Source organism: Triticum aestivum, chromosome 4D (assembly GCF_018294505.1).
Source record: "Triticum aestivum cultivar Chinese Spring chromosome 4D, IWGSC CS RefSeq v2.1, whole genome shotgun sequence".
Taxonomy (NCBI): Eukaryota; Viridiplantae; Streptophyta; class Magnoliopsida; order Poales; family Poaceae; genus Triticum; species Triticum aestivum.
Window position 1 is genome coordinate 283,660,812 of NC_057805.1, and position 72,089 is coordinate 283,732,900.

Here is a 72,089-nt window from a genome sequence, read left to right on the forward strand (position 1 = left end):
AGCCCCCGGGCCCAAGGCGCGCTCGGACTTGGCTTTGAGGCGAAGCCAAAGGGCAAGTGCAGAGCGCCGCAGGCCCCAATATCCTGCGGCCCCGGTCGACGTGTGGCGGTTGATTGGTCGTGGGCGTTCCGCTTCCCCACGCTGCCTCGACAACTGCCCGACTGTCAAAAGGCTGGCGTAGACAGTGCTTGCCTTCATTTCTGCCTCCCACTCTTGCTCCAGATCCCCTTTCTCTCTCCCTGCTTCCGAAATCTCCAGATCTGTTCTCATCCCCTTCCGCATCGGCGAGCAATGGCACCCCGGAAGGTCAAGCCTGCCTCGTCGCCGGTTTGGTACGAACCAGCTCTCGACGCGCCCAATGTCTCAGAGAAGAGTCTCGCCGCCACGCGCTTGCTGAAGGCGGGGGAAAGCAAAGAGAGGGGGAAGACTGAGCTCCGGGCCAGCTCTGACGTGCCGGAGCCTGAGGGAAGCACCTTCTTCCCCTTCTTCATGAGCAGCATCGTCGCGGGGCTGGCTCCCCCCTTCTCTAACTTCTACTATGAGGTCCTTGAACACTACGGCTGCAGGTGTTGCATCATCATCCCAACTCTATCTTTCTCTTGTCGATCTTCGCCTTCTACTGCGAGGCATATCTTGGTGTGATGCCGTCTGTGGCTCTACTGCGCCACTTCTTCTTCCTCTGCATCAACGAGGGTCATACCTCCGGGTGTGCCAACTTTATCGCGGCTGGCATGGCCAACTCGATCTCGAAGACTGGGAAGAAAGCCGACGGTTTCAGGAGCAAGTGGGTCATGATGGACGCCAAGTGCATCCACCCACGCTTGGTGCTGCCAACGGAGATGCCCCAGTCTGACAAGAGGTGGTCTTGCGCGAAGCTCACTGATGAGCGGGCGACGCCGGTGCTGGAGCAGATGAAGGCCGACCTTAAGCCGAGCAACGCGAGGGCGACAAAGGTGACAGGGACCATGCTCCTGAGGGAATTCCTGATGCTGCACGTGGCCCCGCTTCAGGCGTGTACGCGCCCTTTGTGGAGGTTTGGGGACGAAGAGGACAAGGTTCGCCTAAGCCCGGAAGCCTTGCCTAACGGTGAGCTGGCCGCGGCCCTCTGCCTCCTGGTAGGGGACGACCAGGAGTACCCGCCGAGCATCTTCAGTCCCTTGTTCCGCCGCAAGGATGGGGCGCAGGTCGTGGCCGCCAAGCCAACCTTTGACGGGCGCGGGCTGGTGTCGCCGGCGCCCACCAGGGCCCCTGCGATGCCGACGCCGGTAGAGCCGTCTTCTGGTGAGTCCCGCAGGGAGGAAGAGGAGGAGGAGGAGGAGGAGGACTCGGAGATGACCCCTGAAGGGACGGGGGAGACCTCCCCCTTGAGCAAAGCTGACATCCTCCACACACGCCAGGAGAAGGGAGAAGCGCCCACAATCCCGATGAGGGACCGATCAGCGCTGATCTCCCAGGATGTTGCTTCTGTTCTGGCGCCGCCTGGAGCCACTTCCGACCCTCCTGCTGCCCCTTCTTCTGCTCCTGGGGCTTGTGCGCCTGCGCCCCGGTCTGGGAGGCTTTTGGGCTTCAAGCTCAGCAAGAGGAAGGTGGACTACACCGCGGTGGACCAGTAAGTGCTCATGCTTTGCCTTGTTCTTGATTATGCTGCTGATTCTGGATGCTTCTCCGCTGTGCGATTAGGCCGACGCCTGTGACGAAAGAAGAGGAAGGAGGGGGTGGTGGTGCCGCCCAGGGCCAACCCTCCTGCTCCATCTGTGTCTCGCTCCGTGGAGAAGGGCAGCGTTGGCGCTCATGTCTCTCTGGCCCGGTCATCCTCGCGAGGCATGGGGGAGAACCCTCGGGAGGAGTTAGCCCCCGTGGCCTCACTGGCTCTGGAGGCACCGGCGTCCGGCTCGGTTGCTGAAGCATCTAAGGCCCAGGAGCTCCCAGCTTCCCAGGCTATGGTGACAATACCTTCTCCTCCACCTCCTGCTGCGCCGCTGATCCCAAGTCCTTCTGCCTCCCTTGACATCTTGGAGCACGCCCTTCTGGAGATGACCCGGCTGCGAGAAGATCTTCAAGGCGCCGACCCCCTCCTGGTGGCCGGGCGTCTGGAGCTGGTTTCTGGCTGGCTCCGTTCCGACTTGTCTGTTCGGGCGGCGCTGAGCCAGGCCGTGGCGACCTCTCAGAAGGAGAAGCAGGCCGCCGCCCAGGCAGCAGTCACTCGGGAGGCGGCGCCGAAGGATGTCGAGGCCACCAAGAGTCGCTGCCAGGCGCTGGAGGCCGAGCTAAAGACCCTGCGCAACGAACGCGCAGAGGAAGCCCGTGGCCGTTAGGCAGAGGAGGAGAAGATGAAGGCCCGGGAGGATGCCTTCAAGGTTTGCGATGCCAAGCTGGAGCAGTCGGCAAAGGCGCAGGCCATTGAGCGTGGCCGACTGGAGGAGCTGGAACAGAAGGTGAAGGTGGAGGAAGCCGAACTTGTTGCGAAGGCGAAGGTTCTGGCTGAGGACCGCACGGCCTTCGCGCTTCTCAAGAAGAGGTCTCGTGAGGCTCTGAAGTCACTCTATGAGAAGGGCTTGGAGAAGCCGCTGGCCACCAATGAGGACGGCCCCGCCCAGTTGCTTCCCTACTTGGTCGAGGTGCTTGAGGAAGTTGTGAGCGGCATCGGCCCCATGGCGGAGGAAGAGGCTCGCGTCCTTTCTTCAGCCGCGCTGACGCATTTCTTCAGCCACCTCCATCTTCGCGATCCTGCCGCCCGCCTTGATGAGCTGCTGGAGCCTGTGGACGACGAGCGCTACGCAGCTACCGCCGCAGCCGTGAGGGGTCAGGTGGAAGCCCTGATGCCGACAAGTTTTTTTACAACATGACAACACGTCTACCCGGTCACTATATCGAACCGTTTTGTCTGCCATCCCGTGTTTCGAGATGCGATTTCCATGTGCAGGTCTTGTCAAAGCACAGATCATGTCCCCTTATTGCGGGATTCTCATCAATACGGGCGTGGGTAACCCAACTGTGCCGTTTACACAGCCCTTGGGAGTAGGCAAATTTAAAGGCGAGTGGGGAGGCGTTCAATATTTACTGCCTTCATAAGGAGATAAGAATCCCTTTTCTTCACCCACGCCTTCTCTCTTCCTCTGCCCTTCCACTCCTGAGCTCTAGCGCCCAAGTTCTCATCTTCTCCGTCTCGAGCAAGCATTCAATCATGTCCAGATCCGGAGGTCAAGGCAAGTGGATGGCCTCCTCCGTCTAGGAGGAGGACATCGCCGAGCTTCGGGTGGCCGGGTACTTGGCGAAGAGGATCGCCCACCGCCTTCCAGCCCAAGGACAAATCGTTCCCACGCCGAAGCCTAACGAGAGGTTAGTATTCATCCCTCATTTCCTCAGTGGGTTAGGGTTTCCACTCCACCCCTTCGTCCGCGGGCTGATGTTCTACTACGGGATAGACTTCCATGATCTATCCCCGAACTCCCTCCTCAACATCTCTGCGTTCATTGTCGTGTGTGAGGACTTCCTCCGCATCCAACTCTACTTCGGGCTATGGCTGAAGGTCTTCAACGTGAAGCCGAAGGTGGTGGATGGCCAGCATGCGGAGTGCGGAGGCGCCATGGTGAGCAAGCTGGCCAATGTCTCCTGGTCGAAAGGCCCTTTCGTGGAGACTGTAAAAGAATGGCAGGAATATACCTCGTAGCACCACTTGGGCCGCAACTGCCGAATTCAACTCTAGCGCTCCCATGCGACTCACCTCCTGGGTCGAGAAGGGCCCGAACTGGTGTTTGCCAGACGAGCTGATAGCGCTGCAAACGCGCATTCAAAGCATGGTGGATAAAGATATCAAACTCGTCGATATAATCTAGGTGATGCAAGTTCGTCGGATTCTCCCATGCCAAAGCTGAAGCCGCCCTCTATGGGAGTTCAATCCGAAGAAGCACCATACCCTGAAGAGGCTCTTCGAAACCACTCACGAAGATGCCTGGAGGTTTCTTTTTAAGGGCAACAAAACACCGCCGGCCACAGATTCGGACCGCGGGCATGACATCAACCACCTCGCCAACGAGGTATGTTATTCTTACCGCATCCCTTACTTGCTCGTTTCAAGGATGATGTCTAAGCTTTTATCGTCATCGTTTCTTTAGGACTGGATGGAGAGGGCGAAGCGGATCAAATGTCCGGCTCCGCTGCCTAAAGAACCAGTCATCCCGCATTTAGCGAAGGTGCTGGTGCCGGCTTCCTACAAGGCGCCAGAGAAGAAGGCCACAGGGAAGACCAAGGGGGGCAGGAGTGGCCCCCGCCGCAAGCGCGCTTCTGACGCGACGTCCGAAGACAAGACTCATTCCTCCGCCGCCGAAGACGACGACGATGAGGAGGAGGAGGAAAACAATGCTCCCTTTGATGAGGGGAAGAAGAAGAGGGCAGCCTCCACCATACTGGAGGCGGAGGCGCCCCAGAAGGGGAAAGGCCCACTCGTGGGGAGCTCCGTATGGGACGTCGAAAGCAGTCCGGAGCAACACCCCCGCACTAAGCCGCGGGCCGCATCATAAGTGCTAAGACATATATCCGCCCCTAAAGTTTCTCCTCCTCATTGTATTGATATGATCGGTTATGTTATTGGAGTGCGGCCCACAATAGCTCCCCGCGATCCTCATCAGGAGGTTCACTGGATTCCAAGGCGATGGCCAGCGAGTCACCGCCGGCCGCTCACTCCCCCAAGGCCAAGGACGACGCGGAGGTGCTGTCCCGAAGGACCGTTCTAGGCTAGGGAGAGGCTCGGTAGGCGCCAGAAGACGAAACCCCCGTCGCTGACACCAGGGGGAGCCAATCCCCATGAGGACTGGTGGGGAGGGCCATATTCAGTTTGGCCCTCAGCTGGACTCGTGTCCAGAGACCGATGTGGCTCCAGAATCCGGCACGCAACCTCCTTCGAAAGAAGGGGGATGCCTATTCCGCCGGTGACCCCTGTCTAACCAGGGGCACCGGATAATCTGCTGGAAGCGCTGCGAGGCACTTCTATTGTGGATGAGCACCGTGCCCTTATGGGAACGGTAATTGAAAAGGTTCAGTCCGCCAAGAGCAGACTAACCGAAGCCTGCAGCAGCCTGCTGATAGGTTTTGAGGTAAGCGATGCAAAAAAGAGGAAATCCCAATATGGACAGTAGCCCCTGAGACACTGTCCGGTGTTCGGAACGAAAAAGCCGGATAGGGGATCAATCTCCTATTGTAGGAAACTAACTAAATTTGTCTGAAATGTATGCACAGGCGTCGCTGTTGGCCGCAGCCTCGCATATTGCCGTAGTCTCCGGACTAAAGCAGAGACTGGCGGAGGCCGAGGAGGAGCTTGTCCAGGTGAAGAGGCAGCTCCAGGAAAAACAAGGTATGTAATAACCTGTTATGTATTCGAAAAAAGGTAAAATGATATGCATTGACCGAAATGCCATGATGTGTACACAGGCGACGACCGAGGTCGAGGCCCTAAAAAGGCCTGGCCGAAGCCGAAGGGAAGGCTTTCAAGGAGCAGGCCGCTCGTAAGATGCTCAAGGCCCGGGTCAACGAGGTCCAACAGGAGCTCCAAGACGAGGTGAAGAAGTGCGAGACCTTGGAGCGCGATTCGTCGGTTCAAGAGGCCGAACTCGCCAAGGCTCGTCAGAACGTGAAGACGGCCCAGAATGAGGCCCAGGGCGCCCTCCAAGAGATCCAGAAGACCAGGAAGATTGCAGCGGGTAAGGAATTTAGTATGCAAAGCAAGCATATGAGTAAGAAGCATCGCTTACTAACCCGGATTCGGAGTTCTCCAGGAGCCTATGCAGATCTACCGCGCAGTGTGTCCGACGCTGTGGAGTTCTTTCGAGCCGAGGAAGGGAGCTCCACGGAGAAATTGTTCTGGTCGCAGTATCTTGCGTCAGAGCATCCCGTGCCCTTCACCGATCTACTGAAACAGCTGGTGGAGCTCCATAGGGTGGCCGAACTAGCCATGAAGGATTTGATAATCCGGCTATGGCCATCCGAAGCTATGCCCGGCAGCTACTTAGGACTCGTGAAGCGGCTGGTGAACGCTTGTCCTCGGCTGGACGTCATCAAGCGATCGGCCTATATTGAAGTTGCGCGCATGGCCTTTGCCCGTTGCAAGATGTGGTGGGCGAAGATGAACGCCGTTGAGCTGGCTAGGGGCCCGCCAGAGGGCAAGGAGCACCGCACACCCGAGCGCTATTTTGTGGATGTCCTAGAAGGGTGTCGCATGGTGGCAACGTAGTGTGGGCAGGACATTATTTTTGAATGAATACATTCGTGTTGTCTTTGCCTGTATGATGAAAGCAAAGTCGGTTTGTAATATAATACTTGATATGTTTTAATTTTTTCCTCCTGTGCGGCCGTGTTTTATGAAATCTGAGGGTTGGCTAGTCGTCGGCTCTTGCCCCCACGTAGGTAGTATGGAGGTGTTCGGGATGGAATCTAAACAATCTTGATCCAATTATATGTTCCTTGAAGGAGTTGTCTAGCGCAACGAACCTGGCAATCAGACTATGCGGCTTAAACGCCCTCACTTAGCCATAGGAGTGTTACAATAAAACATGGGCCAACCCTTGGTATTCGAACCAGACTGCTATGAGCGTCTGATCGGGAAGTACCAATCCTTTGCGTAATGCGGAAAAAATCTCCAACGATTTGCAACCTCCGAACAGCTGACCGGCTCTGGCCGTATCATGACAGTCAGTTTTCGGCTTTCTCTACGGAGGTGCTCCTTTGGATAAACCAGGGCACTATCGCAGCAGTTCTCCCTTTACTACCTTAGCCGATATAGCGGAATGTAAGGTAGCAAGCACAGGAGCCGGGCAACCCAACTATTGACCAAAGACATGATTCGGAGCCAATGCATATAATGCTAAATTCAGGGTGCTGAACTATACTGTAAAAGTGTTAGGACTTTTGTTGCCATGTTGTGGGGTGCTATGAAGCCCCTGGCAAGGTGGAACACACCGAGTGTACGGGTGTTATCCGATAGAATTACCAGGAAGGAAAAAGGCAAAAAGAAAGAAAGAGGAAGAACCAGTGGTACGCTAAAGCCGTGGAAATTTAGGCCGCAAATTGTTTCTATTATAATTTCATTGGTGCGTTAAAGCGCGTTCGTACAAGTCGTGCAATAAGCAGAAAGGCTATTTACTATGCCTTCACCAAGAGAGAGCTGCGTATGGGTCCTGAAAAACAGGTAGAGTGATCGTTTAACGAAACCACCTAGAGAAGTCCCCCATATATCTGCGGCTCTCCCGCGCCGAGCTTGTATAATACCATCCAACGGGGTCAACTGATGGCCCTTATTCTTGCCGTCTTGGTGTGTTTGTCCTTCGAGAAGCTACATGATTAGGCCATCGGATGGGTCTGCGGGATTGAGACCTGAAAGGAAAAAGTGAAAGTGAAAGCATGCATGTATCCGGTGCCGGTTGAGACGCATTGTGGACCACAAGCTAGTTGTGCCTCCGTCGATGCCCATGGGATTTCTAGTGTGTAGTTATGTACGCGCGGCGCGAATGCCACTGCTTGATCGAGATTGAGACGGAGGCCGGATGGATAATCGAGCTCCTGACGAGCCGAGCTGTCCTGCTGCAGGGTAGTTCGGACCCTGTTAACGGTGTCCGTGGGCTCGGCAGCCATATTAGGGTTCTGCTTGAGAAGGCCGCTCTATACTTCTGCTGCTAAGGCAGCTTTGTGCTCTTCTGTACGGAGGGAGCGTTCCGTGTTTCCGTTAACCATGATGACGACGCGTGGACCGGGCATCTTGAGCTTAAGATAAGCATAGTGTGGCAATGCATTGAATCGAGCGAATCCGGTTCGTCCCAGCAGCGCGTGATAGCCGCTGTGAAAGGGGACGATGTTGAAGATTAACTCCTCACTTCGGAAATTGTCCGGAGACCCGAAGACAACTTCTAGCGTGATTGAGCCTGTACAGCGGGCCTCCACACCTGGTATGACTCCTTTGAAGGTAGTCTTTGTGGGCTTGATCCGTGATGGATTGATGCCCATTTTTCGCACTGTATCCTAATAAAGCAGGTTGAGGCTGCTACCTCCGTCCATAAGGACGCGCGTCAGGTGAAAGCCGTCAATTATTGGGTCGAGGACTAGTGCGGCTGAACCGCCATCACGGATACTAGTCGGGTGATCCCGACGATCAAAGGTGATCGGGAACGACGACCATGGATTGAATTTTGGGGAGACAGGCTCTATCGCATAGATGTCCCTTAGTGCACGCTTGCGTTCCCTTTTAGGGATGTGTGTGGCATATATCATGTTTACTATTTTGACTTGGGGGGAAACTTCTTCTGCCCCCCTGTGTTCGGTTGCCGGGCTCCTCGTCATCGTCCTTGCTTTGTGATCCCTTTTCCCTGTTCTTGGCGTTTAATTTGCCGGCTTGTTTAAAAACCCAACAATCTCTGTTGGTATGATTAGCTGGTTTGTCTGGGGTGCCATGTATCTGGCATGGGCGATCGAGTATGCGGTCCAGGCTGGATGGTCCCTGATTATTTTTCTTGTACGGTTTCTTCCGCTGGCTAGACTTGGAGCCACTAAATTCGACGTTGACTATCGTGTCGTCGGTATTATCACTATTGCTTCGGCATTTGTGTCTATTACGTCGGAGCTTGCCGTTACTGTTCTTAACCTCAGAGGGGCCTGCCTCGCTGGCTGTGTTTTTGCTACAAGCCAACAAACTATCCTCACCTGCGCAAAAGCGGGTCATGAGTGCCGTGAGGGCTGCCATAGATTTTGGCTTTTCTTGGCCGACGTGGCGGGCGAGCCATTCGTCGCGGATGCTATGTTTAAAGGCCGCTAGGGCTTCGGCATCCGGAGAGTCGACGATCTGGTTCTTTTTAGTTAGGAACCTAGTCGAGAACTTCCTGGCGGACTCCCCGTGTTGTTGAACTATGTGACTTAAGTCATCTGCATCTGGTGGCCGAACATATGTACCTTGGAAGTTGTCGAGGAAAGCTTCTTCCAGGTCCTCCCAGCTGCCAATAGAATTTTCGGGCACTCTTTAGCCAGTGCCAGGCTGGTCCTTTAAGTTTTAGGGGGAGGTATTTGATGGCGTGAAGATCATCCCTGCGGGCCATGTGGATGTGGAGAATAAAATCCTCGATCCATACCGCGGTATCGGTTGTTCCATCATATGATTCGATGTTTACAGGTTTAAACCCTTCTGGGAATTCGTGGTCCATTACTTCGTCAGTGAAGCAAAGAGGGTGTGCGGCGCCTCTATATCGGGCCGCATCGCGATGTAGCTCTGATGGAGTCCGTCTGCGGTTTTCGGCCCGGGCGTGACTAGGTTTGTCATGCCCGAATAGATAGCCGTCCTCGCGCGTCAAGGCGCGTCCTCGCGATCCATAGATTGATATTGCTTGTTCTGCTCTACTGTCCAGGTCTTGGCGGAGGTCATATGTATGGCCCCGAGCTGTCTTATCCCTTCCTTTATGGCGGGGTGGGACAGTCTGGTTTTCGGCTCGGGTTGCCGTTTTATCCTGACCGCGTGGTGGCCGATCAACCGCATTGCGTGATGCTGGTGCAGGGTCTGGCGCCTCATCGTCGAACTGAGGTAGTAATCTGCGCTTCGGGTAACTTTTGGTTGGGCGTTTAAGGCCGTATTCCTCAGCTGCCAGGACATCGGTCCATCTGTCATTGAGAAGGTCTTGATCAGCTTGAAGCTGTTGTTGCTTCTTTTTCAGGCTCCTCACAGTGGCTAATAGCTGAAGCTTAAAGCGCTCCTGCTCCAAAGACTCCTCAGGCACGATGAAGTCTTCATTGCCGAGGCTCACCTCCTCCTCGGAGGGCGGACGGTAACTGTCGGTGTTCTAGGAACGGGGGTCCCCAGACTTGCCTGCCTACAGCCCACGGCGTGGCTGAGCTAGCGGGCCGGCGTGGCCCATCTTCATCGACACGGCATTCACGACCCTCGAGAGGGGCCAAGCCTCGCGAGGCGGACGACGCAAGACCTCCTGAGGAGCGGCCTCGCCAGGAAGGCTCACGAGGGGCAGAGAGATCAAGGCAAGGCAAACCTCGCAAGGTCCTCGTGACGTGAGCCATGGCGATCGAGACCAGGCGGGCGCCAGCGCGCGCAGCGTCCTTGTTTCCTCTTTGGTGCCAAGGGAGCAAGCGCAGGCGCGCAGTACTGAGGCATCAAGCAAAGGTTTCCATATCGGTTCAACGAGACCAAGACCAGCAGGACGGCAAGACAGACGTCACCATGGAGCCCAAGACTGCGTCACCACCAGAGCCTTTGCAGGCAAAGACTACTTTTGTCAGGATAAGCTGTACTAGCTGTCCCCTTTCAAATTGGCCGTTGTTGGCTCCCTTCCCGCTCAATATTTGGGGAGAGGACCAGGGCCTATATAAGTAGAGCTAGCCACCACCGTAGGGGAGGACTGATTCAGAGGCATCTCACCCACGCAAGTTCGTCAAGCACAAGAACACCTCAACCTCAGGAGGCTGTTCTTCCCCTTGTACTGTTCATCATCAGCCCAAGAGGCAATGCACCACCACCACACTAGAGTAGGGTATTACACCACAAGGGTGGCCCGAACCAGTATAAATCTTGTGTCTTTGTCTTGTGAGTCCGTCGAGGTCGTCCGCGAGATCTCAGAGAGCTAGGGCGTGGATCGGTAGGGAGGAGATCTTCGCGCGCACCCCAGTGTTCGAACCTCGAGGGTTTTGCCGGAACCCATGATCCGACATTTGGTGCCCCAGGTAGGGGTGCGCCGTAGCTTCTCTTCCGTCGATCCGTGCTCCGTCACCACCGCGCTTCGCCCACATGGCAGGCGCCCTGCCACCGACTCCGACGGCCAGTGTTGACGATGGGGCCAGGGGGCTCCGAGCCCTGGCCCCCGCCCTGCGGCGGGTGCGGTGGCCACCCAAGTTCAAGACGGAGATGCCGCCGCGCTACGACGGCGCAGCAGACCCATCAGCTTTCCTGGTGGCATACGAGGAGGCCGTCCTCGAGGCCGGGGGTGATGACAAGGTCATGGCCAACTGGCTTCCCATGGCCCTCGCCGGCGAGCCGCGCTCCTGGCTGCTCAACCTTTCTGGATCCACGGTGGCGTCTTGGGAGGAGCTGCGCGACCTCTTCACTGCGCGCTACGCGGCACCGGGGCACCACGCGGTCGTAGCCCTGCTAGGCGGCTCACAGGCGCCGCCTTCAGATTGCCACATCAAGCCGTTCCTCCGCTAGATTGGTGCCGCTTCCAAGCGCTCGGGGGCTCCGCCGGGCTGGGCTGCGCCTGAGGCCGACCTCACCTTCAGCTCGGAAGACCACCCCGTCACCACCATCGGCTCGGGCATGCTTCTCATGCTCTGCACGCCCACCATCTGCAAGGTGGCTGTCACCAAGACCCTCATCGACGGCGGTGCTGGCCTCAACTTGCTCTCTGTGGAAGCCTTCAGCCTTCTTCACGTGCCACTCGAGCGGCACAGCCTTAGCAAGCCTTTCTCAGGAGTTGGTGGCGGCGCTGCCCGCTCCCTGGGGCAGATCCGCCTTCCCGTCACCTTCGGCACGCACAACAACTACCGCACCGAGCTGGTCGACTTCGACATCGCCCGCATCGGCCTCCCGTACAACGCCATCCTTGGGTACCCAACTCTGGCCCAGTTCATGGCGGCGACTCATCCAGCCTACAACCTCATGAAGATGCCTGGAAGCAAAGGTGTCCTCACCGTCAAGGGGGACACCAAGGAGGCCGTGACGGTGCTCAAACTTGCCTTCAAGATCGCTGTCATGGCGCAGCCCGTCGGCGCCGGTGCCCCCGAGGCCAAGGAGGCCGCGCCAACCAAGAAGAAGTAGTTGTTGAACCAAGACAAGGCAGAAACCAAGAAGGTGCCAGTCGATGAGGACGGCTCCTCAGGAGCCACCTTCACCATAGGTGCCGGCCTCAACCCCAGCCAAGAGGAAGCGTTGGTGAAGTTCTTGCGCGCGAACAAGGATATATTCGCATGGGAGCCCAATCAGCTGGTGGGGGTCCCGAGAGAGGTGATTCAGCACCACTTAAGGGTATGCCCCAATGTGCGCCCTGTGAAGCAGCGAGCAAGGCGGCAGCCACGGAGAAGCAGGCCTTCATCGTCCAAGAGACCCGCAAGTTGGAGGCGGCAGGTGCCATTCGTGAGGTTAGGTACCCCGAATGGCTGGCGAACCCCGTCGTGGTGCCGAAGAAAGGCGGGAAGGAGAGAATGTGCATCGACTTCACCAACATCAACAAGGCGTGCCCTCAAGATCCATTCCCTCTCCGGCGCATCGACCAGATCGTCGACTCCACCGCCGCGTGCGACCTACTGTGCTTCCTGGATGCGTTCTCAGGGTATCAGCAAATCAAGATGGTGGTGGAATATGTAGAGAAGACAGCCTTCCTGACCCCGTGTGGAGTGTACTGCTACACCTGTATGCCCTTCAGACTGCGCAACGCGGATGCGACCTTTCAGCGGCTGATGCACATCACTTTCGGGCGGCAACTCGGGAGAAACACGGAGGCCTACGTCGTCGACATTGTGGTGAAGTCTCGGGAGGCGAGAAACTTGATCCACGACTCGGAGGAGACCTTCGAGAGCCTGCGCCAGGTGAACTTGCGGCTTAACCCAGAAAAGTGTGTGTTCGGTGTCCCTTCCGGCAAGCTGCTAGGATTCCTCGTGTCACACAGAGGGATCGAGGCAAACCCAGAGAAGATCAGGGCCATTGAGGACATGAGCCCACCGCAGACCCTCAAGGAAATGCAAAAGCTGGCTGGTCGGGTGACTGCGTTGGGGCGCTTCATCTCCAAGTTGGGAGAGCGCGCCTTACCCTTCTTCAAGCTGATGAAGAAGAAGGGCCCGTTCGAGTGGACTCCGGAGGCCGACCGAGCCTTCCAAGACCTCTTGAGATACCTGACCAGCCCTCCGGTGATGGTGGCGCCACGACGTCTCGAGCCTCTAGTACTTTATCTTGCCGCCACCCCATACTCCGCCAGCGCTGCGCTAGTGGCGGTTCGGGAGGAGCACCATGCCAAGAGCACGCCGCGCCAAGCTACGCCGCCAGCCGAGATGACGCCAGATCAGGAAGGCGCAGCAAGAGCCATAGCAGCAGCAACAGGAGACCAATCTCGGCAGGATGACGCCGTAGAGATTCCCGCAAGCGATCAGGCGCCAGGGGTCCCGCCACCTCAGGAGGCACCCCAGCTTTCACAAGACGCGAGCCTCACCAACACGCCGGTCCTCGTCGAGCACCCAGTGTATTTCGTCAGCACGGTGTTGAGGGACGCGAGGGCATGATATCCCATGCGTCAGAAGCTCCTGCTCGCGCTCCTGGTGGCCTCGTGCAAGTTGTGGCACTACTTCCAGGGCCACCCTATCTAGGTTGTCTCGGCCTACCCATTGGAGAGGGTGCTCAGGAGCCCGAACTCCGCTGGGAGGGTCGCTGAGTGGAACATCGAGCTGCAGGCATTCCAGTTGGAGTTCAGCACTACCAGGGTCATCAAGGGAGCTGCGCTCGCTGATTCTGTGGCGGAATGGAAGGATGCCCCGTCACTTGAAGTGAGAGAGGACCGGTCCACCTCGCCAGGAAGTGAGGCGCCCAATGGATGGGTCATGTATTTGATGGTGCCTTCGCGCACCAGGGCGCGGGGGCTGGAGCAGTACTCATCTCGCCCACGCAGGACAAACTCTACTATGCTGTGCAACTCTGTTTTCAGCAGGGCGAGAAGGTCTCCAACAACATCGCAGAATACGAAGGCCTCATATCTGGCTTGAAGGCCGCGGCAGCTCTAGGGGTAAAGCGCCTCACCGTTAGGGGCGACTCACAGCTCCTAGACAACTTCCCCAACAAAGTATATGAGCCAAAGGACGAGCACATGGAGGCGTACCTCGCAGAAGTACGTAAGATGGAAAAGCAGTTCCTAGGCCTGGAGGTGCAGCAAGTGCCCCGTGGCACCAACAAGGAAGCCGACGACATCTCCAGGAGGGCATCCAAGCGGCAGCCCCAAGAGCCTGGCATCTTCGAGGAGCGGCTCTTCAAGCCGTCAGTGACGCCACCACTTTCAAGCATGGCACGGCCTCGGGAGGAGCTCCCACAACTGCCTGCCATGGGAGCCCCAGCTTGTGGCCCAACCTCAGGAGCTCGCTTGCTCTTGGCGCTCGAGCCCCAAGAGAAATGTTGAACCAAGGAATTCAAGGAATCTGATGCAAGGGGCTCTACCGGAGAAGGAAGAGGACGCAGAGCGCGTGGCCCGGCAAGCCACGGCATACTACATCCAGGATGGTGAGTTGTACAGGAAGCGACCAAATGATGTTTCGCTGTGTTGCATTTCCAGGGACCAAGGGAAGGAGCTGCTGATTGACATACACGGCGGGGACTGCGGACACCACTCGTCGGCAAGGTGTTCCGCAGTGGATTCTACTGGCCCACGGCGCTCAACGACGCAGCTGAGCTGGTGAAGTCCTACGAAGCTCGCCAGTTCCACGCCAAGCAGATCCATCAGCCAGCTCAGGGCCTCCAGACTATACCGCTCACATGGACGTTCGCGGTATGGGGGCTGGATATCTTGGGCCCATTCCCTCGAGCGCCAGGGGACTACCGCTACCTCTACGTCGCCGTCGACAAGTTCACCAAGTGGGCGGAAGTGGAAGCCTTTCGCACCATCCCAGCTGGTTCCGCGGTTAAGTTCATCAAGGGCCTCGTGAGCCGTTTCGGGGTCCCCAACCGCATCATCACTGACAACGGCTCGCAGTTCACCAGTAACCTCTTCAAAACATACTGTGCTAACCTTGGAACGCAGATCACGCTTCGGTGGCGCACCCCAGGAGGAATGGCCAGTCTGGACGTGCCAACGCGGAGGTCCTGAGAGGACTCAAGACCAGGACCTTCAAGAAGAAGCTCGAGGCCTGCGGCAGGGGCTGGCACAACGAGCTCCAGTCCGTGCTGTGGTCCATCCGCACCACCGCCACTAAGCCGACGGGCAAGACCCCGTTCTTCCTTGTCTACAGAGCCGAAGCGGTCCTCCCTCATGAGGTCAAGCATTGCTTCACACGGGTCCTAGCGTTTGATGAAACGCAGCAGGACGCCAGGGGATGGACCTCGTACTGGGGGAGGAACGTCGCCGCGAAGCTGCATTGAGGGCGGCAAGGTACCAGCAGGCACTACGGTGATAACACTGTCGCAACATCCGCTCCAGGACGCTCGAGGCATGCGACATCGTCCTGAGGCGGGTCCTCTCCAGTGAAGGGTTGCACAAGCTCTCACCCATGTGGGAGAGCCCATTCAGGGTCATCCATATCTCCAGGCCTGGCGCCGCGTGCCTGGAGACACAGGACGGGGTGCCCATGCAGAACGCCTGGAACATCCAGCACCTCCGGAAGTTCTACCCATGAAGCAAGGCCGAGTGCCTGTGAAGAAAGGCCCAGTGCCTGTGAAGAAGGCCCGGTGCCTGTGAAGAATCGCCGCCCATGACACTCTCACGTAATATTGAGTGGGGCTGTGCACGCCCCGGAGTCTCAGGAGTGCCGCCCTCGGGCCGTGGGGGCTCCCTCCCACGCCTAGTGGCAGCACTTAGCTCCGCGCTGGTGAGAAGACTTGAAGACTAGACTAGGTGCCGGACGCGGCTTTTCATTTGCTTTCCGTAGTTGGCTCGCCTTCTCTTAATCGAAGTTTGCTTCTGGTGTTCCTTGCTGATTTGGTTCCGTCACCATTTGCCGCCTTTTCGGAATCTACTTCGCTTATGTTCTCAATCTCGCATACCTCGCGAGGGGGCTAGGAAGGTGCCTTCGCGAGGGTTTCTTCCTCCTGTGTTGGTCCTTCTCTCTGCCTTCGGTCTGCTTTCTCACGAGGCACCCTCATTCGAGCCCACAAGCCGGCACATCTCTCCTAATCTGTGCCCCTCGGGGTACCGCGATATGAAGCGCTGGGTCAAGGCTTGGGTGAGCGATAAGTCTCCTAACGAGCTTCCTAACGAATTTTTTGCAGTTCCTGAGCAACCACTAAGCCAAGACGGGCACGAGGAAACAAGTGCCTCGTGAAGAAGAGGCTGCCCCGAACGCGCCAGGCTAAGTTATCTCCGCACAAAATAACAATACAACACGGAAATGACAAGCATAGCGTAATAATTGAGGAATCACAGTTCGATACACGCCCCTCCGGGCCCATACTGGTTTCATTTTGATGCAGGAAAGAAAAGAGGAACAAAACAAAAGCAGCGTTGCAGCGAACCACAGGGGCAGGCCTCCAGCGACGTCCCGAGCTTAGCCGGATCCCTCCTCGCGCTTCACGGAGGCGAGGCGACGACACGACCCGCTACCACCTTCGAAGCGAGCGCGGCGGCGTGGCGGCTGGTCGTAGCCGCCGCTGCTGGAGCTTTCGCCAAGAGAAGAGTCACCGTAGCTGGACGAGGCGCGGCCGGCGGGCTCGCCCTCGTCGCAGCCATTGCCGAGACCAAGCACTTCCTCGCCGTCGTTCGTCTCGGAGCAGCACCCAGCGCGGCGACCCTCTTCCCCAAACACCCTCACATAGAGGGTCACATCACCGTCATACTTGAAATGGAGGGTGCACCGCCTGCCCAGGCCGCACGCGCGGGCGAACGTCTGCCAACCGCGGGCCAGAGCTATGTTGCCCGCAGCTGAGACTTCAACCGCGACGCAGGAGGCCCTGCTGCAGCAGCCGTCCGCGTGCAGCCAGAGCCCGCCTGGACCAGAGGCCGGCAGCTCGTCGACGAAGAAGCGCCTCTGCCGAGTGGAAGCGTGGCCGGGGAGGCCGCGCAACCAGGGCACGTCTCACCTCATCGACCGGGCTGCCGCGACCGGAGCGACCCCCACCACGCACAGCGGCGCCACCCTGGGAGCGGGGGGCCACGGCGGGAGTCGTGGTGTGCTTGCGGGGACGGCTGCGTCCCTGCTTGGGCGCCGAGGAGCTGGGCCCCTCGCGAGGGGCCTTTCCTTTCTCCGCGGCGGAGAACCTCTTCGACGGCGCCATTGGAGTCGGTGGTGGAGGAGAGGAGGAAGAAGCAGGCGGAATGGGAAGAAGTGGGGGACGGGGTCTCCGCCCCTTCCTCATTTATAGCAGGAGAAGGCCAACCAGCGCACGCACAATCACAGGTAATGATGGTATTCCTTGCATGTCGCATGGACTTGTCAAGTCGGGCAGTTGCCGAGGCAGCGTGGGGAAGCGGAGACGCCCACGTCCAATCAACCGCCACGTGTCAACCGAGGCAGCTGGCTTTTGGGACCCGTGGCGCTCCGCGCTTGACCTTTGGCTTCGCCTCGAAGCCAAGCCCGAGCGCGCCTTGGGCCCGGGGGCTACTGTCGGCGTTCTGGGAACGGGGGTCCCCAGACTTGCCTGCCTGCGGCCCACGACATGGCTGAGCTAGCGGGCCGGCGCGGCCCATCTTCATCGACAAGGCATTCAAGACCCTCGCGATGGGCCAAGCCTCGCGAGGCGGACGACGCAAGACCTCCTCAGGAGCGGCCTCGCCAGGCAGGCTCACGAGAGGCGGAGAGATCAAGGCAAGGCAAACCTCGTGAGGTCCTCGTGACGTGAGCCATGACGATCGAGACCAGGCAGGCGCCAGGCGGGTGCTAGCAAGCTCAGCGTCCTTGTTTCCTATTTGGTGCCAAGGGAGCAAGCGCAGGTGCGGAGTACCGAGGCATCAATCAAAGGTTTCCATATCGGTGCAACGAGACCAAGACTAGAAGGACGGCAAGACAAAGGTCACCATGGAGCCGAAGACGGCGTCACCACCAGAGCCTTTGCAGGTGAAGACTACTTTTGTCAAGATAAGCTGTACTAGCTGTCCCCTTTCAAATTGTCCGTTGTTGCCTCCCTTGCCGCTCAATATTTGGGGAGAGGACCAGGGCCTATATAAGTAGAGCTAGCCACCACCGTAGGGGAGGACTGATTCAGAGGCATCTTACCCACGCAAGTTCATCAACCACAAGAACACCTCAACCTCAGGAGGCTGTTCTTCCCCTTGTACTGTTCATCATTAGCCCAAGAGGCAATCCACCACCACCACACTGGAGTAGGGTATTACACTACAACGGTGGCCCAAACCAGTATAAATCTTGTGTCTTTGTCTTGTGAGTCCGTCGAGTTCGTCCGCGAGATCTCAGAGAGCTAGGGCGTGGATCCGTAGGGAGGAGATCTTCGCGCGCACTCCAGTGTTCGAACCTCGAGGGTTTTGCCGGAACCCGTGATCCGACATTTGGTGTGCCAGGTAGGGGTGCGCCGTAGCTTCTCTTCTGTCGATCCGCGCTCTGTCACCACCGCGCTTCGCCCACATGGCAGGCGCCCCTGCCACCGACTCCGACCGCCAGCATTGACGACGGGGCCAGGGGGCTCCGAGCCCTGGCCCCCGCTCTGCGGCGGGTGCGGTGGCCACCCAAGTTCAAGCCGGAGATGCCGCCGCGCTACGACGGCGGAGCAGACCCGTCAGCTTTCCTACTGGCATACGAGGAGGCCGTCCTCGAGGCCGGGGGTGATGACATGGTCATGGCCTGGCTGCTCAACCTTCCCGGATCCACGGTGGCGTCTTGGGAGGAGCTGCGCGACCTCTTCACTGCGCGCTACGCGGCACCGGGGCAATCCACCACCACCACACTGGAGTAGGGTATTACACCACAACGGTTTCGCTGAGGCTTGGGGCTCGCGGCGCGCCGGCCCGCCACGACCTCCCCAAGTGACGATGACTAATTGTACTGCTAGCCGAACGGAGGGGGCTGTCGCCACCGTGCAGTCCCCACGACGGCAGCCGGTGCAGGTGCAGCAAGAACAAGATCCCGACGACGTCTCGATGGCCTCCTCCGACCCTCGAGCATGTCCGGGCCAACGGCGAACCCTGGAGGATAGGTGGCGGGGAGACACGCCCGTCGTCGTGGGACGGCCTCTCGACGACCCCCGCCAGACCAACGGGTGGGGCGGCCTCAACGTCGACGAACTTGCATTCGGTGTTGGCGGGTGCCTACCTTTTGAGGTTGGCTTCCCTGCCTTTACACGCGAGCTGCGGTAAGTCCGTTGGCCGTCCGTCCGCATGTTCAAGCCGGAGATACCCGAGAAGTACGACGGGAGACTGAACCCAACAGAGTTCCTGAGCATCTACACCTTCGCTGTTCAGGCTGCCGGTGGAAGAGACGAGAAGGTGTTCGCCAACTACTTCCCGTTGGCTCTGAAGTCCAATGTGAGATCTTGGCTCATGCACCTGCCGGAGAACTCCATTTCATCATGAGCAGATCCAAGTGCCAAGGACAGTTAAGGATGTGAGGCGCTTGACGGGATGCGTTGCCATGCTAAGCAGATTCATTCCATGTCTGCCGAGCGAGCCCTGCCGTTCTTCAAAATTTTGAAGAGGGCAGGGCCTATGAATTGGACCCCGGAAGCAGATACAACTTACATGAGTTGAAGGCCTACCTATCGTCTGTACCTACTTTGGTTGCACCCAGACCTCAAGAGCCGGTACTGCTTTACTTGGCAGCAACCAACCAAGTGGTCAATGCAGCCTTGGTAGCATAACAAGAAGTGGATGAAGCAGAGAGCGGCCAGACCGCGGGATAGTCATAAGAGGATCAGAACAGCAATAAGCACGGCAACGAGTGCAACCCCAAGGACGTGGCAAGGAAGAAAGTGGTGTAGCGCCCAGTGTACTTCGTCAGCTCCTCATTGCAAGGGGCTAGATCAAGGTACTCTGGTGTGCAAAAGTTGATCTTTGGCCTCGTCATGGCCTCAACCAAACTGTGCCACTACTTCCAAGCCCATGAGATCACAGTTGTCACTCATTTTCCGCTGCAGAGGATGCTTCAAAACCCTGAAGCTACTGGTAGAATAGTGGAGTGGGCTTTGGAGTTATCCAACTATGGTTTGAAGTTTGAGAGAACTTCAACCATTCAAAGCAGGGCACTGCCAGAGTTTATTGCAGAATGGACGCCAACCCCTGATGAGGGAGCAACACAGACAGCTCTCCCCGGCAAGGAATCACCCCAAGAATGGATTATGTATTTTGATGGTGCTTTTTCCCTACAAGGTGCAGGAGCTGGCATGCTTCTTGTTGCCCCCTCCGGGGAGAACTTGAAGTACGTCATCCAAATGCACTTTGCCCGCGAAGAAGCCACCAACAATACAACTAAGTATGATGGGCTCCTTGTCAGGCTCAGGATTGCAGCAGAATTGGGAATCAAGAAGCTGATCATTCGAGGAGATTCACAGTTAGTGGTGAGACAACTCAACAAGGATTACCAAAGCCCATTGATGGAAGCATACGTTGAGGAAGTAAGGAGGTTAGAGGAGCGCTTTGACGGGTTGCAAACAGAGCACGTACCCCATGCGGAAAACAACATAGCTGATCACCTGTCAAAGTGTGCTGCACAGAAGCTTCCTGTGGAACCTGCAACTTTTTTTCTCCACCTCTCTCAACCCTTCGTATCACCAACCACAATGGCCCGGAAAAGGAGAAAGTTGGACTACGGTAAGCCTCTCCCGATCGAGCCATCCGCTCCTGGCAGAGACCCTGCTAGAAACAACTCCTCATAGCCTGCCAGACCACCCCCTCCAGCCGGGCCTATGGACACCACGAAAGAGGATGGTTCTCCCACAGCTGAGGCGGTGCTGCTAGTCCTCGTTGCCGAGCCTCAGGCTCCAACTTGGTTAGGGCACATCGTCCGCTTCCTCCAAACCAGAGAACTCCCCGGTGTCGGTGTCAAAACCGGCAGATCTCGGGTAGGGGGTCCCGAACTGTGCGTCTGAGGATCGAAGGTAACATGAGATAGGGACACGATGTTTACCCAGGTTCGGGCCCTCTTGATGGAGGTAATACCCTACTTCCTGCTTCATTATCTTGGATGAATAGGGGGTTACAAGAGTTGATCTACCTCGAGATCGTAATAGCTAAACCCTAGATGTCTATCCTGTATAATTATGATTGCCTCTACGGACTAAACCCTCCGGCTTATATAGACACCGGAGGAACCTAGGGTTATACAGGGTCGGTTTATAGAGAAAGGAATCTTCATATCCGAATGCCAAGCTTGCCTTCCACGCAAAGGAGAGTCCCATTCGGACACTGGAGGAAGTCTTCTGTCTTGTCTCTTCACGGCCCATTAGTTCGGCCCGCTTCACATAGCCCGGACGCCCGAGGACCCCTTAATCCAGGACTCCCTCATTAGCCCCGAACCAGGCTTCAATGACGATGTGTCCGGCGTGCAGATTGTCTTCGGCATTGCAAGGAGGGTTCTTTCTCCAAACACTTCAAAACATCTGACCCAAAGAGTTATACTCGGCTTTTCATTTAATGTCATACCCTTTGGCTTCTGCACTTCCGTTGCTTCTGCTTCCACGTGTCGAGCGAATACAAAAGGTGAGAGTATCTTTTGCACATAACACCCTGGCCATATAAGACAGGCGTCTATTTAAAGGGATTGGATCTCAGATGCCATCCCACACCAGGCGGAAAATCCTTAGAGCTTGCTAGGAGAAACCACTCAAACATGGCTAACGCTCCCAGTTCTCCCTCCCACCCTCATGACTCCGAAAAAGGCGATTGGGAGAGATGTTCAGTATCCCACAACCAGCTGGTTAAGCTTCGAACAGAGGGATTCCTTCCCCTGGCGGATCTAGTCCCCGTTTGGGCAAATTTAACCTCTTTCACCGTCGAAGCCCTGGCGGAAAATTTCCCCAATCCAACCAGGGGGAACGAGTGTGCTTCATCACCTTTTTATTAAGAGGCGTCGGATTTCCAATCCACCCTTTCTTCCGATGTCTCCTGGAGTACTAGGGCCTCCAACTGCAAAATCTTACGCCGACCTCTATCCTGCACATTGCGGGATTCATCTCTCATTGCGAGCTATTCCTGGGCTGCGTGGCCCATTTCGAGTTATGGAAGAAGCTTTTCTGCCTCGCCCCTCGCACCCAAAAGGGATCCGTGTTCGAGGTGGGCGGCGCCGAAATTTGGTGCATAGCCGGGACCGGATACCTATTCGGCACGCTGAAGAAGGCATCCGAAGAGTGGCCCTCGAAGTGGTTTTATATTGAAGATGTCGCTCTCCCTGACCCAGTCCGAATGGGCCTTCCCGAATTTTCCAGCGCTCCATTGATGAAACGCCACAGCTGGCGCCCTCGGAGCCTCGAGGAGGAAGATAGTGCGGAAGTCCAACAATTAATGGGCAAGATGAGGAAACTTGCCCAGTCCGGATTATCAATAATTGAGGTAATGGCGACTTCCATAGTGCGAGGTGTTCAGCCACTCCAATTCAGAGGGCTCCCTATGTGGCACTACAATGGGGAAGATGACGCCTCACGCTGCGGACGGAAGGGTCCGGACACCCCTGCCGCCCTGGCCACAATATTGGCCGATCTGTATAAAGGGGAGAAAGAGGAGTTTACTTGTCTTAAGCGCCGAGAGGGATTCTCCATGTACAACCCCCAAAGCTGGGTGAGTTTTAATCCCACCACCTTACTCAATCCCCTCCCTGAGTCATGTTTAATTGACATTAACCCATTCATTTTTAATAGGAATGGCGGAAGGTTATCGCGGGGATTTATAGCACTGCTCCACAATCGGAGGACCATAACCGGGCCCTCGATCCCGGATTTGAAGAGGATCCGGACATATTCATAGAACTCAAGGAGGGAGTCTTCTATCAGGCGAGCTATGATGGCACAGAAGTGGCCATCATTGTCGATTACCCCGGCTTCCTTCCTGCCTCATATGTAAGTAACCAAGAGACATCTACTCCGAAAGAGCTTCCTCATCATGCCTCACCCACCGCACTGTTTTGTGCTACAAAGGGGAAGCGCTTGGCATGCCATGCTGCACTAGAGGCGTTTCGTAAGAGAGCGGCGCCTGCGCCGGGTGGGTCTTTGAAAAGGAAGGCAAATGACAGCACGGGCGAGCCTTCATCAAAGGGGTATGACTTTAAATATGCCCCATGGCAGTCACATCGAATCATGACATTGTCCGCTGTGTTTTACCAGGAAGAGCGTTCGCCGGACTATGTCCTGGTATCCTGCCGGTCATGCCGCCACCAATCAAATTCCAGACCCTACCTCTAGGGTGGGGGCTAACACGGGAGTGATGTCAGATTGTCCTCCTTCAGAGGATTCAGATGATATATCCGTCACGAACTCTCAAGTAGAGAGCGGCATGTCCGGACCCTTCCGTCCGCCTTGAAAGCGCGTGAATGCATCTCGCCCCAACAGGGCGTGATACCCACTATTGAAAGGGGCCACTTGGAAGGTTATTTCTTCGGACCGATAGTTCTCCGGCGTGCTGAATACCACGTTGAGTTTAATTTTTCCTGCGCATCTTGCTTCCCGACTGGAAATGATTCCTCGAAAAGTCGTATTATTTTGCTCGATGCGGCTTCTGTCTATTTGCATTTTATTGAGCGTGTCCTCGTAGATGAGGTTCAGCCCGCCGCCGCTGTCCATGAGCACTTTAGTGAGCCGAAAGCCATCCACAATTGGATTGAGGACCAAGGCGGCTGGTGCCCGGTCTGACCAGAATTTTGGTTCGTCATCGGCATTAAAAGTTATGGCCGTGTCGTTCCAGGGATTTATTGCTGCAATTTGGCAGACTTTGGTGAGGTCATGGAGTGTCCTCTTGCGCCGATTGTTTGAAGCGGAAGTCTCGAAGACCGTCAATACTCTGAGGTCGTTGTTTCCCGAAGAGTGCTGCTCTAAGGTATTTTTGGTGAGGATATCCTCGCCGCTCTTGGCCACTTGCCGGAGTATCCGACATGCTCTTAGGCTGTGGGTTGGTTCGGAATCCGGTGTCGTGTGTATCTTGCATGGCTTATCGATCCATCCCCGAAGAACGGTTCCACGTCTCGTAATGGGTTAAATTTTCTTGCCTATAGGGTCGGGTGCCCCGCGGGGGTGCATCCTTTTTGCCCGCGAGGGAGGTGGCATGAAGGCCGGTTGTTCCCAGCAAGCTGTCTGAGTTTTCCAGGCGGTTTCCATTGCGCAGTACTTCTGTACTATGGTTGCCAAGTCAGCAAAGTGTAGTACGCGACGGCGGTTGAGGGCTTTGAGGATTCCTTCGTCCGCACAATTACTGCAAAATACTGAAATCGCGTCCTCAGCACGGCAATCTTTAATCTTGTCCTTGACAAGGAGGAATCTGGCCCAAAAGTGATGGACTGTTTCCTGAGGCTGCTGCCGTACATACATGAGGCCTCATATGTCCGGGTGGCCGGAATTTCTTGGTGAATATTGCTTATGGTGGGTGGGTGGCAATAATCCGAACCCTGACCCGATGTGGAGTCCGTAGTTTGAAAAACTTCCGAATTTATTAGTTCGGGCTCCAGGGTGTCCAATGATTCTTTGGGCTCAATGCCCAGTTCTAAGTTCGGAGGACTGGGAGTGTCACCCGCAGACGGCTATCCGGCTCTCCGAGCTCGGAGATCCGAACATAGCTTGTTTTCAGCATAGGGTAAGAGTTGTTGTTTTGCTCCTCTATGACCGCTATCTGATGGGTGACCATCGGAGATTTGATTTCTCTCTGATCGGGTTTAAGCCCAATCCGATCATAGTCTGAAGCGACCCCCAGGGCGGCAATGCGATCCAGGAGTTTGTTTAAAGACGACAAATCCGCCGGACCCATCCTTTTGGAGTATTCGGGGTCAACACGGAGGCGATTTTAGATGACTTGGGAAGTCATCATCAGCTTAAAGGCCGAACGAGTGGCCATGGTAAAACTGCCCAGCCGGAGGGTTTGGCCTGAGGTCAGGGCTTCTCCGGAAGTGATACTGTCCTTGATATCAAGGCGAGCCATCAACCCGGTTGTCGATGCCACAAAGGAGCTCTCAATGAAAGCACCAATGTCGGTGTCAAAACCGGCGGATCTATGGTAGGGGGTCCCGAACTGTGCGTCTAAGGATCAAAGGTAATAGAACACAAGGACACGATGTTTACCCAGGTTCGGGCCCTCTTGATGGAGGTAATACCATACTTCCTGCTTGATTATCTTAGATGAATAGGGGTTACAAAAGTTGATCTACCTCGAGATCATAATAGCTAAACCCTAGATGTCTAGCATGTATGATTATGATTGCCTCTACGGACTAAACCCTCCAGCTTATATAGACACTGGAGGAACCTAGGGTTATACAGAGTCGGTTTACAGCTAAAGGAATCTTCATATCTGAATGCTAAGCTTGCGTTCCACGCAAAGGAGAGTACCATCCGGACACGGGAGGAAGTCTTCTGTCTCGTGTCTTCACGACCCATTAGTCCGGCCCGCTTCACATAGCTCGGACGCCCGAGGACCCCTTAATCCAGGACTCCCTCACCCGGCGACCCAGATGAAGCTGAGAAAGTAGCCCGGAGGGCCAATATGTATCAGTTTGTCGATGACACTCTGTATAGAAGGAGGCCTAACGGTGTGAAATTGAAGTGTGTCTGCCGGGAGGATGGAAAGGAACTGCTGGCTGAGATTCACAGAGGAATGTGCAGCTCACACATTGGATCAATGGCATTAGTTGGGAAAGCATTCCGGCAAGGATTCTATTGGCCCACAGCCCTCCAAGACGCAGTTGAGCTCGTCATGACATGTGAAGCCTGTTAGTTCCATTCCAAGAAAACACACCTGCCTGCCCAAGCTCTTCAGACAATCCCTCTGTCATGGCCATTTTCGGTCTGAGGCTCGATATCCTCGGCCCCTTCCCCGAGCAATTGGGGGCTTTGAATTCTTGTTCGCCGCCATCGACAAGTTTACAAAGTGGCCGGAAGTGACTGTCGTGAGGAAGGTGACTTCTCAGTCAACTATCAAGTTCTTGAAAGAATTGGTGTGTCGTTTCGGAGTTCCGGCAAGGATCATCACTGACAACGGCACCCAATTCACGAGCCACGCCTTCATGCAATATGTTCAAACCCTCAGATGCAAGATCTCATTTGCCTCTGTGGCACACCCCCGGAGCAATGGACAAGCTGAGAGGGCGAACGCTGAAGTGCTTCGTGGACTCAAGACAAGGACATTTGATACGCTGTAGAAGCACGGCAGGCGGTGGATCGAGGAGCTGCCGGTAGTTCTCTGGTCCCTCAGAATGACACCTAATCGAGCTACCGGCCAGGCTCCCTTGTCCCTGGTCTACGGGGCAGAAGCAGTTATCCCTCGGAACTCATTTACGGGTCTCCTCGAGTGCTTGCCTATGATAAAGTAGCACAAGATCAGCACCGGCGTGACGACGCTGTGCTACTCGAGGAGAACCGTCTCCGGGCCGCTACGCATGCTGCACGCTATCAGCAAGCCCTGCGTCACTATCACAGCCCCAGGGTTCGTGCCCGGTGTTTTCAGGAAGATGACCTTGTCCTTAGGCGCGTACAGTCCGCCAAGGGTACACACAAGTTATCACTAAGGTGGGAAGGCCCTTACGAGGTAGTACGAGTCTCCAGACCCGGTGCAGTCCGTCTGGAGATCGGAGATGGCACACCGTTGCAAAACTCATGGAACATTGAGCATCTCCGTAAGTTCTACCCGTAAGGCACGGAGGCTGCCGGGCCCTGCCCGGCAGCCACCCATTGTACATGGCATTGACGAAGTTGCATGTAACCCCTTGTACAAGCCGGGGCGATGACCCCGTGCAAGAGAAAATAAGGAAGCGCTGTAGGGGGGCCCGAACTAAGATTGCATGCATGCACAAGCACACCCAGATCATTGCATAAGCACTTCATGAGTATTTGCATATGCATATAGATAGGATTGCATCCTGCTTTCATTCTCATCTGCATGGAGTTGCAGGTTCTTGCCGTGAACCTGGCTTTGACAATGGACGAGAAGATTTCATGGCACGGCGATCCCAGGCAAGCCAAACAGATAAGTTCACCTCTTGTCCATTAGTATTCGGCAAAGCTGCAACTTTGCATGCGAAAACCTCACCTCTCTCTTTGAAACTTAGGTGCTCCCATCCATGGCTCAATCACTGCTTCGGTCAAGGAGGTCGCAGTGACCTTTGGGAAAAAGGAGTTGGCGGGGGGCTGGCCCCTCTGTCTGTTCCTCGGCAGATGTAGTTCTCCAGCAGACGAAGAGGGTCCCTGTAGGATATCCTGTCGGGGAAAACTCATTTATTCTATTAAAGAGGCACTTTGCCTCTGCATGGACATACACATGCGCGAGTTCCCGACAAGATTCATCTTTTTCATTCATATGCAGTTACAAGTACAAGCATTACATAATACAAAGATGGACTCGAGAGATTACATTATTTGAATTAAAATTTGGCGATTGCCTACAGATTTAAGATTGAAAAAAGATAAGTGCTCCATGATGCCCTTTCTTGTCCCTCTGCTTCTAGGTATAGCCGTCGAAGGTGAGGAGGACAAAAGGAGCGCCAAGGCGAAGGCCCGGCCCGGTCTCATTGGGCCCCAGAAGAGGTAGCCCAGGGGAAGCGGAAGCGCGAGGGAACGCCTCGATGGAGAGCACGGCGGAAGGCGACCTCGTCAACCACAGTCACCAGGGACAACATGACTCGGCAGGGCTAAATAAGCTGCATCTCGAGAGGAAGCCTGCTGGGGTCCAGCTGGAAGGCTGCTGGAGGAGCCCGGCAACACCATCCGCACCTCTGCATCCAACTCCCCTGCAAATCACATTGCCGGGAGAAGATGCAGATGCAGATGATAGTGCTGCCGCCTGATGAAGATGGTGCGGGCGACGATCAGCTGGAGTCAGAGTCGTCGCCCCTCCGCATGCTGCCGTCGTCATCGCCGTCACTGTCCTCCTCATTGCTTTCGCTCGAGGAGGAGCTTTCGTCGTCAGTCGAGCTCTCCACGCAGCACCCTAAGCGACCTTCCAAGTGCCCAAAGATCTTGACGGAGAGCAGGCCACTCTCCATTAATTTGAAATGGAGAATGCGCCCCTCCGAAAAGTTGTGGGCATGGGCAAAGGTCTTCCAGCCGCGATGGAGGTACATGACATAAGGGGCTGGGAAGTCGACGTCAACCCTCGTGCTCCCATCCCCACAGCCCCTCATGTGCAGCCTCAGGGCGCGCGGCTGCTCGAGCTCCATCTCCCGCGCAAAGAAGGATGGAAGACGAAGGCGACTACGCAGGGACTTATACAGCCTGATGATGAACTCTCAAGGTTGGTACCTAACATGGCCTTCCTTCGGGGGTGGAGCCGCCGGCGGAGGCATCACCGGGGCACCGCCCCCTCCTCCTCCTCCTCCTCGGGCACCACGACAACCACGGCCACGCCCCCTTCCTCCTCTCCTCGTGGACGATTCCGCTGCTTCAGTGTGCGAGGGAGGAGAGGGGCGATGTCGAGAAGAAGCCCTCGACGCCACCACCGGGGCTCCACCACGCCCTTGCCCTTGCACCATGGCTAGATAAGAAGGATCACGGAAGAGAAGGAGGAGTGTGTGCTGAAGAACACTGCCCCAGGCCCTTTTTATGGGGAAACGGGGCAAGCGGCTGACCCCTCCTATGGGAGACGGCTCCCCCTCTCCTCCAACGCGGCCTCTCTGCACCCACTATGGCTCTGAGGGCCGAGGCCGATCCTCTGCCCCAACCATCGACACTCGGGTTTCAGCTACAATGCTCCTCCCCGTGCCCTCCGCATCGACCACCTCCCACGCCCAATGCATGCGGAGCATGTGGCGAGGTGCATGCGGGACGGGGAGCTGGTGGGATGGCAGTTTTTGCCCCAAGATCGTGGGGCAAGGAGAATCCATGGGCCACATTCCACGTTCTTCCACGACACCGCGCACCGCGCGCGTGGAAATTAGAAACCGCCCCGAAATCTGGACTACCACAGCAGCAAAGGAAAACTTCAAGGGCCTAACCCCTTCAGAAGCCCTGCCTGTGCACTTATTAGGCCCTACCCTGCCGACGCTCCGCAGCGCGATCGGGGCAAGCCTAGGGGCTTCTGTCGGTGCAACAGACCCTGGGTATGTTGCCCAACTGTACACACACACAAGATCAAGACTGAAGCACCGGCTCAAGATAGGGATTGAAGGCCTAAGAGATTTGCAGAGCCTGTATACAACAAAGGAAGACCAAGGATGGATCAGAGGACAAGATTGAAGGAAATATGCCCTAGAGGCAATAATAAAGTTATTATTTATTTCCTTATATCATGATAAATGTTTATTATTCATGCTAGAATTGTATTAACCGGAAACATAATACATGTGTGAATACATAGACAAACAGAGTGTCACTAGTATGCCTCTACTTGACTAGCTCGTTGATCAAAGATGGTTAAGTTTCCTAGCCATTGACATGGGTTGTCATTTGATTAACGAGATCACATCATTAGGAGAATGATGTGATTGACTTGACCCATTCCGTTAGCTTAGCACTCGATCGTTTAGTATGTTGCTATTGCTTTCTTCATGACTTATACATGTTCCTATGACTATGAGATTATGCAACTCCCGTTTACCGGAGGAACACTTTGTGTGCTACCAAACGTCACAACGTAACTGGGTGATTATAAAGGTGCTCTACAGGTGTCTCCAAAGGTACTTGTTGGGTTGGCGTATTTCGAGATTAGGATTTGTCACTCCGATTGTCGGAGAGGTATCTCTGGGCCCACTCAGTAATGCACATCACTATAAGCCTTGCAAGCATTGTAACTAATGAGTTAGTTGCAGGATGATGTATTACGGAACGAGTAAAGAGACTTGCCGGTAACGAGATTGAACTAGGTATTGAGATACCGACGATCGAATCTCGGGCAAGTAACATACCGATGACAAAGGGAACAACGTATGTTGTTATGCGGTTTGACCGATAAAGATCTTCGTAGAATATGTGGGAGCCAATATGAGCATCCAGGTTCCGCTATTGGTTATTGACCGGAGAGGTGTCTCGGTCATGTCTAGATAGTTCTCGAACCCGTAGGGTCCGCACGCTTAACGTTACGATGACAGTTATATTATGAGTTTATATGTTTTGATGTACCGAAGGAGTTTGGAGTCCCGGATGAGATCAGGGACTTGATGAGGAGTCTCGAAATGGCCGAGACGTAAAGATCGATATATTGGATGAATATATTCGGACTTCAGAAAGGTTCCGAGTGATTCGGGTATTTTTCGGAGTACCGGAGAGTTACAGGAATTCGTATTGGGCCTTAATGGGCCATACGGGAAAGGAGAGAAAGACCCCAAAGGGTGGCCGCACCCCTCCCCATGGACTAGTCCGAATTGGACTAGGGAGGGGGGGCGCTCCCTTCCCTCTTTCTCCTTCTCCCTCCGCTTCTCATATTCCAACAAGGAAAGGAGGAGTCCTACTCCCGGTGGGAGTAGGACTCCCCCCTTGGCGCGCCCTCCTCCTTGGCCGGCGGCCTTCCCCTTGCTCCTTTATATACGGGGGCAGGGGGGCACCCCATAGACACAACAGTTGATCTATTGATCTCTTAGCCGTGTGCGGAGCTTAGGCGAAGCCCTGCATCATATTATCGTAGTGGAGCTTAGGCGAAGCCCTGCATCGGTAGAACATCATCATCGTCACCACGCCATCGTGCTGACGAAACTCTCCCTCAACACTCGGTTGGATCGGAGTTCGAGGGACGTCATCGAGCTGAACGTGTGCTGAACTCGGAGGTGCCGTGCGTTCGGTACTTGATCGGTCGGATCGTGAAGACGTACGACTACATCAACCGCGTTGTGTTAACGCTTCCGCTTTCGGTCTACGAGGGTACGTGGACAACACTCTCCCCTCTCGTTGCAATGCATCACCATGATGTTGTGTGTGCATAGAATTTTTTTGAAATTACTACGTTCCCCAACAGTGGTATCAGAACCTGGTTTTATGCGTTGATGTTATATGCACGAGTAGAACACAAGTGAGTTGTGGGCGATATAAGTCATACTGCTTACCATCATGTCATACTTTGGTTCAACGGTATTGTGAGATGAAGCGGCCCGGACCGACATTACGCGGACGCTTACGCGAGACTGGTTTCACCGTTGCGAGCACTCGTTGCTTAAAGGTGACTGGCGGGTGTCTGTCTCTCTCACTTTAGTTGAACCGAGTGTGGCTACGCCCGGTCCTTGCAAAGGTTAAAACAGCACTAACTTGACAAACTATCGTTGTGGTATTGATGCGTAGGTAAGAACGGTTCTTGCTAAGCCTATAGCAGCCACGTAAAACTTGCAACAACAAAGTAGAGGACGTCTAACTTGTTTTTGCAGGGCATGTTGTGATGTGATATGGTCAAGACATGATGCTATATTTTATTGTATGAGATGATCATGTTTTGTAACCGAGTTATCGGCAACTGGCAGGAGCCATATGGTTGTCGCTTTATTGTATGCAATGCAATCGCCATGTAATTGTTTTACTTTATCAATAAGCGGTAGCGATAGTCGTAAAAGCAATAGTTGGCGAGACGACAACGATGCTACGATGGAGATCAAGGTGTCGAGCCGGTGACGATGGTGATCATGACGGTGCTTCGGAGATGGAGATCACAAGCACAAGATGATGATGGCCATATCATATCACTGATATTGATTGCATGTGATGTTTATCTTTTATGCATCTTATCTTGCTTTGATTGACGGTAGCATTATAAGATGATCTCTCACTAAAATTTCAAGATAAAAGTTTTCTCCTTGAGTATGCACCATTGCGAAAGTTCTTCGTGCTGAGAAACCACGTGATGATCGGGTGTGATAGGCTCTACGTTCAAATACAACGGGTGCAAAACAGTTGCACACGCAGAATACTCAGGTTAAACTTGACGAGCCTAGCATATGCAGATATGGCCTCGGAACACGGAGACCGAAAGGTCGAGCGTGAATCATATAGTAGATATGATCAACATAGTGATGTTCACCATTGAAACTACTCCATCTCACGTGATGATCGGACATGGTTTAGTTGATATGGATCAGGTGATCATTTAGAGGATTAGAGGGATGTCTATCTAAGTGGGAGTTCTTAAGTAATATGATTAATTGAACTTAAATTTATCATGAACTTAGTCCTGATAGTATTTTGCAAATTATGTTGTAGATCAATAGCTCGCGTTGTTGCTTCCCTGTGTTTTTTTTGATATGTTCCTAGAGAAAAATTATGTTGAAAGATGTTAGTAGCAAAGATGCGGATTGGATCCGTGATCTGAGGATTATCCTCATTGCTGCACAGAAGAATTATGTCCTTGATGCACCGCTAGGTGACAGACCTATTGCAGGAGCAGATGCAGACGTTATGAGCGTTTGGCTAGCTCAATATGATGACTACTTGATATTTTAGTGCACCATGCTTAACAGCTTAGAATCGGGACTTCAAAGATGTTTTGAACGTCATGGACCATATGAGATGTTCCAGGAGTTGAAGTTAATATTTCAAGAAAATACCCGAGTTGAGAAATATGAAGTCTCCAACAAGTTCTATAGCTAAAAGATGGAGGAGAATAGCTCAAGCAGTGAGCATGTGCTCGGATTGTCTGGGTACTACAATCGCTTGAATCAAGTGGGAGTTAATCTTCCAGATAAAATAGTGATTGACATAATTCTGTAGTCTCCATCACCAAGTTAGTAGAACTTCGTGATGAACTATAGTATGCAAGGGATGACGAAAGTAATTCCCGAGCTCTTCGTGATGCTGAAATCGACGAAGGTAGAAATCAAGAAAAACATCAAGTGTTGATGGTTGAAGAGACCACTAGTTTCAAGAAAAGGGCAAAGGGAAGAAGGGGAACTTCAAAAAGAACGGCAAGCAAGTTGCTGCTCAAGTGAAGAAGCCTAAGTCTGGTCCTAAGCCTGAGACTAAGTGCTTCTACTGCAAAGGGACTGGTCACTGGAAGCGGAACTACCCCAACTATTTGGTGGATAAGAAGGATGGCATAGTGAACAAAGGTATATTGGATATACATGTTATTGATGTGTACTTTACTAGTGTTTATAGCAACCCCTCAGCATTTGATACTGGTTCAGTTGCAAAGAGTAGTAACTCGAAACGGGAGTTGCAGAATAAACAGAGACTAGTAAAAGGCGAGGTGACGATTTGTGTTGGAAGTAGTTCCAAGATTGATATGATAATCATCGCACACTCCCTATACTTTCGGGATTAGTGTTGAAACTAAATAAGTGTTATTTGGTGTTTGCGTTGAGCATGAATATGATTTGATCATGTTTGTTGCAATACGGTTATTCATTTAAATTAGAGAATAATTGTTGTTCTGTTTACATGAATAAAACCTTCTATGGTCATACACCCAATAAAATGGTTTGTTGGATCTCAATCGTAGTGATACGCATATTCATAATAATGAAGCCAAAAGATGCAAAGTTAATAATGATGGTGCAACTTATTTGTGGCACTGCCGTTTAGGTCATATTGGTGTAAAGCGCATGAAGAAACTCCATACTGATGGGATTTTGGAATCACTTGATTATGAATCACGTGATGCTTGCGAACCGTGCCTCATGGGCAAGATGACTAAAACGCCGTTCTCCGGAACTATGGAGAGAGCAACAGATTTGTTCGAAATCATACATACAGATGTATGTGGTCCGATGAATATTGAGGCTTGTAGCAGGTATCATTATTTTCTGACCTTCACAGATGATTTTAGCAGATATGGGTATATCTACTTAATGAAACAGAAGTCTGAAACATTTGAAAAGTTCATATAATTTCAGAGTGAAGCGGAAAATCATCGTAACAAGAAAATAAAGTTTCTACGATCTGATCGTGGAGAAGAGTATTTGAGTTACGAGTTTGGCCTTCAGTTAAAACAATGTCAAATAGTTTCACTACTCACGCCACCTGGAACACCACGGTGTAATGGTGTGTCCGAACATCGTAACCGTACTTTATTAGATATGGTGCGATATATGATGTCTCTTACCGATCTACCACTATCGTTTTGGGGTTATGCATTAGAGACAGCTGCATTCACGTTAAATAGGGTAGCATCTAAATCCGTTGAGACGACATCTTATGAACTGTGGTTTAGCAAGAAACCAAAGTTGTCGTTTCTTAAAGTTTGGGGTTGCGATGCTTATGTGAAAAAGTTTCATCCTGATAAGCTCAAACCCAAATCGGAGAAATGTGTCTTCATAGGATACCCAAAGGTGACTATTGGGTATATCTTCTATCATAGATCTGAAGGCAAATTCATTGCTAAGAATGGATCCTTTCTAGAGAAGGAGTTTCTCTCGAAAGAAGTGAGTGGGAGGAAAGTAGAACTTGATGAGGTAACTGTACCTTCTCCCAAATTGGAAAGTAGTTCATCACTGAAATCAGTTCCAGTGATGCTTACACCAATTAGTGAGGAAGTTAATGATGATGATCATGAAGCTTCGGATCAAGTTACTACCGAACCTCGTAGGTCAACCAGAATGAGATCCGCACCAGAGTGGTACGGTAATCCTGTTCTGGAGGTCATGTTACTTGACCATGACGAACCTACGAACTATGAGGAAGCGATGATGAGCCCAGATTCCGCAAAATGGCTTGAGGCCATGAAATCTGAGATGGGATCCATGTATGAGAACAAAGTATGGACTTTGATTGACTTGCCCAATGATCGGCGAGCCATTGAGATTAAATGGATCTTCAAGAGGAAGACGGACGCTGATAGTAGTGTTACTATCTACAAAGCAAGACTTGTCGGAAAAAGGTTTTTTTGACAAAGTTCAAGGTGTTGACTACGATGAGAGTTTCTCACTCGTATCTATGCTTAAGTCTGTCCGAATCATGTTAGCAATTGCCGCATTTTATGAAATCTGGCAAATGGATAAACAAAAATGCATTCCTTAATGGATTTATTAAAGAAGAGTTGTATATGATGCAACCAGAAGGTTTTGTCAATCCTAAAGGTGCTAACAAAATATGCAAGCTCCAGCGATCCATCTATGGACTGGTGCAAGCATCTCGGAGTTGGAATATACGCTTTGATAAGTTGATCAAAGGATATAGTTTTATACAGACTTGCGGTGAAGCCTGTATTTACAAGAAAGTGAGTGGGAGCACTACAGCATTTCTGATAAGTATATGTGAATGACATATTGTTGATCGGAAATAATGTAGAATTATTCTGCAAAGCATAAAGGAGTGTTTGAAAGGAGTTTTTCAAAGAAAGACCTCGGTGAAGCTGCTTACATATTGAGCATCAAGATCTATAGAGATAGATCAAGACGCTTGATAAGTTTTTTCAATGAGTACATACCTTAACAAAATTTTGAAGTAGTTCATAATAGAACAGTCAAAGAAAGAGTTCTTGCATGTGTTACAAGGTGTGAACTTTGAGTAAGACTCAAAGCCCGACCACCGCAGAAGATAGAAAAAGAATGAAAGTCATTCCCTATGCCTCGGCCATAGGTTCTATAAAGTATGCCATGCTGTGTACCAGATCTATTGTATACCCTACACTGATTTTGGCAAGGGAGTACAATAGTGATCTAGGAGTAGATCACTGGACAGCGGTCAATATTATCCTAAGTGGAAAAAGGATATGTTTCTCGATTATGGAAGTGACAAAAGGTTCGTCGTAAAGGGTTACGTCGATGCAAGTTTTGACACTAATCTAGATGACTCTAAGTCTCGGTCTAGATACATATTGAAAGTGGGAGCAATTAGCTAGAGTAGCTCCGCACAGAGCATTGTCGACATAGAAATTTACAAAATACTTACGGATCTGAATGTGACAGACCCGTTGACTAAAATTATCTCACAAGCAAATCATGATCAGACCTTAGTACTCTTTGGGTGTAAATCACATAGCGATGTGAACTAGATTACTGACTCTAGTAAACCCTTTGGGTGATGGTCACATGACGATGTGAACTATGGGTGTTAATCACATGCTGATGGGAACTATTGATGTTAAATCACATGGCGATGTCAACTAGATTATTGACTCTAGTGCAAGTGGGAGACTGAAGGAAATATGCCCTAGAGGCAATAATAAAGTTATTATTTATTTCCTTATATCATGATAAATGTTTATTATTCATGCTAGAATTGTATTAACCGGAAACATAATACATGTGTGAATACATAGACAAACAGAGTGTCACTAGTATGCCTCTACTTGACTAGCTCGTTGATCAAAGATGGTTAAGTTTCCTAGCCATTGACATGGGTTGTCATTTGATTAACGAGATCACATCATTAGGAGAATGATGTGATTGACTTGACCCATTCCGTTAGCTTAGCACTCGATCGTTTAGTATGTTGCTATTGCTTTCTTCATGACTTATACATGTTCCTATGACTATGAGATTATGCAACTCCCGTTTACCGGAGGAACACTTTGTGTGCTACCAAACGTCACAACGTAACTGGGTGATTATAAAGGTGCTCTACAGGTGTCTCCAAAGGTACTTGTTGGGTTGGCGTATTTCGAGATTAGGATTTGTCACTCCGATTGTCGGAGAGGTAACTCTGGGCCCACTCGGTAATGCACATCACTATAAGCCTTGCAAGCATTGTAACTAATGAGTTAGTTGTGGGATGATGTATTACGGAACGAGTAAAGAGACTTGCCGGTAACGAGATTGAACTAGGTATTGAGATACCGACGATCGAATCTCGGGCATGTAACATACCGATGACAAAGGGAACAACGTATGTTGTTATGCGGTTTGACCGATAAAGATCTTCGTAGAATATGTGGGAGCCAATATGAGCATCCAGGTTCCGCTATTGGTTATTGACCGGAGAGGTGTCTCGGTCATGTCTACATAGTTCTCGAACCCGTAGGGTCCGCACGCTTAACGTTACGATGACAGTTATATTATGAGTTTATATGTTTTGATGTACCGAAGGAGTTCGGAGTCCCGGATGAGATCAGCGACTTGACGAGGACTGTCGAAATGGCCGAGACGTAAAGATCGATATATTGGACGACTATATTCGAACTTCAGAAAGGTTCCGAGTGATTCGGGTATTTTTCGGAGTACCGGAGAGTTACGGGAATTCGTATTGGGCCTTAATGGGCCATACGGGAGAGGAGAGATAGACCCCAAAGGGTGGCCGCACCCCTCCCCATGGACTAGGGAGGGGGGGCGCTCCCTTCCCTCTTTCTCCTTCTCCCTTCCCTTCTCCTATTCCAACAAGGAAAGGAGGAGTCCTACTCCCGGTGGGAGTAGGACTCCCCACTTGGCGCGCCCTCCTCCTTGGCCGGCGGCCTTCCCCTTGCTCCTTTATATACGGGGGCAGGGGGGCACCCCATAGAAACAACAGTTGATCTATTGATCTCTTAGCCGTGTGCGGTGCCCCCCTCCACCATATTACACATCGATAATATCGTAGCGGAGCTTAGGCGAAGCCCTGCGTCGGTAGAACATCATCATCGTCACCACGCCGTCGTGCTGACGAAACTCTCCCTCAACACTCGGCTGGATCGGAGTTCGAGGGACGTCATCGAGCTGAACGTGTGCTCAACTCGGAGGTGCCGTGCGTTCGGTACTTGATCAGTCGAATCGTGAAGACGTACGACTACATCAACCGCGTTGTGTTAACGCTTCCGCTTTCGGTCTACGAGGGTACGTGGACAACACTCTCCCCTCTCGTTGCTATGCATCACCATGATCTTGCGTGTGCGTAGAATTTTTTTGAAATTACTACATTCCCCAACAAAGATATCTATGAGGAAAGAGCCTCCCTTGCCGGGCAGGCTAGCCCGGCAAGGGGCCAGGCCACCACCAGAAGCAAGCAACCAAGACTCGCTGGCAGCGCCTGCAGGGGCTTGCGGGGCGTGAACCACCCCGCCAACCGTGCAAGTACGACCCATGTCGTCAACCAATGCGGTATCAAGCCGCAAGGTGATTAAGTTGCAGCATTTGCCACATGGCAGCCATCTCCTACAGAAGAAACCCACAGGTGACACCCGTCCAGTGACGTGTCAAGAGAACAGATGCGGAGCTAGCAAGATATGTGTGGCAGGCCTTGCTAGGCATCTAGTGATGTGACACTGAGCGGTGCATTTAATGCACCCTGTCAGCTTGCAGAGTTAGGTATGATAGCACTATTTGCTATCATATCAGTGGGTAATGACCATTTTGCCACTGTGGTGACCCCTTAATCTATAAAAGGAGGCCCATGGCAATTGAAGGAGGGGGTTAGAGGGTTGGAAACTTGACAAACCAAGCCACCATACGCTTGTGGTCACTATAGCCCTGAGGCAGGATTTTCCGGGCAAGTGTACCACGCACCACTACGCGCATTTCCAGCATCAATCCACCAAAGCAGGAGTAGGGTCTTACGCCTTGCGGCGGCCCGAACCTGGGTAAATTGCTTCTATGCTCTCTGTCGTGCTACCGCGCGCTGGTCTGCTCTTTGTGCAACGCGACGTCCCCTGCCGAACCAGCAAGGGGCAGCCCGGTCCCATAGGTGGCCGCGGATATCCCGCGACAATACCCCCCGATACTAACCATAGATTCATCAAAATAAGCAAACAACACAAAGAAAACAGAATCGTTCAAAAACAGAAAAGTATGTTGTAATCTGGAAATTTTGTGTACTTTTGTAACTCCAAAATTTCTGAAAACTTAGCAAAACCTAAGAAATCTGTATACAAATCTTGTGTGAAAAATTCAGATCAAAATCAAGTTCCTGTGAATTTTGAAAATTCCAGAGCTTGCCGCAAAAGTTTCTGTTTTTCAGCAAAATCAAATCAATTATCACCATAGACCATCCCAAAGGCTCAACTTGGCAAAAACACTGTTTAAAAACTTAAATACAATTATTATAGAAGTAATATTGTGTATTTATTGAAAACCAGAAGAAAAAAACACAAAATAGAATTGGTTGCATCCCAACAAGCGCTATTGTTTTATGCCCCTAGCTACCCTTAATGCAAAGATCTAGGTATTGTCATCTTTGGTATTTAATCCATAGGTAGCCCTCATAATAGATTCATGTGGTAACCTCATTTTCTTTCTTGGAAAGTGTTTCGCGCCATTCCTTAACAAAAATTGAAATCTAATGTTTCCTTCTTTCTCATCAATAATTGCACCAATCGTTCTTAGGAAAAGGTCTACCAAGTAGAATAGGGCATACAAGATTGCAATCTATATAAAGGACAATAAAAATCTATGGGCACATAATTACTATTTGCAACAATAAGAACATCATTAATACTCCCCATAGGTTTCTTAGTAGTGGAGTCCGCTAGATGCAAATTCAAAGAACAATCATCAAATTTATGGAAACCTAGCACATCACTTAGAGTTTTGGGAATAGTGGAAACACGAGGACCCAAATCACACAAAGTATTACCCTCATAATCATTAATTTTAATCTTAATAGTAGGTTCCCATTCATCATAATGCTTTCTAGGGATTGAAACTTCCAAGTCAAGTTTTTCTTCGGACGATTTCATGATAGCATCCACGATATGTTTAGTAAAAGGATTATTTTGATTATAAGCATGAGGTGGATTTAGCATGGATTGGAACAAGGAAATAAAATATATGTCATGGTTTAACACGACCACCTATGGGGCCATCGGCGCCTTGTGGTTCAGCAAGGGGGAAGAGCGCGTTGCACAAAGAGCGGAGACCGTAGAGCAGCACGGCGGTGATGACACGGGCAGTTTTTACCTAGGTTCGGGCCGTATGAGGCGTAAAACCCTACTCCTGCTTTGGTGGATTGATGAAAGGACCGTGGTGGAGACGCGGCGCTCCTACCCGGCAAGGTCACCTCGGGACAAGAGCAGCTACGCGCTTATGAGTGCAAAAGGGTTGGAATCCTTTCTAAGGTTTCCACATGCCTCCTTTTATAGGTCAAGGGTCACCACAATGGCAAATCATTCATTATCCTGCGATTAGATAGCCTAAGTGCTATCATACCTAACTCTGCAGACATGAAAAGGTGCATTAAATGCACCGCTTAGTGTCACATCGTGGGTGTAGCCCGGCAAGCCTTGCCATGCTATTCAGCCACCTTCTCTCCTGCCCGCTTGACACGCCTCTCGACGGGTGTCATTTAGGGGCATTCTTCCTCACATATTGCTGCCACGTGCCAAATGATAGCCACTTAATCACCTGGGGGCTCGACACCGCACTAATAGGTGACTTGCATCGCTTTGAGGTGGAGCGATGGAGGTGATCCACCCTCGGCGTTCCCGGCAAGCTTGTCGGGGGAGTCTTGAGACTTGTCCTCGGGGCGACCTCGACCTCGCCAGGCTCGCCTGCCTAGCAAGGGCAGTTTTTCCTCAGTTATATCTTGTTCATTTGGCTTGTCTTGGTCTTCTTGATCCGCCCCTTGATTTCTCAAAGAGCTATCTCTTCTGCTTGGCCTCGTCTTGGATGTTGTAACCTTGCTCTCGAGCCTGTGTACGGTCCGGGCAACACACACCAGGGTTTGTTGCATTGACAGGAGCACCCGGGCCTGGCACAGACGTGCTGTTGTGCATCATCGGGGTAGGCCCTATGTAGTACATAGGCGAAGAGTTCGCAGTTGCTTATCCTTTGAGATTTCCTTTGCTTCTCTATTAACCAGTGCTTGAGTTAATTTCCGGTTTTTTCTGCGCATCACATGACGAAGAGTTCGCGGTTGCTCATCCTTTGAGATTTCCTTTGCTTCTCCATTAACCCATGCTTGAGTTAGTTTCCGGTTTTTTCCGCATGTCGCGTGACGCAAATTGTAGTGGGCAATCTCTGTAATTGCCCGTGAATGACTTTAACCCATGGGGGAGTAACAGCCAATTCACTCATCCCACCACACCCTTATCCTTTTGCCACGTATGTTACATGCATTGAGTGGCATAGGTAACGGAGGCGCGTGGTGCCGAAAAGAGCATCATGGCGAAGGCCCGATTTTGTCGGATTGGTGTAAGGGGGTGGTAATTGGATCCGGCCATCGGTGGTAGTTTGGGCGGGTCGGATCAGAAAGAGCCCCTCTTGGGTGGGGGGTGAAGGATCAGCCGCTAGCCTGCCTATCAAAATGGGGTGACAAGGAGAGGAGGCGCCCATCCACGCACCTCTCCTCTTTCATTTCTTGCCTCCTCCTTTGTTATGTCGAGGGGGAGAGACCGGGGCCGGGCCCTGGGCTCTAGCTCAGGGACGACGATGTCGAGCGCTTGTGTTGATGCTCGAGGCGTGAGGCTGGTCCGGGGCTGTAAGAGATGCGGCGGTCGAAGACGTGGGCGCCGAATCGACCGCAGTGTGGGAGGCGTTACGCTTCCCCAAAATGGTGAAGCGCCCGTTTCCCCCACACGAGCCAGCCGCTTGGTGGGGAGTGCTCGCCCTTGATGCAAGTCGTCGGGGCTTGTCATCCCGATGGCGAGGCCCCTGGGGCTTCCGGTGCCTGTCTATGGTGCAGTACTCGGGATCCTTGGTAATCCAAGCATGGCTCCTTCGAGCGGGGTCGGGGTTGACGCTGAAGGTGGCGGTGTCTTCCAGCCCACCAAGGTGGGGAGCGGTGCTCCTCACACGCTGATATGTCTCCAACGTATCTATAATTTTTGATTGTTCAATGATGTTATATTATCATTCTTGGATGTTTTACAATAATTTTCTAGCAACTTTATATCATTTTTGGGACTAACCTATTGACATAGTGCCCAGTGCCACTTGCTGTTTTTGCTTGTTTTTTAGTTCACATAAAATCAATACCAAACGGAGTCCAAACGCAGCGAAACTTTTTGGAGATTTTTTTTGGACCAGAAGACACCTGTTGGGCCAAAGAAGTACCAGAGGGGGTGTCGCGGGAAACCAAGGCCACCTATGGGACCAGGGGTCCCTTGCTGGTTCGGCGGGGGGACGCCACATTGCACAAAGAGCAGAGGGACGTGGGACAGCACAACAGAGATCATGCGGGCAGTTTTTACCCAGGTTCGGGCCGCCGTGAGGCGTAAAACCATACTCCTGCTTTGGTGGATTGATGGTGGAAAAATGGTGGTGGGCGCAACATGCTTTGCCCGGCAGGGTTGCGTGAAGGCGAAACGGTTATGCGAGTATGAATATGTGTGGGGCTGGATCAGCCAACCCTTTCTACGGTTGCCTTGGGCCTCCTTTTATAGACAGAGGGGTCACCATAGTGGCAAAATCAGTCATTATGTACTGATTAGATAGCAAACAGTGTTATCATACCTAACTCTGTAGGCTTGACAAAGTGCATTGACCCTACTAGGGAAAAGCCAAGCAGCAGCGTGGGTTTTAGGCCTATCAGTAGCGCGGAAAGGAGCGCTACTGGTATGGCACTACAGCTAAAGGTTAGTGGTAGCGTGGGTTAACCCATGCTACTGCTATATCGACTTTCTAGTAGCGCTTTCCCCTATCAGCACTACTGGTAATTACTAGTAGCGCTTCTACCAGCCCGCGCTACTACTATTATTCCGTATTTTATTTCTTTTTTATTTCATATTGTATTCATACACCTTTATAAAGTTTTCATACAGCAGCAATTTAGAGATTTTTTTTACATCATAATGAGTTATTACATCACTGGGTGAAAGAACCGTGGGCTAGGTTCAACTGGATGCACATCCACTTGAAACTAATCAATGGTTCTTTCACCCAATGATATAATAAATATCATCATCATATCATTAACAACTTGTCATCATAATACATCACTGTCATATAACACCTCGTCATGATCATCGTTTTCATCAATGAGACATCACATAGCAAGTTGGTCACTAGTCATAATCACAACTACTCCTCATCATCAACTCTAACACATTGTACCACATAATAAACATTGTACCTCATAGGACCTACTATATTCTCTTAGGTAAAATAACATAAAACAAGATAGCCCCTGACTCTCCATTATGGAGAATGGAGATTATCCCGTCTCTAATTCTTGCCTTTCGCACAATGTTGCTTCCAAGAACCTCCTTACGAGTGTCCATGCATTTTTTCCATTCTTTGATTACCATGTGTTCATCGGTTTTAGAAATCCGATATGGACAGGTGAGATTCGTAGGATGACCTGGCTGTATGTTCAAAACATCAAGGCGGCCATTCTAATACATCAGATGAGGCACACAATCCTTCAGGATTTTCTGTTGAAAAACATAGTAATAACTTCGTAGTTAGCAATGTAGTTTAGTTTTAGAAGTATGCAAAAGATGCACAGATGTCCTAATAGTAAAAAATCTTAGCGTGGCATCTCCATGGATGTTACCGTGGTTCAACACATGCACTAGTGGCACGTATTGACCATAATGTGGAGGAGTGTTATAGTAGATATTGTAATTCTCAAGTTCGGTACAAAATGCGATCAGATGATTTTTCTCCTGATAAGTTAATTTGGAGCCATCGGTGTAGTAGGTTCTGTCTACCATCTTCCGCACATTGTTTGAAGAATGAAAATGAGCTGTCAATGGAGATAAGCTGTCAACTATTTTGAAATAAACAAATTAAATTACTTAATAACTATGTTTGAGAAACTCATAGAGCGGTAGAATTGGAAGCGTATCAACAAGGACCCAAATGTCCATATTGTCTTGCTCGATGTCAGGATCACCAAGATCCATGGTGACAATCATATCCTCATAAAAACCATACATCTTGGAAAGTGCTTCCAATTTGTGCAACCAAAATGGGTTATGCTCTGAGAATTGTACAGATTTACTTCAAAATCCATACCATGATGGGTCCTTAGGTGAATTTTCTTTGTTTCGAAACTTTCATGGTCTTCAAAACCCATCCTCTCCAAGACATAGCGTCTTGCATGGCATGGGATAAGCTAGTTGAATTGGAAAAGATGAAAATTACACGATGAAATAGTTGAAGTCGTGCTTAATTACGAAAAAACACTTGTCGTCGTTGCATACCGTTTCAATGGCGAAGGTCTCCTGGAGCTTAATGCTAAAGCGTCGATCTTCGTCCAGGTGAGGCCTGTCGCACTAACCTCGGTCGTCGTTGCACCAGTCGCACTCCCCCGGGAGACTTTTGTCGTTCGAGTACGACATTTCCTATGTTCATAATTCAAATATTAAACTTGTACAATTAACAAAAACTAAATTAGATCTTTATTATTTATCACGGGTTGACTATCGGTCTGCCGTGTCTTTTCCTAAAAACTCTCAGCTCATGTGGTGTATACATTCGACCATTGGTGATGATCGCTCCTCCTTTCGTCCCCGACTGCATTACACCAAAATGTCTAGCACACGGGAACGAAGGAGAAGCGACCCCCACGACAACAGTTGGGATTCTTCGTCCTCTCAGACATGGTGGAGACTCTCCTCATTGATTCCTCTCTGACATTTGCGACCGTCGGTGATGGTCGTTACTCCTCATTCCCCTAGTGCATAACAATGGTCAACCCGAAATATCGTTTAATTATCTTTCTAGAAAATCCAGGCCACTCGATATTTCCTACATATTCTAGCACAAGTCATGCCAAAATTCACGGAAAAATCCGGCATGACCTTTGCTCAAAAAGGACATATCGAGCGCCTGAAATTTGCCGGAACGGAAATTAATCAACACTTCGGAAAAACATAGGCCACTCAGAGGTGTAAACTACAAACATGACCGGCCACATGGGCAAGCACATATCCTATTTGAGCAACACAAGATATACATGTTTTTATCTACATCATATGGGCATTCAAACTTGATGGTCATTGCATTTCAATGGTTGAAAATATGAGCAAAAACATTTCAAAATATCTTGTAGGACTGATATTGACATGGAGATTTGGCTGGTCTCACCTCGAGGTCGGGGGGGGGGGGTCAGTGACGGGGACGACGGCGGGGATGATGGAGGGGCTCCTAGATTTCTGCAAAAACAAAAACCCTATAAGCTATCAACTAATCAAATGCATACGTCTTGCATAGTGGGGTCCAATTTGAGCATTGAAAATAGGAGTACTTCTCCAATTTGGGCATTCAATATGCAAAACCAAATCATAAAATAAATAAGTATTCAAATTAGCAGGCATTCAATAAGCAAAAGTAAATCATCTCTTGCGTCTGTACATCATCGAATATTATCACTAATACATCCCGAATAGTATCATACATATAACATCACTAATACAACTAAAACCCTAGAGCACGACGGGTATCGGTGCAGGCGGTGGACACCCAAAGACAAGGAACAATCACAGGATCATAGCTCCAGTGAGATCCCTGGAGAACCTGCCAGGTATTGGAGAACCTGCGCTCCAAGGCAACCATATAGCAACGGATGTGCGCGTCCTCCTCGCTGACACGGTGACGTACCACCTCCACGGGGTCCTCAAGCCTCTGCACCGTCACTGGCCTGCGCGACCGCCACCAAAGAAGGTTCGGGTCAACAACGGCTAGCTCCTCACCAAGCTGCGCCCCCCTGTACATAGCGCCTCCCAGTACCAACCCGGCGGAGCCCAGTCCCGGACATGGCCCATCTCATCAAGCAGGTGTCCTCCGCCGAGTCGATGACGAGGATGCGGGATAGGCATCGTCGACGTCGATGCGGGAATAATTGCTTTAACTAAAAAAATAACAACAAATGTGACATGTTCAACTAGTTCTATTAATTCAACTAGTTCGTACTAAAAATAAACTCACTATAAATAAAAATAAACTAGTTCTTACTAAAAATAAACTAGTTCAACTAGTTATATTAATTTTCGTACTAAAAATACACTAGTTCTATTAATTCAACTAGTTCTTACTAAAAATAAACTAGTTCAACTAGTTCTATTAATTTTCTTACTAATTCTATTAAACACTACTTCCCTAGTTCTTACTAACTAATTAGATGAACCTAGGTAGGAACTACTACCCTAATTAGCATCCAATTTGATGCAATCTAAAATTTGATGAACCCTAGGAACTTTCGCTAGGCAGAGGTAGGGGAGGGGGAGGAGGAGGCGTGCTCACCTCGGGTGCCGGCGGCGAGGGAGGGGCAGGCAGCGTCGAGGTCGGGGTCGGGGCTCGGGCACGCGGCGGAGGGCGGCGTCGAGGTCGGGGTCAGGGGCAGCGTCGAGGTCGGGGTCGGGGGCGGCGTCGAGGTCGGGGTCGAGGGCGGAGTCGAGGGGGTGCGGAGGGCGGCGGGAGAGCGCGCTGCGGCCGACAGCGACGTAGGGCGACGAAGGCGGTGTGAGCAGATGAGTTCGATTTGGGGGAAGTGGCCGTGGGGAAGAAGGAGCGCGCGGTTAAGTCAAAAGTAGCAGTAGCGCGTTCCAGGAAAAGCACTACTGCTACATTAGCTATAGCTAACTTAGCTATAGGCGCTACTGCTAAGTTAGCTATAGCGCGTTTCCGGAAAGCGCGTTGCTGCTACAACATTTTCATTTGTTTTCCTTCACATCTTTTTTTCCTTCCCCTTTTTCTATTTCTTTCATTTTCATTTACTTTTCTATATGTTTTACATTTTAGTTTCCTTTAATTAGCAGTAGCGCTCTCTGAGCGAAACACGCTACTACAACAGCGTTAGCTGCAGCGTTGTTTCCAAAAGACCGCTACTACTATATGTAGCCTATCGGCTTAGTAGTGAGAGTTTTAGTAGTAGCGCGTTTAAACATGGACGCGCTACTGCTACTTGCGTATCTGTAGCGGGTTTAACCCGCACGCGCGACTGCTATTTAGCACTAGCGCCCTTTTTTAACAAGCGCTACTGCTAATATTCTGTGTATAAGGTTTTCCCTAGTAGTGTAAATGCGCCGCTCAACGTCACATCGTTGCTTGCCCGGCAAGCCTTGCCGGGTTGTTTTGCCAGCTTCGCACCTGCTCGCTCGATACGTCACAGGATGGGTGTCATTTGGAGGCATTTTCTGTAGGAAGTGGCTTCCAAGTGGCAAATAGCAGCCACTTAGTCACTTTGGAGCTTGACACCGCACCGATGGACGACGTGCGTCGTGGTGATATGGTGTGGTGAGGTGGTTCTGCCCTCGCGAGTCCCGTCCGGCCGGCCGGGATGACCTGGAGGCTCGCTTCCGGGGGTGACCCCGTCCTTGCCAGGCTCCCCTGCCCGGCAACGGAGGTTTCTTCCTTAGAGGTATCTTGCTCTTCTGGTAAATCCTGGTCTTCTTGAGCTGTGTGCTGGTCCTCCGAAGAACTGATCCGTTGTGTTCTGCTCTGGCCTTGGCACTGTGGTCTTGCTCCCGTTCATGTGCACAGTCTGGGAAACGGACCCAGGGTTTGTTGCACCGACAGAAACCCCCGGGCCTGCCCCGAGTGCGCTGCCGAGCATCGTCGGGGTAGGCCCTAACAAGTGAACAGGCAGGGGTGTGGAAGCGGTTGGCCCCTTGAGATATTCTTTGCTTCTTCATTAATCTTGAGCCCGGGCAAGTTTTCGGTTTTCCCGTGTGTCGTGTAAAGCCAATCATGGTGGGGCCATTCTTGTAATGGCGCGTGAATGACTTTAATGCATGAGGGGAAACTGCCAACTGACTCTTCCCACCACGCCCTTATCCTCAGCCGCGTATGCGGCATGCATAGCGTGGGGTAGGTAACGAAGGCGCGGGGTGTGCAAGAGCATCAAGGCAAGGGCCCATCCTTCTTGAATTGGTGGAGGAAGGCGGCGATTACCCTTTGAAGGATAAGCTCCCTTCCCCGACCGCCTATAAAAGGGGAAGCGGGGGAAGAGCTGAGGCATCCATCTTCGCATCTACTTTCTTCTATCTTCTACTTTCTTCTGGTTATGTTGAAGAGGAGGGCTTGGGGCCAGGCCCCAGGCAGTAGCTTGAGGTTGGCAATACCGAATGCTTGTGCTAATGCTTGGGGAGTGAGTCTGGTCCAAGCCTGGAGAAGGTGCAGCGGACGAGTCGCTCGTAGTGTGGGAGATATCAAGCTTCCCCACTGCGGGGAAATGCTTGCCCCTTCTGCCGTGGTCAGCCGTCCGCTAGGTAACGCGGCATCTCGCCTTGAGCTAGTGTTGTTTGCAAGCCCGGTGTCCAGGTCCTTGGCGTCCTCGTCGTCTGTCCGGGAGGCAGGCCTGGAGATCATTGGTAATCCTAGCATTGCCCCTTCCGGTGGATCCAGGGCTGATGCTGAAGGGAGGCACCCCTTCCTGCCCGCCAAGGTGGGGAGCTGCATGCCCCGAGCCCCTTGGACGTCTTGGCCTTCGGTTGCTTCTCCAGGGAAGGCGTTGGGTTGGGGTCCTGGTGCTTTTTCGGAGTGGTGGTGAGGGAAAGAAAATGACGGAAGACGGAGAAGGCGGGTGGCAGGGCGTCAGGTTGGAGTAAGGTGGTGTGGATGCCTCCTCCTTCTAGCGACCTACCGCCTCGTCTTTCTGCTCTTGCCCTCCCTCCCTGGCACCATCATCACTAGTCTGCTTGGGTGATAGCTGGGAAGTGATGTTCCCTTGGTGCCTTCACCTCCCCTCAAGCAGTCTTCCGGCTGAGCTTTGGTGGATGACTCCACTGGTGCTCAAGCCGGGGCTTCTTGCTGGTCCTGGAGGTGGTGACCAGGGTACTGCCGCTCTGCTCTCCGTGCTCCTCCTTCATAGCCTCGCCACTCCCGATCTTGTCAGGCCGCGCCTGGAAAGTCATGGCGGGACTGGGATGGGCTCATGCTTGGGTGTCCTTTTCGCCCTCTCCTCTTCCCACCGCAATACCTGGTGGAGGGAAAACGAAAAGAGGATATTATGGGGCACTTATCTTTTTTCAACCTTAAATCTGTAGGCACTTGCCAAACTTTAGTTCAAATAATGTAGTCTCTCGAGTTGATGTTTGTGTCCTGTAAGGTTTGTACTTGTATGCTCAGCGTATAAATGAAAAGGATGAACCTTCCCGGGGGCTCGTGGATGTATATGTCCAATGCAGAGGTGGAATGCCTCCTTATTTTTAATTCAGCGAGTTTCCCCCGGCAGGCTATCCTGCCGGTACCCTCTATTTTGCTGCCAAAGACTAAGTGTAGGATCGAAAGTATGTCCAGAGGGGGGGTGATTAGACTTCTTGACTAAATAAAAATCTAGCCTTTTCCCAATTTCATGTCTTGGCAGATTTTAACAACTTAGCACAAGTCAAGTAATCAACCTAAACATGCAATTCTAAGAGTATAGCAGCGGAATGTAAAACAATTGCATATGAAGGTAAAGGGAGGAGTTTGAGGAGCAAATGCATGTAGACACGGAGATTTTTGGCGTGGTTCCGATAGGTGGTGCTATCATACATCCACGTTGATGGAGACTTCAACCCACGAAGACTAACGGTTGCGCGAGTCCACCGAGGGCTCCACCCACGAAGGGTCCACGAAGAAGCAACCTTGTCTATCCCACCATGGCCATCGCCCACGAAGGACTTGCCTCACTAGGGTAGATCTTCACGAAATAGGCGATCTCCTTGCCCGTAAAAACTCCTTGGTTCAACTCCACAATCTTGATGGAGGCTCCCAAGTGACACCTAACCAATCTAGGAGACACCACTCTCCAAAAGGTAATAGACGGTGTGTTGATGATGAACTCCTTGCTCTTGTGCTTCAAATGATAGTCTGCCCAACACTCAACTCTCTCTCATAGGATTGGATATGGTGGAAAGATGATTTGAGTGGAAAGGAACATGGGGAAGGCTAGAGATCAAGATTTATGTGGTTGGAATGGAATATCTTGACCTCAACACAAGTGTAGGTGGTTCTCTCTCTGAAAATGTATGTTGGAAGTATAGGCATGTTCTGATGGCTCTCTTCACGAATGAAGAGTGAGTGGAGGGGTATATATAGCCTCCACACAAAATCTAACCGTTACACACAATTCACCAAACTTGGTGGGACCGAATCAGAAAACTCGGTCAAACCGATTTAGTTCAAAATTTGAATGTTAGGATTTTCGGTGGGACTGACAAGTCAACTCGGTGGGACCGATTTCATTAGGGTTAGGGCATAATGTAATCTCGGTGAGACCAATTACACAAACTCGGTGGGACCGATTTTGGTAATAAGTAAATAGAGAGTTGGTCAGGCAAACTCTATGGGACCGATTCGCTCCTTTCGGTTGGACCGAAACGTTACGAAGGGGAAACAGAGAGTTTGCATTGCAAACTCAGTGGGACCGATTTCTCATCTCGGTTAGACCGAAACGTTACGAAGGGAAACAAAGAGTTTGCAATCCCATCTCGGTGAGTCCGAAATCCCTATCAGTGAGAGCAAAGTGACTAAGGTTTGTGGCAATGGCTATGTCAACAGAACTCGGTGGCGCCGGATAGAAAGTTTTAGTAGGGCCGAGTTTGACTTTTCGTTTGGGACATATGTGGCTGTGAGAAAGTGGTTGAGGATTTTGGAGCATATCACTAAGCATTTTGAGCAAGAACCACATTAAGAAACACCTCATCCTGTTTTAATAGTATTGGCTTTTCCTGTGGACTCACTGTGATCTTGGATCACTAAAAGTAAGATGTAGAGTCTTGAGCTTGAGCCAACATGTGTCCTTAGCATTTTGAGGGGTCCACATTCCTAATCCATGCCATGCCAATCATTGAGCTTTCCTGAAATATTTATCTTGAGATAGCATTAGCTCAATGAGCTATATGTTGTTAGTAATTACCAAAACCACCCAGGGATAGTTGCACTTTCAATCTCCCCATTTTTGATAATTGATGACAACATATAGATCAATGCTTCGACAAATGATAATATGATTGAAATACATCATCGCTTTGAGAAGTATGTGATAAGCAAGAGCTCCCTCTAAATTTGTGCATTATTTAAAATTTGCTTTTGAATGCAAATGCCCAATCGATTAGGATCATGGGTCACTATTCCATGTCACATACATCTTGGTGGAGCGTTCAAAATGATAAACATTAAAAAACATGCACTCGTCACCAAATAAAGTGAATGATCATATAGAGATATAAAAGATAGTATCATCCAAGCAAGCATTAAAGTAGCATATGATCAATCACATGATCACACAAGTATCTCACAGAAGGACATAAAGTATCTCACATAGGCACAAAATAAAATGTTCAACCAAAAACAAAGAAGCAAAACTCTCTCTCGAAGCCTATGATATATACATATTTCTCCCCCTTTGGCAACAAGTTACCAAAAAGTTCAAATATGCATAGTGCTATGCGTCTCTCAGGCTAGGTCTTCGGGAGGTGGTGTAGAGAGAACTCCAAGGACGAAGGCATCAGTTGATGTAGTTGGAGCTTGTGGAGTGGCTGCTGCAGGTGGCACTGGAGCTGTGGCTGCTGGTGCTGATGTTGTTGCTCTTGTGTCAGGTACATGCACTGCAGCATACCTCTATCCTCTAGGCACTCAAGCAAATGCATCAGTAGTTGCCTTTCCTCTCTTCTGTTCTGCTTCCTCCTGAAGCTGCTCAACTGCTGTTTGAATCTCAGTTACCTTCAGATCAAGATCATAAAATTTGGTTTCTATGATCCTATTCAAGCTCTCCTGGTTTTGAGTCAGGGTGGCCAAGCCCTTCTCAATCCTCAGTGTAGACTGGATCAGATATGCAAGTTGATCTTGCTTGCTCTTCAGGAAAACTTGAGATGCCTCTTCAACACTTGGCATCTTGGCAGCTTTCTCAGCCTTTGCTTTAGCTCTCTTCTCCTGTGCTTGAGCTGATGATGGTTCCTCCTCATTCATCACTACAGTGTTGTCTTCAAAATCAGGATATAAGGGTAGATGGTCCTTATCCAACAGATATGTTCCTGTGCCCATCTTGGAGTTGATGAGCTCCTGAATGTGTGGAGCATACCCACAGCTTCTCTTCTGGTCAGCAACAGTCGTCTTGATTGTCTCTACAATCAGACTCATGACCTTAAACTTCTGAGGACATCAAAAAGTTGTAGCAGGTTGATAGAATGCCCTCTGATCATCTTGTGATCTCCTGACTTGGGTAGCAGAGTGTGCCTAAGGACTGTGTTGATGGTAGGCAGACGAGACAACAAGTAATGTACTGATCCAAGCTTGTGAGTCTCCAAAGCTTTATCTGGGATCTCCTTGTACATATTTGCCATAGTGTTGTGGTCCATCTTCTTCTTGGCATACACATCCAAGTCATCTTCATGTTCTTTTGGGGCATTTATCAGCTTGGCCCACTCTTCAACAGTGGATTGGTACCTAGTACCTTCTGACATCCAAACTATCATCCCATCTGGATAGAAGTGAGCAGTGGAGTAAAACTGCATGATCAGCTCATCTTTCCATTTTGTGAGCTTCTGCCCAACAAATTTGTCAACTGCACATGCTTTGAAGCTGTCATAAAATCCTGGAATGTGATCTTCTTCCTCCTTGATGTATTCCCAATCAACCGATCTCATGTCACATACAATTGGCTTCTTGTCAAGCAAAACTGTTTCATAGAAGTCTTGTTGTTCCTTTGTATGAAACCTGTAGTTAACTGCGGTCCTCCTCCTTAAAGAATAAGGATCAGACTGTCTCCACAATCTCAGTCCAGCATCCTTTCTGATATGCATGTTTTCAGCCACTGGATGAGCATCATTGTGGTATGGCATCTTGGGCTTCAATTTTCGCAAAATAAGAGAATCATCATCTTCTTCTTCAGCTTGAGGCACTGGGGCCTTGTTCTTTTCTTCAGAAGGAATACTTGTTGTGTTCCTCTTGGGCTTAGGAGGTTTCTGAGCTTGAGCTTTGGGAGCAGACTTGGGCTTTGATGGAGCAGACCCTGACTTTATAGCATCTCCCATCAGCTTCTGAGCTTTGGGTGCTAGTGCAGCATCCTCTTCTTGTTCTTCTTCAGAATCTCTCATCATTGAGGGCTTGTGAAGAACTTTTGTAGTTGGGGTTCTTGTCCTCTTCTTTTTCTTGTCATCTCCTACTGCTTCACCATCATCAGATTCTATGGTGAATTTCATTGTTTCTCCTGTTGCTACCTTCCTTGGGTTTGACATTGCGATCCCTCTGGCAAGTGCCTTCTTGTTCAAGCCTGGCTTTGTTGCAGCAGCTGTGCCATACTCCTTTTTCAGCACCTTCTTCTTGGAGCTTACTTCTTCCTCAGTAGCCACATAGTCCTCATCCTCTGAATCTGAGGTTCTCTTCTTCCTAGATCTGGTGGCTGCCTTTGGCAAGTTACTTGGAGTGCTCCTGCTGCCATCATGAGAAGTGCTTGAGGGATCTGAACCCTCACTCAGCTGTACATGTTCCTCGGACCTGTTCTGACTGTCACTCTGATTAGACATCTTTGCAAACTTACTGACAACAGACCCTGTGAATAGATGTAGATGAGGTAGAGTGGATGAGCATCACAAAGTGCAAAGATTTTGCAAAACAAATGACTTCAAAACTTAGTTTTAGTTCCCCACAGAAAGCATTTCGGAGCTACCGATTTGTAAACTCGGTGATACCGAAGCAACATTTGGAACCTAAACTATGAACTCGGTCAGACCGAGTCATAGTTCAGGGTCACCGAGATTGCTAGGGTTTCACAGAGAATCAAACTCGGTCACACCGATTTACAGTTTTCGGTCAGACCGAAAGTCGCAAGTGCTATGGCCTAAGCCAAATCGGTGACACCGATTTCTACAACTCGGTCGGTCCGAGATGAGTTCGGCGGAGACGTAACCCTAAATTTTCAAATCAAATCTAACCTAAAGGATGTTTTCAGTGGATACAGTGTTTGCATACGTGGTAAGGATCATGGCAAAACAATGTGCTATGAATCAGAGGTAAAAGAATAGCACAAAAGGTCGAACCCATACCCTAGTTCGGCGGGAGTTCGGTACGGCGACAACGGCGGAGAAGATTTCCATCGACGGCGATGGAAACCAGCGGCGGGAGGCCACTGGCAGCGAGGAGACGATCCGGAGACCCGAGGAGGCAGAGTAGGACACACGCGCGGGCTGAGGAGTTTGAAGAAATTTCCAAAATCTCACCCGTGGGTATATATATCCTGACCCTGTCGGTGTGACCGAGTGGAACAACTCGGTGGCACCGAGATGCAGAATCGCAAGCGGTTACTGCAACTCGGTGTGACCCAACAGTTCGAATCGGTTGCACCGAGATTAAAAACCTAGATCAACTTAGTGAACTCGGTGTGACCGAAGTGGATGACTCGGTCATACCGAAATGCACAAAGAGGTTTTGGAAGTTTAAGTCTATGACGAATCGGTGACTCCGAGTGCTCCTCACACAGAGTGGTTCGAATCTGACTTGATCAAACTTTGTGATGTAGCATGAATAGAGTTTGAGACAAGAAAAACATAGATAGCTAGAGGGAGTTCTTAGGCATTCTTGTCCATCCATTTGGCAAAAGAGAAAAAGCCAAACAATCAAAGCAACAAATGGATGTCCTCGAATGAGTAAAATATGCATCCAACATGCTCACACAATAAGATGGCAAATGAAATATGTGACGAAGCATGCACAATCACTGTAGCATATATCAAGCAATTTGGCGATGACTAGGTCATCTATATATGAGTATATTGACTTAGGAGTCAAATGAGAACATTTGATCATAGGTCATACTCATCGTTTAAGCACAAGTGGGGTTACCACTTTTACATAAAGCATTGTTGTGTTCACATTGTTAGAGTTGCTTTAGCTCAGTTGGTTAGAGTAAAGCTCCCCCTAGATGTGATATCCCCCCTAAGAAGGATGAACTAACCTTGGGTTTTGTGGATGATGACTTCATGTAGGTGTTGAAGATGTAGATGCTCGATGTTGATGTGGATCATTCGGTGCAATCCATTGGAGTGAGTTGCACTTTCAATACCTACACGGGTTAGTCCCACAAGGAACAAACAAGGATATCCATAGACATAGAGTGATGTTCACATAGGATGATGTCCATGAAAGCATTAGGTTACCTTTTCCCTTGTCTTACCAACAAGAGGGTTTGTGACTCCTTGAACTAGTGCAAGATATGGAAGTTGTTTGCACTTGTCCTCGCCAAAATGGTATAAGTGAAGTATGTTGGCGGAGTCACCCTCAAGAACTCTCTAGTTCTTCTTCTTCGGGATCCACACCATCTTGATGGGAATCCTTGGAGTTGTAGTCGTACTTGATGAAGTAGAAATTGATGTAGTCTTGGGAACCCACTTGACCAATGCCTTAGGGGCTTCTTCAAATGCATCGATTTCCTCTTGAAGCTTGTCCTTGCCCTTTTTCTTGTGGTCTAGTGGTGGAAGATCATCTTGCGCTTGTGTTCCTTGGAAAGAAGTAGGATCATACTTCTCTTGTTGAGGAACAAACTTCATCTTGGGGTATTGATCTTCTTCCCACTCAACTCCATTGGCATTGAACTTTAGTTCAAAACCAACACCTTGATTCTTCCGGTGTCTTCCTTGCTTGCGTACAATCTCCTCAAATTGCCTACTTTCGGCAAGGCTCTTGTAAACACCTTTCTCTATAATTCCCTTCAATAAGCTATTTTCTTGCTCAAGTGTAACTTGGCTAAGAGAATCATTAGTTGAATCAAGAGAACTACGAGTAGCAACAACATTGGTTTTAGCATGATTATTGTTACTACTAGAAGAAGAATCTTTCTTGTTCTTGTTGCTAGATTTAACTTGTGGCATGTAAGCAGACAAGAGTAAAAGCTTGGCAATGTAAGAAGAACTTTTCTTGCGAAGATCATCATTGATTGCCTTTAAGAACTCATGCTCTTGCTCAAGGTTGAGCTTTTCAAAGCGTAGCTTCTCATGAGTCTTTAAAAGTTCTCGATGATCTTCCAAGGTAGTTTCATGAGCTAACATAAGAGTGTTTAGTTCTTTAGTTAGACGCTCAATCTCCTTCTTATCATTGTCATTCGTTTTATCTTGATTAGCATGATTAGTAGCAAGTTCATCATAGTTTTCATAACTAGAGTTGTCAACAAGTAAATCATCATCTCCTAGCAAATTATCTTCATCAATATTGAAATCAACATACTCGGGGTGTGATACCTTTGGGCCTTTAGCCATGAAGCATCTTCCAATTCCTTCATTTGGTGAGTCAAATATGGCATAGGAGTTGGTTGACACAAGTGCTAGACCAGCACCACCTTCATCTTGAGTATATTCGGAGTCGGAGTGATAACTTCTTTCGGAGTGATGGTCGGAGTCGGAGCCGGATATCCATTCACCAACATGAGCTTGATGTCTTCGTATTGTGTAGCTCTTTGATGACTTGTCCTTCTTTTCCGAATCCTTGCTTCTCCGAGACGGTCTTCGTTCATAATGATCATCTGTACTCCTCTTGGTGGTGATTCTTCTCTCCTACTCATTCTTTTGGGAGAATCTTCTCTTCTTTTGTTGGGAGCCGTACACTCATTGGAGTAGTGTCCGGGTCTTCCACAATTATAGCAATTTCGTTCACGACTTGAAGATCTTTTGTCATTGTAGGACCTTGACTTGGAACTTCTCTCCTTGATTCTACTCTTGTAGAACTTGTTGAAGTTCTTCACCTTTATGCTCAATTCTTCATTGAAGGTTTGTTTCTCACTTGATGATGTGGGAGCATCACCGCTTGACTTGTTGTGGAGCTCTTCCTTATCCTTCAATGACATCTCATGAGCAACAATTCTTCCAATGACTTCCGTTGTCTTGAGATCTTTGTAATTGGGCATCATTTGGATCAATGTGCATATGGTATCATATTTTCCATCCAAGGCTCTTAGGATCTTCTTGATGATGAATCTGTCGGTCATCTCTTCACTTCCTAAGCCGGCAATCTCATTTGTGATGAGAGCAAGCCTAGAGTACATTTCAGCGACACCTTCACCATCCTTCATTTTGAACTTGTCAAGCTGACTTTGAAGCACATCCAATTTGGATTCCTTGACGGAGTCGGTACCTTCATGCATATCAATCAGAGTATCCCAAATTTCCTTTGCATTCTCAAGACGGCTAATTTTGTTGAATTCTTCGGGGCACAATCCGTTGAAGAGAATATCACAAGCTTGAGCATTGTATTGCAGCATCTTCAACTCTTCCGCTGTAGCTTCACGGTTCGGTTCTCTCCCATCAAAGAATTCACCTTGCAAGCCAATACACACAATAGCCCAAACGGCGGGGTTATGTCAAAGAATATGCATTTTCATCTTATGCTTCCAACTAGCAAAATTAGTACCATCAAAGTAAGGACCTCTACGGTGGTAATTTCCCTCGCTAGATGCCATACTCTCCTAGCTTGTGAAACCAAGGCTATGATCACCAAAGCTGTGGAAATCAAGGAAAATGGAGACCAAAGCTCTCATACCACTTGTAGGATCGAAAGTATGTCTAGAGGGGGGTTATTAGACTACTTGACCAAATAAAAATCTAGCCTTTTCCCAATTTGAAGTCTTGGCAGATTTTAACAACTTAGCACAAGTCAAGTAATCAACCTACACATGCAATTCTGAGAGTATAGCAGCAGAATGTAAAACAATTGCATATGAAGGTAAAGGGAGGAGTTTGAGGGACAAAACGCAATTTAGACACAGAGATTTTTGGCGTGGTTCCGATAGGTGGTGCAATCGTACATCCACGTTGATGGAGACTTCAACCCACGAAGGGTAACGGTTGCGCGAGTCCACGGAGGGCTCCACCCATGAAGGGTCCACGAAGAAGCAACCTTGTCTATCCCACCATGGCCATCGCCCACGAAGGACTTGCCTCACTAGGGTAGATATTCACGAAGTAGGCGATCTCCTTGCCCATACAAACTCCTTGGTTCAACTCCACAATCTTGACGGAGGCTCCCAACTCACACCTAACCAATCTAGGAGACCCCACTCTCCAAAAGGTAATAGACGGTGTGTTGATGATGAAATCCTTGCTCTTGTGCTTCAAATGATAGTCCCCCCAACACTCAACTCTCTCTCATAGGATTGGATTTGGTGGAAAGATGATTTGAGTGGAAAGCAACTTGGGGAAGGCTAGAGATCAAGATTTATGTGGTTGGAATGGAATATCTTGACCTCAACACAAGTTTAGGTGGTTCTCTCTCAGAAAATGTATGTTGGATGTGTAAGCATGTTCTGATGGCTCTCTCCACGAATGAAGAGTGGGTGGAGGGGTATATATAGCCTCCACACAAAATCTAACCATTACACACAATTTACCAAACCCGGTGGGACCGAATCAGAAAACTCGGTCAGACCGATTCAGTTCAAAATGTGAACGTTAGGATTTTCGGTGGGACCGGCATGTCAACTCGGTGGGACCGATTTCATTAGGGTTAGGGCATAACGTAATCTCGGTGAGACCGATTACACAAACTCGGTGGGACCGATTTTGGTAATAAGCAAACAGAGAGTTGGTCAGGCAAACTCGGTGGGACCGATTCGCTCATTTCGTTTGGACCGAAACGTTACGAAGGGGAAACAGAGAGTTTGCATTGCAAATTCGGTGGGACCGATCGCTCATCTCGGTTAGACCGAAACGTTACGAAGGGAAACAGAGAGTTTGCAATCCCATCTCGGTGAGACCGAAATCCCTATCCGTGAGACCGAAGTGACTAGGGTTTGTGGCAATGGCTATGTCAACAGAACTCGGTGGCGCCCGATTGAAAGTTTCGGTTGGGCCGAGTTTGACTTTTGGTTTGGGAGATATGTGGATGTGAGAAAGTGGTTGAGGATTTTTGAGCATATCACTAAGCATATTGAGCAAGAACCTCATTAAGCAACACATCATCCCCTTTTAATAGTATTGGCTTTTCCTATGGACTCAATGTGATCTTGGAACACTAAAAGTAAGATGTAGAGTCTTGAGCTTGAGCCAACATGTGTCCTTAGCATTTTGAGGGGTCCACATTCCTAATCCATGCCATGCCAATCATTGAGCTTTCCTAAAATATTTATCTTGAGATAGCATTAGCTCAATGAGCTATATGTTGTTAGTAATTACCAAAACCACCCTGGCATAGTTGCACATTCACTAAGCCTATCGGGCGAAAATTGTGATCAGGGATCAGCCCCCCGCCAATCTTTTTCACCAAAGGCCACTGCGACCATCCTGACCGAAGCAACGTTCGTGTCAAGGGATGGGAGCACCTAAGTCTCAAAAAGAAGCGAGGTTTTATTATGCACAAGTATTTGCTTACAGAACACATATGGACAAGAGATACTACTCATCTGTATGGCTTGCCGGAGATCGCAGTATTGGTCCATCTTTCCGGCTTCCTGTAAAGGCCAAGCACACGGCAGGAACCTGCACTTTTATGCAGATGGAAATGATGCAAGATGCGATCCTATCTATATGCATATGCAATGCTCATGAAATGCTTATGCAATGCAGATGGTATGATTATGCAATGCCGATGATATGCTTATGCATGCATGCAACTTGTCGAGGGGCCCCGACACTTCATTTATTTTTTGTTGCTCAGGGTCTGCGCCTAGCTTTTTACAAGGGGTTACATGCAGCTGAGGCAAGGCCTATACAAAAGGGTGACTGCCGGGCAGGGCCCGACAGCCGCGCCTTATGGGTAGAACTTGCAAAGATCCTCAATATTCCATGATTTTTGCAATTGAATGCCATCTCGGTCGCTAAACGGACTGCGCCAGGTCTGGTGACTTGAACTGCCCGTTAAGGGCCTTCCCACTTTGGCGTCAACTTGTTTGTACCCTTGTGGACTAGGTCGCCTTCCTCAAAACACCGGGCATGAACTCTGCAGCTGTGATAGCAATGCAGGGCTTGCTGATAGCGTGCAACACCCGTAGCAGCCCGGAGACGGTTCTCCTTGAGAAGCACAGCGTCGTCACACCGGTGCTGATCCTACGCTACTTCATCGTAGGTAAGCACTTGAGGTGACCCGTAAATCAGTTCTGTGGGGATAACTGCTTTTGCCCCATAAAGAAGGGAGAAGGGAGTCTGCCCGGTAGCTCTATTTGGTGTCGTTCTGAGGGACCAGAGAACTATTGGAAGCTCATCGATCCATCGCCTGCCGCACTTCTGCAGTGTATCAAAGGTTCTTGTCTTGAGTCCTTGCAGCACTTCAGCGTTCGCCCCCTCAGCTTGTCCATTGCTTCTGCGATGCGCAACAGAGGCGAATGAGATCTTGCTTCCGAGGGCACCAACATATAGCATGAAGGTGCGGCTCCTGAATTGGGTGCCATTGTCGGTGATGATCCGGGCAGGGGCCGCGAAGCGGCACACCAAATCTTTCAAGAACTTGATACCTGACTTAGCATTCACCTTTCTCACGACAGCTACTTCCGGCCACTTTGTAAACTTGTCAATGGCAACGAACAAGAATTCAAAGCCCCCTGCAGCTCGGGGGAAAGGCCGAGGATATCGAGCCCCCAGACTGAAAACAGCCATGACAAAGGTATTGTCTGAAGTGCTTGTGCAGGCAGATGGATGTTCTTGGAATGGAACTGGCAGGCTTCACACTTAATGACTAGCTCGACCGCATCTTGGAGGGCTGTGGGCCAATAGAATCCTTGCTAGATTGCTTTCCCAACTAATGCCCTTGATCCAATGTGGGAGCCGCACATGCCTCTCTGTATTTCAGCCAGCAGTTCCTTTCCTTCTTCCTGGTAGATGCACTTCAATTTCACACCATTGGGCCTCCTTCTATATGGAGTGTCATTGACAAACTGATACATACTGGCCCTCCGGGGCTCTTTTAGCTTCATCTTGCTCATCGGGAAGTTCTCCAGTTTGGAGGAAATGTACTATGTGCCTTGCCCAGGTTGGAGCCTGGGGCTCAGCAACAAGGACTAGCGGCACCTCCTCATCTACGGGGGCGCACTTCTCATCCGCGGGGGCCAGTGGCCCGGCAGGAGAGCACAGCCCGTCAAGCGATGGGGAGATGTTTCCGGTAGGTTCCCTACCAGGAGCCCCGGGAGGCTCTACCGGGAGAGGCTTACCGGAGTCCAACTTCCTCCTCTTTTTGGCCATTGTTGCTGGGGATACAGAGGGCTGAGTAAGATGGAGAACAAAAGTTCCTGGTTCCACATGAAGTTTTTGCGCAGCACACTTTCGCAGATGATCAACTATGCTGTTTTCCGCATGGGGTATGTGCTCTGCTTGCAATCTGTCAAAGTGCTCCTCGAATCTTATCACTTCCTCAACGTATGCGTCCATCAATGGACTTTGATAATCCTTGTTGACTTGTCTCACCACAAGCTGTGAATCTCCTCGAATGATCAGCTTCTTCATTCCCAAAGCTGTTGCAATCCTGAGTCCAGTAAGGAGCCCTTCATACTTTGCTATTTTGTTGGTTGCCTCCTCCCAGGGAAAGTGCATGTGGACGACGTACTTCAACTGCTCCCTTGTAGGGGCGACGAGAAGCACGCTAGCCCCGGCACCTTGTAGGGAGAAGGCACCATCAAAATACATGCCGGGAATAACCATTTCTAGCACTTCTTCATTAGGGGTAGGCGTCTATTCTGCAATAAACTCTGCCAATGCCCTGATCTGAATTGTTGATGTGCTCTCAAACTTCAGGCCGAAGCTGGATAACTCCAAAGCCCACTCCACTATTCTGCCGGTAGCCTCAGGGTTTCGGAGTAACCTTTGCAACGGAAAGCTAGTGACAATTGTGATCGCATGGGCTTGGAAGTAGTGGCGTAGTTTCCTTGAGGCCATGATGAGGCCAAAAAGAAATTTTTCTGCACACCAGAGTACCTCGATCTAGCCCCCTGAAGCATGGAACTAACGAAGTTCATTGGGCGCTGCACCACTTTCTTCCTTGCTGCGTCCTTGGGGTTGCCCTTGTTGCCTTTGTCTTCTCTATCTTGATCCTCGTCTGGTCTTGCCGGGTCTGCCCACTCTTTGCTTCCTCTACTTCCTGCTGTGCCACTTGATCAGTTGCCGCCATGTACAGCAGCAATGACTCTTGGGGTTTAGGGGCAACCAAAGTGGGCACAGAGGACAAGTAGGCCTTCAACTCTTGCAAAGTCGCGTCCACTTCTGGGGTCCACTTAACGGGCCCTGCCTTCTTTATAATCTTGAAGAATGGAAGGGCGCGCTCGGCAGACATAGAGATGAATTTGCTAAGCGCAACAACGCACCCTGTCAGACGGCTCTGATCCTTAACTGTCCTGGGTGATTGTACATGTGGTAGAATCTGGTAGAATGTAGATGATATCCATTGGCCGGTAGTCTCGGATTTGCCATCTCTGCACTGTCGGATTGGCTTCATCCAATGACCATCTTTCGAAGTTATTCGCACACTATATAGGGGTATAGATATAGATATATAGACTAGTGGCACATCGTCTAAAGCCTTTCTACACACTCATTTTGTACAAATGTGCTCCACCGTGCACCCACACGTTTTTATGTGGGAACGAGTGCGTGTGTGCACCTCTTCTGTTTCATACACATAGTCAGTGTATGTGAGAGATACTGAGATATGGTGAGGGAATACGTGTCAATGCAATTTTTGTGAAGGAGAAGCCTATATACATACATGTATGTGCATGGGGGCGGGTGATATACGAGAAGGGAGGGGAGGGGTCGACCACACGAGATATCGATAGAGACAGATAGAGGGAAGAGCAATACGAACGTAGAAGCACTGGGATATGGGGGGTGCTGGAAGATGGTGTGAGGGGCCAGGTGGAGGGAGACTGGGAAGGAGTGCACAAGTGCGAGATTGACATTTAAAGAGAGGGGACGAGAACGTGTGCGGTTGCACGCAGTGGCGGAGCCATGAAAATTACTTAAACCATTTTAACAGCAATTGATATACTGATCACATTCATATTAGCCTCAATACAGTGATGTTAGGGGGGCTAGGGCCCTTGTTGCCCCTGTCTTCGCCACTGTGCGCGCGTCTGAGAGATGAAGTGGAAGGCATGGATGATGAGAGGGAGACGATGGATAGATAATGTGTATGTATTAGCTCTGTAGTCCTATATAGAGAGGTAGATTTGATCGATTTGTACGTGGGAAAGAGCAGGGTGAGACCAGACTAAAGATATAGATCGATCGGTTTGTGTGTAAAACTGGGAAAGACCTAACTATATATATACACACATAGAGGAACATCGATCATTGTGCATGCATGTGAGAGATAAAGAATAGTCAAAGTGATGAAGATGGGGAGGTGTGTGTGTGCATGCATGGGAGACCGACCAGAAGAAAAAGATTGTGTGTGTGCGATGGATAATGCCGAGTGGTAGTGTGTGTGCATGCATGCATGATAGAAAGTAACTGGTACAACTATAAAGAGAAGACAACTGTGTGGGTGTAAAAAGACTTGGTGAGGTCATAATCAATGTAAAGTAGAATTCAAATATTTGAATAAGAGATCATGATGTTTGAAACCCATGCATGCATGAATATAATTGAGTATGCGTGGTGTGGTTTTGAAACGAGCATGCTATACTGTATACACATTAAAAAAGCACTACTGAGGGATGCTGCTAACGTGACACTACAATCAGAGATCCTTCGAGGAAACTATGTGCGATGCAATAATCGCAAACGGTGATGTAAAAAACCATCAAAAAAGATGCAAAACGTTTGTGATGGCGGATACATCAAACATAGTTCGGATTTTAGTTGCGTGTGCGATGCGGGGCATATGGTTTAGTACAATGAACCATTTGTGATGAGGCAAAACAACAGAAACGGGCAGTGAGATGAAGGTGTGTGCGATATACGGCATACAGTTCACTCGGATGAAATGTTTATGATTAGGCAGAACAAAAGAAATGATCAGCCAGATCAGGGTGTGTGCGATAGAGGGCAAACAGTTCACTCAGATGAACTGTTTGCACTGAGCCAAGAGAACAGAAACGATTCAATTTAACAAGATGCGTGTGACACGCAGCAAGCAGGTCTGTAATCAGAAATGTGTGCGAAGACCGATAATAACATAGACGATTGCTGCTAATAAGAGGTGTGTGTTGTGCGTTGGGATTACATACAGAACAAGAACATATATATACACACTTGTAAGGACATGGTTGCATAACCAAATTAAACATCCAATTACATAGGTGGCTAGTACACACATGACATTTCCACACACCAAAGTCAACTATATATTACATGCATTATTAACTAGGATAAACGACCATCTGATCATCATCTACTTCCTGTGATGCTTGGCGCTACTCCTCTGCTTGTGGCTCGATCCGGCCTGGTCGATTTCGGTAATGAGGCACTTCCTCATGTCAACGATCCGCTTGTGCATCTCGTAGCATGTGTACACACTCTTGGCCGCGAACCTGAGGTGAGGTTTATCCAGTTGCCATGTCCAGGGCCCGTGCCAGCATACGGGAATTGTTCTCTTGGCATCATGCTTCATCTTTTCATAGTAGGGGTAGATGATGGCCGAGGTGAGTTCAACTAGGGAGTCCTTCTTCGTGCTGCCCCAAACCCTGTAGTGGTCATGGATTTGGACAAGGTTCTTGAGCGCCAAGCCCGAAAACTTGAGCGCCTTTACATTGTTGCACGTTTCCACCATAGCGGACTTGTAGTCGGTGCTGTTGACAAACCTGGCGAAACGATCGCAAGGCTCTATGGCCACGCAGTACTGGAAGATGAAGACATGATGGCGCACGCATAACTAGGCGATGGCAACCTTCTGATCTTTGCCGGGATGGCCGCCGGTGTACTGGAGCTCCATGTCGACCACCTTGTACTTGTCTCGAGCAAGCAACTGCTCCACAGTGTTGATGTAGTCCTCCACCATGGCCGGGTCGATGGTGTACACCACCGAGAGACCCATCTCCCTTGCGTGGGCTCCACTTTATGCTCGCTGAACTCCATTGGACCACCGCTAGATATCCTCTCTATATGTGTCTTCATGGGTGTGGTTGTTGTGTTGTGGGGCGAGAACGAAAGGTTGAAGAGACTAAGGTTATAATGGTCGCGGGAATTAATGAGGAAGCCGGACGCCTTGGAATATCCGCACCCCCGGATGGCAGTTCTAATTTGCAGCATATAACTTCATCGGGTGGAACGTAACTGCATCATGGCGACGCACGCAGCGCGACCGCATGCATATGGGGCCCCCAATGTGATCGTGAGCCGGCCCCAACTGCTGGCAGAGCACGCGTGTTGGGACGCGAGCAGAGCGCTCCGCGGTCGCCTCAATGGCGAACAACCATATATATGCATAGAGCAGTTGAACACGCAAGGAAAAGCTATCCACAAGCGGAGTGCGTGGAGGTACGCGAGCAGAGCATGCGACAGGCGCGAGCAGAGCGCACCGCGGCGCCTAACGGCGAGCAGAGCGCGCCGAGGGATGCGAGCAGATGTCGGCATAGTGATACGTGGAAAATAAGACAGACTGTGCAAGCGATGTCGAAGACATCAAGCACGAATCAGATTAGAGTTGCGTGTGCGATACATGGCATACACTGGATCCACCCGAGTTGTTCGTGATGGAATAAGCCGTGTGTGATGTGGGCAAATGCTTGCTGGTATACAACCGTCTGTGATTGATGAATTCATGACCGACGGTTTCCCTAGTGTGGTCCATGTGCGATGTGATATGCTCTGTCTATGGAACATCTATATATATACTTATAAGAATAGCATTGCATAACCAAATTAAGCATACAATTACATAAGTGACTACGCACATAACATTTCCAAACACCAAAGTAAGCAATTACATGCATACTAAACTAGGAGAAACGGGCATCTAATCATCTACATCTTGTTGCGATGACATTTTCCATTGCTTTGCTTCCAGCTGGATCCCTGGTCGTGAATGGTCAATAAAATCTAAGTCTATTGTATATTAAGGTCAAAATAGTACTACTAATATACGAGTCTCATACAATGCCGTTTCAACGATTGTACCACAAAAGCCGAAAATATTACAAGGTTCAATTTCTAGAGTTACATGGCTCAAATTCTATGATTACAAGGTTCAAACTGATATTAGAAATGAAATTCAGCTCATTCAGCTACAAACGCCCGTGCTGGTTAGCTGAACATGGATATAGGAGAGGTTCACACTAAAATTACAAATAGTAAGGCTGGGTTCGAAACCTCGTCATTTCTGCAAATGGATCAGCCGTTGACAAGTCATGTATGGGTTGACACAATGACTTCCAATTACTCTGTCATATGCAGTTCCAATACGAAATTTAGCTTTTTTGGAGCCTCTTCCATTCTGCAGTAGCTGCCGGCTCTGATCAACAAACCATTCATATTTTCTATATAAATGCATGTTCAACCTCATTACCTTAAGCACCGTGCTCTGACAACAAATAACCTGGCGAATATAATCTCCGGTCAGGTCCCTCGGTAGGAGTTCAAAGTAATTTTTCAGAGATACAGATCTAGGCATTCGATGTGATTGTCATTATACTGTATCACATTATCCACCACCGGGCCTATTATTATCTGTAGAAGAAGAGAAGGTGTTAGTGCATACATGCAGTTTTGAACACTACTACAGGCCTATTTAGTTTGCAAGATTTGCAAAATGCACGAACGTGTCGTCTTCGATCTGACATGATTAACAGCGGCATTTGATTACAACTAGAAAAATGTAGCCTTCTTCACAAGAGGTTGGAGTGGATGAAAAATTCCTAGAAAACTAGTACAAATGAATCCAAAGGAGTAATGCTTATGGATTGTAACCATATGAATCAAGCAACCAATATGCGGTGGGGGTGTATGTCCTAAAATCCTCCAAAATTCCTTCGGAAATCGTAGTACATTGTCATTGTAAACTTGGAAAAGGTGCCCAAAATTGAACTCCCTTATGGTTAACATTTAACAGGAAAGGAACATCACCTTGATATACAACTTCTTCAGGCACGGAAAGCATCTCAGGAAACTGACAACTTCGTGCAGGTTGGGGCTGATAGATTCTAGTACCAAGACCTTCACTATGCGCAGAATCTGGGTCAAGCTTTTCTGGATGATAGACGAGCATACACCTTCCAAATTAGAAATAATGTTGATATCAAGAAGGAGAGGTAGAAGGTGACTGTTGTACCTGAACGGGTGTGGATCCAATAACAAGTTCAGAGTATTTGACAGACAAGTAGCTCACCACTGTCAATTTTGGTGCATAAATGGCATTTATTCTTGTTGGACCTTGTTGATAACCTACAAGTAAGCTCACAAGTGAAGGTGTGTCCTCAATGGCCATATTGTGATCCACCTTTTGTGATCTCTTGTTGCAGCACAAGCAACATACATAAATAGTCCGGAGAGTCATGGACGTGATGTGGAAGCTACTCAACCAATTCATAACCTAAAGACAAAGGAACTTGAGTGCAGTACAACCACGGAGCAGGCACTCCATGTCATCCTTTGGGATGCAGATGGCGATGAGGTCGAGGTGCTTTAGTCATGGTAGAAAAAGAGCAGGCGCGTCATTAAGGGGGGATGGCTGTCGTTGTCAAACCGGTGGATCTCAGGTAGGGGGTCCCGAACTATGCGTCTAAGGTCGATGGTAACAGGAGACAAGGGACACAATGTTTACCCAGGTTCGGGCCCTCTCTATGGAGGTAATACCCTACTTCCTGCTTGATTGATCTTGATGAATATGAGTATTACAAGAGTTGATCTACCACGAGATCAAGATGGCTAAACCCTAAAAGCCTAGCCTGTATGACTACGGTAATGAGTATCTCCCCATTCGGACTAAGTCCTCCAGTTTATATAAGCACCAGGAGGATCTAGGGTTACACAGGGTCGGTTACAAGGAAGGGAATCTACATATTTGGTCGCCAAGCTTGCCTTCCACGCCAAGGAGAGTCCCGTCCGGACACGGGTGCAGTCTTCGGTCTTCATATCTTCACAGCCCATCAGTCCAGCCCATGGCTAACAGGACGCACGCCCGAGGACCCCTCAGTCCAGGACTCCCTCAGTAGCCCCTGAACCTGGCTTCAATGACAAGGTATCCGGCACGTAGATCTATCTTCGGCATTGCAAGGCGGGTTCCTCCTTCCGAACTCCAAGATAGTCTTCAGACGTATTGAATGTGTTCGGACCTGTAACACGCACCACACAACCACAGAGGGAATATAATTGTGTCCCATCTGCTGACAACTTTTACAACATGACATCATGTCAGTCCGGTCATTATTTTGAACCGTTGTTTCACCTACGGCCCCACGTTCCAAGACGCGGTTGTCATTGGCACGTCTTATCCAAGCAGAGATCGTGTCCCCTTATTAAGGGATTCCTTTACCGACACAGACGTGGGTAACCAAACCGTCCTTAGGGTACAACTCCTTGGGAATAGGCAAATTTTAAGTCCCGGGAGGAGGCGTTCGATATTCTCGGCGTTTATAAAGGGGCACAGACCCGCCTTTCCTCTCCACGCTTGCTTCTTCCCCGACACTTACTACCTCGAGTTCCAACACCCAGGTTGCACCCTCCGCAAGCCTCAGTCATGTCCGGATCCAGCCGTCAAGGCCGGTGGGTGGCTTCTTCTGTCATAGAGGAGGATATCGCGAAGCTTCGGGCGGCAAGATATCTGACCGCAGGAATCCGCCATCGCCTTCCTGCGGAGGGGCAGGTTATCCCTACCCCTAGATCCGGTGAGAGGGTCGTGTTCGTTTCCCACTTCCTCCGAGGGTTAGGGTTCGCCCTTAATCCCTTCGTCCGGGGGCTCATGTTCTATTATGGACTAGATTTTGACAATCTCACCCCAAACTCGGTTCTTCTCATCTCGGCGTTTATCGTCACGTGTGAAGCCTTCCTCCGAACTCCTCCACACTTCGGCTTGTGGCTCAAGACCTTCAATGTGAAACTGCAAATGATAGAGGGGGAGCAGGCGGAGTGCGGTGGTGCCTCAGTGAGCAAGCTTACCAGCGCTATTTGGCTAAAAGGATCTTTAAAGAATCTTCTGACTTATGGCAGCAGGAGTGGTTCTATATCATCGAGCCCCGCGGTTCCAAGTGGGCAGCTGCGCCTGCGTTTCGACCCAGCCCCCCAATTAAGCTTGCATCATGGATTAACAAGGGGTTGGACTGGGGATCAGTTGACGAGGTGCGGACTCTGCAAAGTCGCATCCGAAGCCTCATTGAGAAGGATATCGATCTTGTCAGTGTTATTCAGGTAATGCTAGTCTGCCGGGCCCTGCCGTGCTAGCGATGGCCTCTCCGTATGTGGGAGTTCAACCCAGAAGGGCCACGGACTCTTCATCACTTCTTCGGCACTACGCATGAAGGAATGTGGAAATTATTTTTCAAGAACGAAAACAATGGCCAGACTCCACCGAAGATACCGGCCTAGACTGCAACCATCCGGATACCCCGGTAAGTACTTGTCCGCCGAACACCTCATAATCAGATATCTTGTGGTAAGACACTGAGCAAACCATCTTTTTCTAGGGCTGGATAAAGAAAGCGGAATGGATTAGGTGTCCGGCCCCTCTTCCCGAAGACTCAGCGGACCCTGTGTTAACAAGGATGCTCTCACCGGCACCGTACCAGGCGCCGGTAGGGGAGGGCAAAGTGAAGAGTGAGAAGACCCGGGGTGACCTTCGTCCCGGAGGTAAATTAGATACGGAGTCCGGAGAAATTGACATTTCCTCACCCGAAGACAAAGGCGAAAGAGAAGCAAGTATCCCTTCTCCATTCAGGAAGAAAAGGGCCGCCTCCGAAGGTTGGGAGGGGCGGTCTCCTAAGAGGGGCAAGATGCCACCGTCGAGCGGCTCGGGATTGGAAGGCGACGCCGTTGAACAGCTCCTTCATGAGGACAAGCCCTCAACCAAATCGTAAGTGAATCCGGGGTGCTTTGATAGCATCCCGCTCCTTTCCTGTTACCGAAGAGACATGTAACATGCCCGTGTATTTTTACAGTTCGACACAGAGTTTTTCTGGGCAATACTCTTCTTCGTGAGATCTCCTCCCAGAGATGATGGAAAGCGAGACGCCTCCCCCGACCTCCTCGCCCAATAAGGCGGACGACTCCGAAGTGTCATCTCGCAGGGTTTTTCTTGATCAACAAGCGGTGCAGGGGATGAAAGAGGCAGTACCCGAAGGTGGACCTCCGATCGTCCGGGATTCGGGGGCCAATAATGAAAGCACCGGACTGTCCGGTTTTCAGCCAATGATGATTCTGGACACGGGTGAACAGGTTTCTTCAAAGGATGGCCGTGTTCCTACAGCGGCTTCCGGAGACCGGAAGCACAATCGCAGTAGTTCTCCCTTTACTACCCTAGCCGATAGACCGGAACGTATGGTAGCAAGCACAGGAGCCGGGCAACCCAACTATTGACCCAGGACATGATTCAGAGCTGATGCATATAAGGCCAAACTCGCGACACCGAAGTATGCTATAAAGCTGTTCTGACTTGCCGGTAACTCATTTGTTCCCATACCGAGCCCCAGGCGAGTTATGCCGAGGTGTGTGTGTAAAACAACCACAGGAGCAAAAATTCGGGTCGATTAATAAAAAGTCGATACTGGACACTGGTTACGTGTACTGGGAGCTGAGTGATATGCCAATTATTATATAGATAACAAAGCCGCCACCCTGGCTATTTGATATGCCAGGGGTCGAAGTCTGAGGAAAAAGGCACTTTACGGGCTCGGAATAGAGAGCTCGATCTACAAATGGTTATTTTGGACCTCCTGTCGCACGTCTGCGCCGCCTATCCTCGGTTAAGGGATTCCTTGACAGGAGTAACCCTTGGATGATTGTACGAACCCGAACTTTGGTAGAGTCCTCGGGGTGACCGGCCCTTGAGCTACCTGTGGAGGGGATAATAAAAAGGAAAAAAAGGGCAGTTAGAAAAGTAGGGGGGTTGCAGGCACACCCGTATTGTGCTTCCGCCGGAGCCCAGGGTATTTCAAGTGCATACTTATGTATGCGCGGTACCCACTTCGAAGGCATATTAGGTGAACGGCAGAAGCCAAATTGCTAGTCCAATATGGACATTGATCGGTCATGTTGAATGGAGACCGGCGGCGTGATGGCCGACGTGGTATGCGACGTGATAAGGCCGCTGTGTAGTTCAGCTGAGATAACCGTAGTATGATCTCCTGTACGGAGGGAGTGTTTCGTGCGCTCACCTCTAGGGGTGTGTGTCACGTATACCATGTTTAATGTTTTTGCTTTGGGGGGAAATTTCTTCTGACCCCCGGTATTTGGTTGGTGGATCTCTTCGTCGTCCCTATCGCCGGGCGGCCTCCTCCCCTTGTGTTCAGCGTTGAGCTTGCAGGCCTGCTTGAAGACCCAACAGCTTCTGTTGGTATGATTAGCTGGGTGGCCGTGAATCTAGCAGGGTCGATCCAATATCCTGTCTAGATTGGATGGTCCGTCTCTGCTCGCATTGAATGACTTTTTTCGTTGACCGGATTTAGGACTGCTGAATCCGGCGTTGGCCGCTGTGTCGCGTGATCTTTCATTATCATTGCGACTTTTATGTTTGCTGCGTCGGGGCTTGCCATTGCCGTCTCGGATTTTGGAAGTGCCCGGGTCGCGGGCGTTGTTGCTTCTACGAGCGAGCCAGCTGTCTTCTCCTACACAAAAGCGGGTCATTAGAGCAGTAAGGGCTGTCATGGATTTAGGTTTTTCCTGGCCGAGGTGGCGGGCAAGCCATTCATCCTGGATGTTGTGTTTGAAGGCCGCAAGGTCTTCGACAGTCGACGATTTGGTTCTTTTTAACTAAGAACCTAGTCCAGAGCTTCCTGGCTGACTCTCCGGGCTGCTGGACAATGTGGCTTAAGTCATCGGCATCCGGTGGTCGGACATATGTTCCTTGGAAATTGTCACGAAAGGCGTCTTCCAAATTTTCCCAGCTGCCAATAGAATTTTCCGGCAGACTGTTTAACCAGTACCGAGCAGGTCCTTTGAGTTTTACTGGTAGGTATTTGATGGCATGAAGGTCATCTCCGCGGGCCATGTGGATACGGAGGAGGAAGTCCTCGATCCATACCGCGGGATCCGTTGTTCCATCATATGATTCGATATTCATGGGTTTAAACCCGTCTGGGAATTCATGCTCCATTACTTCGTCTGTGAAGCAAAGAGGGTGTGCGGCGCCTCTATGCTGGGCCACACTTCGATGTGCCTCCGATGGAGTCTGTTTGCAGTTTTCGGCCCGGGCGTGGCTAGGTTTGTCACGTCCGAATAGGTAGCCGTCGTCGCGTGTCGAGGCACGTCCTCGCGATCCATAGATCGATCTTGTGTGTCCTGCTCTACTGTCGAAGTCCTGTTGACGGTCGTATGTACAACCCCGAGCTGTTTTATACTTGCCTTTACGACGAGGTGGGGCGGTCTGGTGTTCGGCTTGAGTTGCTGCTTTATTCTGACCGCGTGGCGGTCAGTCGGCCGCGTTGTGCGATGATGGTACGGGCTCCGGCGCCGCGTCATCGAACTGAGGTAACAATTTGCGCTTAGTGTAATTTTTGGGTGGGCCATTGGTGCCATATTCTTTGGCGGCCAGGACTTCGGTCCATCTATCATTGAGCAGATCTTGGTCAGCTTGAAGCTGCAGCTGCTTCTTTTTCAGGCTCCTTGCAGTGGCTATTAGCCGGCGTTTAAAGCGCTCCTGCTCGAGAGGTTCTTCAAGTATGATGAATTCTTCATTGCCGA